General features: G+C 41.9%; 1 protein-coding gene across 1 annotated transcript; it reads left to right on the top strand.

Annotated features, from left to right (window-relative positions):
• Window positions 1–16,289: 16,289 nt before the first annotated feature.
• Window positions 16,290–64,718, top strand: NIPAL2 (NIPA-like domain containing 2). The gene is made up of 11 exons (XM_010020292.1): window positions 16,290–16,394; window positions 33,248–33,316; window positions 36,396–36,567; window positions 46,723–46,782; window positions 48,748–48,869; window positions 53,923–54,019; window positions 58,464–58,599; window positions 61,014–61,102; window positions 62,820–62,883; window positions 64,217–64,311; window positions 64,624–64,718. Exons 1-11 carry the CDS (start codon window positions 16,290–16,292, stop codon window positions 64,716–64,718), a joined length of 1,104 nt encoding a protein of 367 aa, XP_010018594.1.
• The last annotated feature ends 7,371 nt before the right edge of the window (window positions 64,719–72,089 follow it).

Raw genomic sequence — 72,089 nt, 5'->3', positions numbered from 1 at the left:
TACACAGACAGGCTGAAGGGTGTGCAGAAAGACAGAAAGGGAGAGACGGTGCAGCACTGGAAAAACTGAGCAAGTGACAAATGTTCTCCCTCTTAGTAAATGAGTAAGCAATAAAAGAAAATAAATACAAATTCACTGTTTTAACTCAGAGCCAGCTTTTGCTGTCTTCAGCGTGCGGCCTGTTCCTGGGCGCTGCAGCTTCCAGCATCATGCAGTTTTAATGATGTCTCTGCAGGCACACAGACAAATTTTGAGATCAGTGGTTTTGTACAGGAGGACACATGGGTTGCTACTGTCTCCTTTGTAAGCTCTAAGAAATTGGTGGCAATTTTGCAAAGAAGCTAAAGGTCTCAATATTAATATGCCACTTAGATCCACTCAGCAAGTAATGCCTGCTCTTCCAACGATGGCAACTGATTAAAATAAAAGCTTCCATCAAAAGCCCAAACAATCTCAATATTAAACCCAACTACTATGCAACAAATGGCACTTTTTTCTCCTTGTCATTATGCTGTAGTGGCAAAATAGAAACAATATTTTACCTTTTATCAGTTTATCTGGGTTTAATTACTTTATCAGTCCCATAAAGGCTACCAACTGCCACCCAGAGAGAACCAGGTTCGTGACAGCATGACTGGCTGATATAAATGAATTGTGGCTGCGTGGTGAGAAGTGATGGTGTTAAGCCAGTATTTTCTGTCTGAAGAGAGATGCTATTTGCAGAGGAAATTCATTCCTGTGCACAGGTGTTTAAATGTAATACAAGCACTTAGGATTTTATGGATGGACGATTTTCACTCTGTTGTGTATATTTACTTTCTCTCCCACTGATACCCACTGATATTGAGAGGCTCTTAATATTGATGTATTGATGTACTGAAGAAGGAGATCATTGCTGTCAGCTCTGAAGTATCAAAGTTCCTTTGGAGAGGGAAACATCACTTTCGGCCCCCGTGTTTGCTGCCAGCCTGAGCACCTGGCCCTGAGCACCTAGCCCTGAGCACCAGCATGGCAGGTAGCAGGGACACCTGCTCCTATGGTTCAGCTTTCTTCGCTAGCAGAGAACATTGCACGGGTGAAGCTGGTGGCATAAACTAAGGACTACAAGGCTGTAGCAATGCTTATAGCCTGGCAAAGAGACACTGGATTCATATGATGTATAAAGGGAATACAATTTACTTGCAGTTGTGGGTAGGACAGCACTGCAAAGCAAACACCAGACATTCTTCTTATAGCATCTTTTTCTCTGTGTAGGTTTTCCGGGTTTCCGCCATAAACACAAATACATTGCCCTTTCAAGCTACAAAATTTGGTAAATCCAACTGTAGGAGTCAAGTGGAGTACATCAAATGCTATGGGATCTAGGTTTCCTAAATTCTCCAGCTGAGATCATGGTTGTACTCAAGGACCATGCTGTCCCTGGATATACAGCACTTCACGGTGTGGTGCCTTTACTTACCAACTCAATAAAGAAAAAGAAAGATAAATCAATCTTCTATGTGTTGAGGATATGTTCAGTGATCCACCTAGCTTGGAAGGAGTTTACAAAAAGGCTCAGTTCTACAAATGTTTACTGCTACATTACTGGGACATTGTTCTGAGAGAAAATCATGGAATTGTAGAGTAACAGAATGGTGTGGGTTGGAAAGGACCTTAAAGATCATCTAGTTCCAACCCTCCTGCCATGGACAGGGACACCTCACACTAAACTATGTCGCCCAAGGCTCTGTCCAGCCTGGCCTTGAACACTGCCAGGGATGAAGCATTTACCACTTCTTTGGGCAACCTATTCCAGTGCCTCACCACCCTCACTGTGAAGAACTTCTTCCTTATATCTGACCTGAACTTCCCCTGTTTAAATTTAAAACCATGACCACTTGTACTATTGCTAAAGTCCCTGATGAAGACTCCCTCTCCAGCATCCATTTTCCGTGCAGTCTTTTCTTCTCCAGGCTGAACAGCCCCATTTCTCAGCCTGTCTTCATATGGGAGGTGCTCCAGCCCCCTTACCATGTATTTCACTCTGCCCTTAAAATGTTGAGTTTCTATCAGTTAGCTAGGAAAAACATCCTAAAACAGAATCTTATCTCTAGATTCTCATCTGTATTTTGAGAAGCAAGTAATTATAACAGCTTATGATTTTATTTAGTTGGGTGTAAATAGTTGCAGTCAATGGAGTTTTATGTAAGGAAAAATATCCTGAGTGAGACCAAACAGGTCAGATAATCCCTTGGTCTCCCTGCTGACAGGGTGAGGTCAGTGCTTACTTTAGCCCTTGCACCATACCAACTATTACCATAGTCTTTTTTCCTTTTGCAAAATGCATCCACATGGCAAGATGCTGAGTACATCAAAGTAATTTTCAGTGTTCCTTTCCTTCTGTGGTCTCCTGTCTCTGCTTCTCTGTCCCCCACTTCATTGTCCTGAGAGGACGTTTTTGTCAAGCATAAATGTCAACTTGTACGTGAAGCTGAGACTTCGTGATTTTGAAGTATCTGCTTTTGCCTGAAGAAATCGTGCACTACCACTGGTTGGCTAGTGAGCTGGGGGAATGTCAGTATTTGTTGGTGTATACCTTATAAATCATAAACTAACTCAGAGCACAGAGACTAAGTGCCTACACTACAAAAGCAAATGTTGCTGCTGAGTTCCCTGCTCTCCCTTACTCCGCTCACCCCTGGAGGTACCTAGTGCAACTTCCCACTCCTTAGCATGGACAGCCAGCCTATTCAGGATCCAGCTGTGTTGATGGAAAAGATGCTTCTGGCAGGTGTCCACATTCTTCATCCCACAGCTTGCCTTTGGGGATACAGGTGGAAGTGCTTTGTAGCCCAACCCCAGCACTGGCTCATGCCAGCAATTTTAACTGGTTTAAGTCACCCAGGATTATTTGGACTGCAGGAGTCACGCAGGATGATTTGGAATTGCTGTTTGGAGAGACAGGGATGCTCACATCCCCTTTGGTGCTAACAGAGGGGCAGATAACAATCACAACTGCACCCAGAAAGGCAGGCTGCAACCTTGACTCTGAACAAATGCACTGGCTTAATGGAATCCATTTACAGCTGCCATAATTAATCTGATGTATCTCTGTACATGCAGAATTTTCACCTGGGCTTGTTACAATTGTGTTAAACTGGATTTGAAGCACACGAGAAAAGAGCCTGCACCTTTCTTGCAGTGGCATCTTTGGACACTTTTGCAACCCTAACAGCTGAGCCCAATATGAGTGTTGTCTGTTGGCCTTGCAACTGGAAAGAGACACCAGTGGGACGGTTTACGCTGGGAAATTACATCATGTTAGAACATGTTGCTCAGGACTCCTGGTGACTACCACAGTGTCATTTCCCGTCATAAACAAGGCCTGTGAGACAGCTGTTGGGAGGTCAAGCATCAGTGGACTGGGCTGATCCTGTTCCTGTCTGAGCTCCTTGGGCAGCAGGTGACTCAGCCACATACTGCAGGCACAGCAGCCCCAGCAGGGCTGAGCCCCAGCCCTCAGCATCATCCCCATGGCATGGTGCAGGCAGGATGTATAGTTTCGCTTGCTGGCTGTAAGTGCCATCAAGATTTGTTGTTGTTGCTGTTTTGTTGGTTTTATGGTTTGTTGGTTGGTTTTGTTGGCTTTTTGTTGGTTAATTTTTGGATTTATTTATTTTTTTTTTTTTGGTAACAGCCTTCAGAGAACTAGATCCTGCTTTTCTTTTTTTTTTTTTTCAGTCTCAAAAGAAGCAAAATGTCCCCTCTTCTACTAATTTTGACAGGCTGCAAACAAGATCAGAATAGGAAAGTGTCAATTAACAGGCTGTGTATGCTCAGTTCTGTGACTGAATGGGCAGTCATTGCTTTCAGGCAAGGATAAATATGGCAAAACATTGCACAGGCTTTGAGGTTCCATTATTTAAAATTCAGTTGCTCCAAAAAGCAACGGCTCATTTGCTCCTTGCTGTTAAGCAGCTACAAAGAAATCAAAAAAATAGCACCTACAGAAACTGGTAATTTCAAATTTAAATGGGAGCTTGTGGTTCAATTATATATAAGGAAAGGTTGAATACCAATGGATAGTTGGTTCAGATTAGGTTAATTGTTTCCAGGTCATGATGAAGTTTTCAGTTCTCTGTTTATATCTCCTCAGTCACCCTGTGCACACGCTGCATCTCTTTACACAGGACCTTGCTGAGGGGTGGTGGTCATGGGACTTCTCACACCAGATTCTTAAGCAAATTTGAAGTAACATGTTATTTTTGAATACTGTAGTGAGTGCATATTTTATAGCATGAAGTAGGAAAATTTTATATTAAGGTAAGGTAAGATAAGCAGAAAAAGCTATAAAACTAGCCCAGGAAAAGCAAAAGGGAACAAAACCCATCTTCATCCAGATCAGTTTGTGTCTGATTTTCCACAGGGTTGCAGGATTGCAAGAGCTGAAATGAGAGGAGGGAAGGAGTTTGCAACCATGTCCAGGGTAAGAGGGACCTGGAGAAAAGGAAAATCTCTTCCAGTAGCAGTCCCCATTAGATTGCTGTAAGTCATCTGTGACCTGTGTGTCTTAGCATAGCTTCTAGGAGGATTTGTTCCATGATCTTCCCAGGCACAGAGGTGAGGCTGACAGGTAATTCCCAGGGTCCTCCCTTCAACCCTTTTTAAAATGGGTGTGATGTTTCCATTTTTCCAGTCACCAGGGACTTCACGTGACTGCCATGGCTTTTCAGACATCATGGAGTGTGGCTTGGCAACTACATCAGCCAATTCCCTCAATAACACCTCTGCTATTTAACACTACATTGCAGCACTAAAGGTCCTGTGGAAAGCAGAGAGCGACCTCAGAGCTTTTGGTGTCTGGATGGAGTGCCTTAAAGTAATAAGGTTTTCAACAGGAGATGTACAAAGTCCTACAAAGTCAGGCCCCCATGTAGCATTGCTATAGGAACTACCCAAAAACAAAGCCTATGAAAGCTCTAGTCACTTGGAATTCTTTGTCTATCATTATTCTCCAGTGGGTCATAATCATAAATTGTGGGTAAGAATTTAGGCCTTGTAGAGATAAAATACTTGAACCATCCTTAGAGGATCTTTCTTTTTACTTAATTTAAAACCACCTCCCTTTGAATTCCTGTGTATTTAATCTCTTTTGGTTAGTTGAGAAGCAGCTCACAATGGATCACTTCGAAGATAACACTACATTTGCAGAAGAAAGAATTTCTCTCTGACAGTTCAGTAGCACCAGCATGTGCTAGAAGATAAGTGTGTACCAGCAGAGAGGATGCTACACATAGGAAATCCTAAACAAACAAACTGCTTATACGGTGACTGCATGCAAAGATCTAACATGATTTCAAAGTAGCTTCTTTCAGTACCTTGGAGCATTGACTCAAACTGCACATAGCAACGAGAAGTTGTTGTTGGTCTCCATGTACAAATCATTATTAGGGAAAAGAATTATCATTTTGTTAGGGTTTTACAGTGGAGTCTTGGTCTGTGCTGTGGAGTTGTAGGTGTTAACAGAATGTAAAGTTTTAACAATAACAAACACCAAATACACCCTTCTTTCTTAAAAACATGGGGGAGGAATCAGTAGCCATGTCTTCAAACAACATAAAATTGAGCTACTGGTACTGAACTAATTTATTACAAAAGCTTGATACTTGCAGAATGCTATTTTAAACCACTGATGCATCTACACAGTGAACACTTGCAAGCCACACCTGAGGCTGATGGGTGACCTACAAAACCTAAAATGCCTGGCAAGTATGTTTTCCATTGAAAGTTTTCAAATGAAAAATTCGCTTGTTTTCTTTTTTTTTTTTTTTTTCCTTTTCTGTAGCAAGACGTTCTTTCCTGGACAATTTTCATTTGTTCATTTGGAAACCTGAGCCTGACTTGTACTTCTTATCAGGTTTAATTAAAAGAAACCCAACAAAACAACACAACACCATTGCAAAAAAAGAAAAAAAAGCCCAAGCAGCTTTCTCAGTGCTGTGACTGCTGATGGTAGGAAGTTCACATTAAGTGATACATAAGACAAAAATAGCTTAATGTTATTTTAGACCACTTTGACCTGAGTGCCTGTACAGTGCTACAAAACCAATGAGTCCAACACAGCAGCCTGCTGCCCCAATCCCCATCCCCTGCACCATAAAGCCCTGCAGCACACCAGACAGCCTCCCCAGCAGGCTGCAGCAGAAGCTTCCATGCAGCAATTCCAACTGAAAACTGAAAGACGGCGTGTCCCATATCCCCTTTCCCTCCTGCCACAAGGGATGGGCATGCATATCTGGACTGGGAAGGGCTATGACATTGGCATGGTACCTGCTTGTCCGCTGGGATTTCTTGTCGCCCAAACTAACCCTGTAACACTTTTAGTGAGCAATCAAAATACTTTTTTCTTTTTCTTTTTAGTAGTCTTTGTCTACATTTGGACTTTCGAAAGAAGCAAACTCAGGAGCTGTACAGTTAAATAAATGCAATCTCGGAAGTCCACCACAGGCTTAATGGCATAATCCCTGCTTTGCCATTCCTATATCCCAGGATAGAAGGGTAAAGGGAGGATGTACAAATACAGAAGATTCATCCTGAAAGATAACACAAAAAGAGAAAAGACAAGGGGATGAGACAAGACTTTACAGAAATGGCAAACACAGCTTTCATCCGGTGTAAAATGTTAAGGGGAACCTTTTATATCCTTCAAACTCCAAAATACCATTTCTCACAGAGAATCTATATCACCCTCTAGGAAAAAGGGAAAAAATAAAACCCCCTCAAAATGTCAAAGACCTAAAATCCCCCCTGGCTTATAGTTTATATCTGTACCTCAGCTATTTAAAAAGCCAGTCTCCACAGTTTCTGTCATATATTTCAGTTACACATGTCCTGAGCTAGAAAACTAGTGGATACAAGCCTGATCTATATAACCATAGCAATAAGTGAATATATCTGTGCACACTCTAAATGGTGCTTGTTTAAATCAGAGGAATTGCTGCATTTGATTTATAAAGAGATGAGTAAGTTTCTTCATGAAACTGTGCTAATAGTTGAAAAACCCTGTTCCTCTATGGACTGAAAATGGGCTCTCCCCACCCACACATGCATCTGGGATTTGATCACCGACCTTCAGGAGAAACCCACAAAACCTATTCCATTTAGGAGAGCATATTACAGGGCAAAAGAAAACCTTACAGGCTTGAGATTTGGGTGGAATCCATTTATTCCACATGTGCAAAGACTGGATGAGGAATTGGAGGATCCGCAACAACCAAACTGCAACCTCTCCATGTGTTACACACATAAGCCACTCTTGATTGAAATTCTGTAAATCTTTTCCTTATATAATACGTTTCCTTGTCTGGTATAGCTTGATTTCAATTTATACTGTTCTTTTTTTCCTTCCATCATGTTCAAAACTATCATAAACAGTCTGTAAACTCTCGCAAATAGCTTTCTAATAATAAAAAAGGTATTTTCAGAAGATCAGTTCCTCATGTCTAAGTTGAAAAAGGGACACTGTCACGCAGTCCAAGGTAAAAGATCTATTCATCTTAAAATTATTATAATATGGTAAAAAAAATAATAAATATAGGAAGGAATGTTTTACAGACTCTAAATAAGGAACTAAATTTCTGGCAAGCAAAGAAATGCTTTCCCCAAAGCAAGTTAAAACTCATGGAGCATACCTGATGGAGGTATTTTCGATACAAATTGCTTTTAAGAACTTAAATGCTTATTCAAACAAAACTATTTATGCCTAGAAACCCCCCAAATCACAGGCAAAATATGTATTTTCTCTACTAATGAAGTTAACTGCTTCTTCAGTGAAGCACTTAAAATCCATCATTTGGCTGAAGAAAAAGTAATAATCCCCCCAGTAGATACCCTTGCAAAATCCTGTTTACTTATACCATGATAGTACTCCTCACCAAAGCAAACATCAGCACTTCTGCAGCAAATGCTTCAGGGATCTCTACTTGCTCTTTCAGGAAACATCTGTGTCAATACACCTCAGTGAAGATGTTCTCTCTGAAAGAAATCTATCACCATGGTCTTGATTTATTATTATTTACTGTTGTGCTGTCTAAATAATCCCCAAATTTTATCCCATCTCTGAACATCTGTATAAGATGCATTTGTTTGGATGGTTTTACAAGGATGAAAGCAGCATTTCTGAAACACTACAGTGAGTATTGCTGAAGTTAAAGAAAAATATATTGGACTTTGATCTCTGGTATTTATAAAAGCTAGTTTATAATCAGGATATCTTATCTGTTCTTAGAAGCCCAAATGGTACATTTATGAAAACAGAACTTCTAAGGAAATAAACCTATTGAATCTTAATTTAAAACGCAAAGGCATAAAAAGATTTTGTTCTTTGTAATGTGAAGAAAGCTTGTTTCCAACTCTCCAAGTATTTAACAAGCAATATTGTGTATATACAAGCTTTGCGATATCAACCGACTGGTTATTAAACATATTTGAGCTCTTCCCCTGCTCTCAGCACACTCACACACACAGAGACATATGTGATATTTATGTTAACAATTTATTTCTTGGAAGAGAGAAACCAATGTGTTCTCAGTCCAGTTATCCTGGAGGCTGCCTCAGGTTATTTTAGTTTTTATGTTTAATATTGCAGGGCTTTTATGGATTTACCAAAATACCATAATTTTTATTTTTAAATCACTTTTTTTTTCCCTAACAGATCCAATCCAGATCGGACCTTATCATTCTCTGTTTCAGTTCACTGCCACCATATGTAAGTGTTGTCAAGGCCGTAATACATAAAGTATCTGGCTCCAGGGCTGGTTTCACTGTGGTTTTGGAATACACATTTTTTAATACACAGCTTCCTTCCTCTGAAGTCAATGGGCTATTCAGTGGAATAAGGTTTCTGAGGCACAGGTCAGATCTTCAAAGGCATGTAGGCACCCAAATCCTGTTTAAGGATATTCCAATGATTTGAAGCGAGGTACCTGTCTTATCCCCTTAAAAGGGGAGGAGGTGGCTCAAACCATAGCTAAAGCCAGATTAAACAAGCACTGAGGCACTCCCCAGACAATCTCATGACTTGTCCCCTAGCTTTTCTACTAGGCCACTAACATTAGACACAGGCAAGACATACCCTTCTTTAGGTAAGACTTACTGGTGCAAACAGAGCCATCCTCAGAACTTATGCTATGGATGAGATTGAAAGACCTGAAGGATTTTTTTGCCCTTGGATTGCTTGAGTTCCCATGATGTTACTGGATGCACACATGCAATGAGCTTGCTGCACAGATGGTCTGCATGCATGTGCCTCTGGTATGGACATCCAGTGCTTCTGGGATGCACAGGACTGGCTGAGTAGGAGCAAAGCAGCTGAACAGCACGTAGACAACAGTGTTGATAGTGTCCAGACGCACTGTGCTTTCTGTGTCTTCTCTACGAACATGCAACCTCTGAAGTTGCCCCAGAGCACCGGATCTGCTGTGTTGGTGTGTGGTGACAACAGCACATGCCTCCAGCAGAATTTATCTGCTGCAGCACAGTAGCCATGGCTGCAAAGTCTGGAGGAGTGCCAGTGCACTTGGAGCTATTGTACTGGACCTTCAACCAAAGCCGCTGTAAGCCCAGAAAGTCAGCCAAACACAGCAAAATCCTCAAAACTAAATTAAATCTCCAAGAGAGAAAAAGAAGACGTGCTGGAAAATTCAGCTGTATGGCATTTTGACCCCCAGCCCTAAAGGAAAGCGGCCTTGCTCGGCTGTCCCTTGGGCTCTGGCTATCTTATTTGTGCTTTCTGATAGATCAGTATCCTCTGACTTCTTGGGATGTGTGTGGACAATGGCAGATTTAGGTCAGAATTTACAGTGGCAGTATAGTGGTTTCAGCTCTGTACATGTTCATTAAGAAAACAGCTTTGAAAGGGCCCTTCAGGCCAAAGCTACCCTACAAAGTCTTGTTGGTTTAGCTGCTTTAAAAGGTGCATATGACTGGAGGAAGAGGAAAACATACAGTGTGTGTACATGTGAGGAGTATTTAAATCATCAAGCCATCAGGATGCAGACTGGGCAGGTTTGCTTGTATAACTGGTCCTTCCATAAAACGGGTAACATGAGGCAGAGAAGCAACCTGGGTGAAGGTTCCCAAAGGTTTGCCTTTACTCTGAAGAGCTATGTCATTGGTTTTGGTAGGAAAAAATGAGCCCTCATATACACTGATTATAGCCTAAAACTTGTTTTGAGCTGGTATTAAACTGGGTGATCCAAAAGACTTCTTTGGCTTTCCGATATTTGCCAGTTGGGAAAGGGTGTCAGGAAAAAAACAAAATTACCAAAATTTTCCTGCTACTCATATTTTTTTCCTTAAATCATTATCAATCACTCTCTGTGCCCACCTCCTTGCTGAGTTTTCATGTTCCTACTTAGCCAGAGCAGATACTCCCAAGGTATTTGGGGTCTAACTATGTTCCCTAACTATGTATATGCAAAACAGGCCTCTGCATTCTCAGCAAGTTCCCCCTACCCCTTTGCCCTGGATCCAAGGAAGACACAGGTCTTTGGACCTGTGCTGGGAAACCCCAGGGAGGTGTAGATTAGGACAGGGCTGATCCAGGCCTCTCACAGGCCTGTGGACAGGGACAAGTGGTGAAGTGAAGGCAGATAGCATCCCCCACGGATGGAAGAATTGAGCAGATATTTGAGCTAAACCTCAGAGGCAATATCTTCCAGCTAATCCCTGCCATAATTTTTCCCACAGCAAAGCTGATCCAGTACATCATTTCCATGAGACAGAAGGCAGTTTTATCACTGCTCACTTCTTAGAGGTCCTAGACACTTGCTTTTAATCATATAGTGTATGCTGACATCTGGTGGCATTCAGTAACCAAATATTCGTTAAACAAATAAGTTTCGGTTTTAAGGAGTTTGCGTTGTTATTTTCCCTCAGTTGGGTCCAGTAACATGATTCCTCCCAGACCACTTCAGACTGGGGACTAGTCTAACGCACATGCATGGGACTGCCATGGTTCTGATCTCTTGTGAGACACTTACGTGGGCACTGGCCTCCAGATAAGGAAGGAAACATCAGCTGAGGGATCTGGCTGTGTTCAAGCACAGTTGTTCCAACAGAAAATGCAGCAAACAGCATCTTACCATTCCCAATTCTAAACATGGAGAATCACTTCACAAGAAAGGAGTGATGCAAAACCACCATGGGCATTAGCAGGAACAGAGTCACTGTAAAGTCTTAGGTGATAACAATTCTCCTTCATCTTTAAACAAAAGAAAAAGAAGCAAAATGGCATGTATGAATAGCAAGTGAGATGTACCAAAACCTTGTTTCATGACAAGTGAGAATAAGTAGCATGGAGTCAGCTGTCATGGTTTAAAAGGTATCCATGACGTAGCTGCGCCATTCAAATTTGGATTAAAATTATGTTTAAATTTCATTTCCTCCAGTCCTTATTCTGCTTTTGATTAGTTTTAAGAGCAGTTGATGGTCTTGTGATTTGAAGATTTTGCATTTTAAATTTTGTGTACATGCTCTGGAATTTTATGTGAAATTGTGGGTTTGATCTTTGACCTCTGTTTACTACAGTCCTGATTTACCACTAATTTGATAGCAAGCCATAAGAGCCTACTGTAAACAAGCTGCTCACTTTACATAGCTATGTTTGGCTCCTAAATGAAGAAGTATGTATGGAATATACTTTGGGTACTGTAGCCTCCTAAAGAAATAATAAAAACCACATCACTGCTTAGCTCTCCAGGTAACGTTTACATTTGGAGAAAATAAGTTGCATGCCTAATAGAGAGAGAAAATGCAGTTCTTATCCATCTTAAGTTTGTTTGTTTAAAATTGTTCTTTAAAGTATTTGAGCACTCGGGCCGTCTCTTTTGAAGTCAGTGGGAACTTTGCCATTGATTTTAAAAGGATCAGGATTAAGCCTAAATTGGTAGGGTCTAAAAGACAAAAATGAAAATGTCCAAAGTCTACAAATCTCTCACTGATCCACCATCCAGAAAGGAAAAACAAAAGCCTTCTCCAAGGTCTGTAATGTACATCTTGATTCCAGGACTCCTGTTTTTCGTACATTTGTAGACTTCAAGATGGAAAGCAACTTCCAGTCAGGACTGTAATTGATAGCATATGGAGTAGTACACACTTGCACCATGGACTTGTAAAGCTGCTGGGGGAAGGGAGATGAAAGCTGCTTGTAAAAATCAACAGACTGTCTGTACACATCTTCCACAGGTTGTCCTGCACTAACACTACACACTATACCCTGTCTGAAACTCACCCCAGGCAGATTCCCCAGCTCACAGATTCAGGCCTTCAGGTGCAGCCTTACACACAGGAACTGCCTCAGCAAGTCTGTTTGTAAACATTTAACCAAGAACCATGTCTGATCATCTTGCCTAAGCTTAGCACTTTTTGCACTGCTCTGGCACTAGGCAGCCATGTCCTCGGAGCAGTAGGTAAAAGCAAGGTCTTCAACTTTCTCCTGCACCAGCCAGTTGAGACCATCCATCCCAGCAGTGAACTTCCTCGCAGTGGGGAGCAGATGGTGGTGGGAACACCCAGGTACCCTGGAGGAAGGGCTGTTTTCCTATTTGGCAGAGGAGGAAACCACAACCTCTTTCATTGACTGGCTTAGTAAGAACTAACTAACTTGGTAACTGTGACAAGAGCCTGACTCAGTTAAGAATGTGCTTCATCTGCAGTGACGAAGTGTAAGCTCAGAGAAGTGATGGGACATGGGCAAGCAAACATGAAAGGCCCTCTCGTTTCCTCTGCACTGAAGATTTGAAATGAAGTGACCCTGGTGACAGGTCAAGCTATCTATGGATGACTTCAGGAGGCTAAAGCAACTAAAGGTAGGAAATTGCATAATGACCTTGTTAGTGTATGTGGTTCCAATATTAGACAAGCCAGTGTTCAGGGACATGCATGATCAAGCACTGCTCCAGATCATCTGAAACTGAGGTTGACAAAGCACCCATTGCAGTCTCCAAAGCCTTGTGACCTGGCAGAGTAACATTATCTTCTGTTAACAGAGACCCATGTTTGGCCAAGGAATATCAGATAGAAATACAGCATCAAAGTAAGAGAATCCAAGCACTTAAACCCCACAAGTTTCTTGTGCCTCTGTTAGTCAGAAGTAAGCCAAGCCTGATGGGAACTACCAGAGAAGGTGGCTGCGTAGATCCTTCTCTTCTACCCCAAAATGACTGGCAATAGAATGGGAGGAATCAAAGATTGCCACCTTGCAGATTACTCAGTTTAATCAACCTTGATATTTTCTAGAAAACCAACACAAGCAGCAACTATTCCAGTTTCACATGTGCTACCTCCTGCCATGTACTACTCAGAGGGAACAAGATGCTACTCACAGGGAGAATCAGTCCTGTCCTGATTCTGGCTGTGTGGCCACAGCCAGACACAAACCTGTACTTCTATTGCCTTTGCCCAGGTGTAAAGACAGAATAAGTTAACAACAGCAAGTCAGGTCTTTCTGAAGATACTTCCCCTGAGGTACTTTTTGAGCTACCCCAGATTCTTTGCGTGGAAACTTGCAGCACAGCTGAGTGACACTGAAAACTGGAAATGTCCTTCGGTCAAAACATCCTGCAGATCTCATCTTCTGCCGCCACTTCATGGGATGTTTCCTCAGAATAATTTAAGCATCAGTCCCAAGGGCTTTAATACCTTTATGCCAATCACCTGAGCATCATTTTCAGTCTGAAAACAGCAATGCACAAGTATAGGGACTTGCAGATACTGAGTTGTTTTTTTCTAATGGAGGGTAGTAACTGAGCAGAAATAGTTTCTAAAATGCTCTTTACTTTCTTAAAAGGGCTGGCTTACAACGAAAAGAAAGGTTAAATTCATCTGAATAACTCGAGGATCTTATACATGCAAGACAATCAGAGATTTTTAATAATAAACAGAAGCCATGAGGGCTCCATGAGTGTTTAGACAGAGTGGGCATGTCTGGACTCAGTGCAGAACAGCAATCCGTCACTGCTAGATCAGCTTGAAAAGCAATTCAACAAGGGCTCCATGTAGACAACACTACAGAAAACCTGTTCCAATAGCTTTCTTATGCAAGAGAAAACCACAGTCACATTTGTATTTTAGGCAGTGAACCAAGAAGAATGAAGCAAAACAACAGCAACTGTCCTCAAGAGATATTTCAGGCTGCTTCTCTCCTCCCACTCCCCTTATACTCCTTTTCAATCTCTTACCAGTTTATGCATTTTTGGCTACAGAGAACCATACTGCAGAGGACACTGGCAGGCTGGTGGGGACCACTGCAACTTCTGGTTACCAAAGAACTTCCCCAGCGTGGAGAAGCATTGACCTCTTTGCTCCCCATTTTGAGCTGGGGCAGAGGTGACTGCAGATGAAGGAGGCAGAGGAACGATGGAAGTTTCCTCAGCCCAGCAACCTTTGACAACCAGTTGCTGCTTTTCCTCTTCGCCCCAGGACCTGCTATCCAACAAGTGCAAATTGAGGATGACAAATAGGAACATTAGCCTGGTGTTTCTGCTACAATGATTCGCCTTGAAGTAGCTCATGTTGACACTTAAATTGTCAGCAGATTTCCAGTTTAGGGCTCCAGTTAGAAGAATGGGTCCATTCACACTTCCCTCTGAGCTATTGTTTCAGCTCTCTCTAGACCAGGCAAATATCACTGCAGCAGTTTATGCTCCAGTTCCACTTTAAAGGGTTTTTTTGCAACCATAACCCAAATTGCCTAGAAACCTTTTTTTTTTTTTTTTTTTAATATAAGCTTAGACTCCAGGGAATAATTACACAACGCTGAAAAAATAGTCTGCAGCGATTTACATAGCCATGAAATACTGGAGCAGTTTTTATCCAGTGTACCTATGTATATGTGGCTGCAGCTAGCTCCAGCATTTACAGAGGACTCACTGGATGTGTGATCGCAGAAACTGGTATTTCAAGTTAGGCCACACACACACACACACACACACATATACACAAACAAAACACTACTTGTTATAAGGCAAGGGTTTGTATTTCAGGGTGTTATATCATCATCTAACTGAAGCACTACCTTGTCCCTTCTGTTTTTCCTGTGTCACCTTCTGGCTGGATTGAAATAACATCCTTGTGGCTAATGCAGACATTGGTTAGGTAAGCAAGTAGAAGAGTATTAATTGAACTTCAGTTTCTTTCCTGCAACTGTGTGTTCCTTCCATTTTTGAACAGGGTAATCGCACACCAAGGGGCTGTATCCTCATTTCTCTCTCCGCAGTCAACTTTGCCGCTACTCATTTCTATCAGGTATCACACCCTTGACTGCTGGAACCTCAGTCCCCAGCCTGCTCTTCTGCATGCTGACTTCTTCTCTCTCAGTGTATCTTGCCAATGGTAGGACCACCAGTCCCACTGGAGTTAAGCAATCAATGCCACTTCTTGAGAGTAGGAGAAAAATGCTTTAGCAGGTGGTAGAATAACTGCCTGCTACACCGTCAGGAACCTGGACATTTTCAAACCCAATACTCCCAAGGTACAGTATGAGCTTTCTAGATTGCAAACAGTTATCTTGTTCAAAGCCTGAAGATGCAAGGGCTTAATTTTTGCTTTCTATTCTTTTCTATAAGCCTATTTCTGTCTCCCATGTAATTCTGCCAAGCTCCTACCTTGCTAGCTCCTACTCTCCCTTTTAATGAGCTTTTTAATTTGTTGTTTTCTCCAGGAGAGCATAAGTGATAAAATGAAAACTAACAGAACGAAAGTATAAAGCTACAGCCTGGGAACAAACCCTTTGCCTGGAATCTCCGCAAAGAAACTATTCAGGAAATACTTACAGCCAAAGAATACACGACAGAAGTAAGAATTTATGCAAGTGACTATATGCATATAGGAACAATAGCTTTCAACATTTGCAGCCTAGCAGTGAGGAATTAATAATACCTGACCATTAGATTTAGGCACCGATGTGAAGGAGTTAAATTCCCAGGCTACCTTTACAGAGCAGGGTGGGGCATTGGGGAAGTCGCAGAGTGAAAATAAAAGGCACCTGAATGCCCTGGAAAAAGCAGCAAAATCTGTCGAGCTCTTCTTCCTCTTCTAAGCTACAAATACTCCCCAGCTGAGGGCCTTCTGGTAGTCACTGGTAGCTGCAGCTTTTGATTGCATATACCTGTTTGTGGAGTGACCCACTGAGCTTCCTTTCCCACACCAGGAAGTGAGTGCTGCACCCCAGCCCTGTTTGCCTCTCCTCACAGCTGTGCTGGTGTGACAGCCTATGGCATGTTCAGTGGCTGGAGCCTGAGGGCAGGGACATGGGCATCATCCCTGTTTCAGAGCGGGCTTCCTGGAATGTGTCTTTTGGGGGGCCAGGCACTGGGAGCGGGCCCCTCTCCAGACCTTGGTACAGCACACACGAGGTAAGTGCCAGCTCTGCAGCACCGTGCTGCGGCTCAGGAACGAGTGGATACAGGGAAGGCAGGGTCATTTCAGCCTCTTCCCACTATCCTCTGAAGAGCCCCCCTTTCACTGCCTGTTTGCTGCTGGCACCTGCTCCCCCTTCACCCTGTTGCTCAGCCTGCACAGCCCTGGCTTCCACCTCCAAGCAGCCCTTTCTGAGTATAAACTGGGTAGAGAGCTGTGTTCTGTGCAGAGCACTGCTGGTTTTTGTCATCAGTGTTTCTGTCGCTGTCAATGTATTTGGGTAACTGCAAAAGACAGAATCAAGCAGCCTGAGATCTAGCAAGTTGAAGCATCTGCTAACAATAAAGATGAATTGGAGGTTGATTAAACCCTTTACCTTTTCCCTGCTTTTTTGTTTCACAAACCAGGAGGCTTGGGAGGATACTCAACATTCTTGTTTTTCACTTCATCGTAAGCAAACCACTTTTTTATGATGCAAAGTATTAGTACAAATTGTGCATAAAATGGCTTGCAACTAAGTGCTCTCCTTTCTCTGTGAGCAGCCCAGTAGGAGGTCACAGCCTGGGGAAGGTCCCAGAAACTTTCCCCTCTGGATTCTGCATTTGCTACTGTGTGGATATCCTGATGGCAGGAAGCATTTCTCAGGTGCATGTTTTCAGAGCAAAGGAAACCTGTGAATTCCTGTGCTTGGGTCCCTAGAGCAGCAGGACTCCTGGCTGGTAGCTGCACTTCCCAAGTCCAGAGCTGGGATTCCTTTTGGGAGACAAGAGTGTGAAGCCAAGGGTTACTGTGGGTTTGGGAGCTGAGGTCCCAGGGCTGGCAGTGCTTGCAGAGCTGCCAGAGAAAGGCATCGACAGGAAACTCCCTTGCATGGGAACACCCACCTGCACGTCATGGTGTCATTACCAGTTTGCTTGCAAAACATCCCAACCCTGTTTCTGTGTTCCTTGGGGTGGCTGTGTGAGGACTTCTGTGTTTTAAGTCTGGTAGTTTTCTGGGAATACCTGAATCATTTTTCAGAGTTGCTTGGCTATTCATGGATGAGACTGTTTTTCTGTGCTTCCATTTACTTGAGCTGCAGCTTTGGAGCAGGTAATGGGCAACTCCGGGTCATGTGTTTTCCTATTCCTTTGTGCATCCCCATTTTCATCTTATGTTTTTGGAAATATCAGAAGCCACCTATTCTCCCCCTATTCCCAGCTGTGATTCAGTTGATCATTCCAGTTTCAGGTCTTCACACAAGGACCCTTTCCCTTCCCGTTTTCTTGAGGCCATTTCATCCTCTTGGTTTGAAGATGAGCTCTTTGTTTTCTGTCTCTTACAAGAGACCACAACTACCTCAGCTCCCATCTGCCTGGAAACACCCCAGGAAAGCTGAGATGAGTTGCTTTTGGGGGAGTATTTTTCAGGCCTTTCAGCCCCATGAACCAGCAGGAGGTGAAAGAATGAGATATCTTTTCAAGAGTCTCTATACATGGCGGGGGCTTGGCATGCCTGCCAGTCACAGCTGCCTAGTGTGACATGGGAGATATCCACATGAGATCAGCAGGTCTGATACACACGTTAGGGAAATCTGTGGTACTAGAGCAAGGCTTAGATGATGTCTGTAAACACGTAGCTTCTGGGAAGAAGTTAAAGTGCCTTTGTCCATGTGACTGTGCAGTTTAGTACCTCCTTGTGTCGGCATTACATTTCTTCACTATCTTTAATTGTGGTTATTGTCCTGTCAGGTCCCTGATCAGGGTAATTAGTGCTAGTTGTCAGCATAAGGGTAGAAGGGGAAATGTGTGGTCATGAAAAGAGTGGAGGTAGGAATTCTCCTTGGTGCATCAGTGTGGATGTAGCTTGGTTGATGCTGTTTGAGGAACTACACCTCTGAAATCAGCAACACAAAACCCTGTGCTACCACAGCCTTCCCTGTCTTAGCACTCTGGTGTGTGTCACGGCAGTGTTTAGTGATGCAGTAAAATCTGATGAAATATGTACTTAGCTACCTGAAGTATTTCCTGACTAACTGATATTATTGTAATATTTCTGGGTCTGCTGGGGTAATGAATATAAGAAGTCACCATATGTGGACCTTCTCTGCTTAAGGGATGGTGTATGTAATTGCCTCAGTTTAATCCTTTATTTCCCTCACTCCTTCTAAAAGGTTGTTTATTTCCAATATTGTTATTTATGGACAAAACAGTTTCCCTAGTTGACGTTATCTACAAGATTGATCTTGTTTTGACTTTGTATCAGAGAAGGAGAAAACAGCTGGGAGAGAATAGTCAACGAAAGCTCAGATGTAATACTTCTGTAACTCAGTATTTCACACTGCTGTTGTGTGTTGTCACTGTGTGTAGTTGTTCAAGTGCGGAAGCTGAGCTAGAGATGGAAATTCATTTCACTCCTGCTTCTTTTTCCTCCTTTGCCTGTCTCTTAATAAACTCAGAGTTATTACTGGCTGCCCAGACACTCACCTCGAGAGCTCGTTTTATTTCATGGGCTGTGGTAATAAATCATTTTGGCTCTGTATTTGAGGTTTAAAATGTTGACAGCTCCTTCAGATGGATCTGTGGCCTCTTGTCCCGTGACAATATATCACAGCCTGTCACAGACTATACATGCAGGTGGTGAGTATGTGCAGCCAGGAAACCTGATCCTTTGTGTGGTCTAATCAGTGGGCAGGGTGGCTGCTATCAGGTGTGATGAGACATCCCATGAGTTAAACACATCATTGTGAGGTCTTTCTATGCTGCCTTCTATTGTAAACATGAAATCTAGATTCCCTGTGAAGCGTTAGTTAAGGGGTTTTTAGCTCATTCTGTTCAAGGAGAAAGTCTTCAGTGCTTCAGTTCACCCACCTTGCTAAAGGCTTGATGTCTACTTCCATTGAGCGTCAGCAAAGCGAGGGCACGGTTTGGTCCCAGTTTCTTCCAGTGGCTGCACAGTCCCTGATGGTACTCCTGCTGCTGTGAGGGCTCTTTACTCTGTGCTGCCCCAGTGCAGGAGGGCAGGGAGCTGCCACCATGGAGAGGAAGACTACTTCTCTGTTCCCCTTGGCTGAGGTAGCACCCCGAAACCAGTGAGGGTGTCTTCAGCTGGTGCTACCATCAGAGAAAAGAGTTGGCATGGCACATCCTACAGACATTCACCAGGATATTTTAAGTGCTTAATGAAATTTCCAACCATGACTTTCAATCAGAGAAAATTCTAGAGCAAGTCAAGGTGGATGGGAGCCAAGTTTCAAGTGGGGCAGCTTTCTTCTGCCAGAAGCAACCACCAGTTATTATTGGGCTATTAAAGGTTGTCATGGTTTATGCGTATGAAGATATGGCTGGAAATGATGAATGAGAACTTGCCATGGAGTGGAGAAGTCTCTCCTGGGCTCCTGGTTCTCTCAGCACTGCACCAGCTACTAAGAAGAAGAAATAACTGTTGCAGCCAAACCCGGGACAAAGGTGAAGGCAAACCCTCCTGTTTTTTCCACTTCAAGTGTTTTGTAGGTTTTTAATGCCATTTTCTCAGCCTCTGTAGGGTATCTCATGCTGTGGTCTGCTCCCTGATGGACTGCAGATGTTAAATGTTCCAGGTTAATCAGTAAGCCAATCCTGGAGCATGGGGAGAGTAGAGACAAATCTGCCTTCACCCAGCTCTCTGCTACTCTACTCATCTGTGAAGACTATGGTGAAAAGTTTTTTCCCCCTCCCCCCAGCTCCTTATTTTGAAACTGTTCACTGGAAGCAAACAAGGGTATCGAAACATCATCTCATCGTGTTCTTTCGTTGTCAGATTTCAGAGTTCAAAATTTTGGTTTCTTTGGGGAGACTGTGTATGGGAGAAAATGTATACTGTTTTCTTAGGTGGGGAAATGTGTGTTATTTTCAGCCCTTATAAATAAAAAGTTAGGAAAGGGATGTGTGGCTTTGGATCATAAATGCAGGACTGTTAGCTCGACCAGTTTTGCACCCAAGTTCTCATGCTCTGCTAGGGCTGTAGGTCTGTTCTGCTGGGGGTTGTCCTCTGATTAGCTTCAGTGTGACATGAGAAAGCAAAATAGAGCACTGGTTAGAAAGGATCACTCATATCAGTTTTACAACCTCAGAAATTCATTCTGCCTTGCCAAACATCAGCTGTTCCTGCAGATGGAGAGATCACAACATGTCTGATGTGAAATGAGCACATTGCTTATATAAGCTGCAGCCTCCAGGTTAAAGAAAGATCAGCTGCTGCATGGCAAGTTATTCATGACTCAAATTTAAGGGCTATAACAACAGGAGAGCCTTACCCCTTGCCTATTCCCTTGTACAGGGCCATAAGGATATTTATATCATTGCCACTCTCAACTTATTTAGGGAAATGTAGCTTTTTTTCCTTCAGTCACTGCAAGCAGAGTGGGAGTAAGCCATGGAGCTGTTTATACATATAGAGGAAGCGGGGGGTGAAGCAGGGGGTGGAACAGGAGGTTGGAACTGATGCCCTAGGTGAGGAAGTAGACCAAAGACTGGCGGTAACATGCAGCTTTCTGAACCAGTTGGAGTGACCTGCTTATCTGGTTTCCACCAGTGTGTCCCATAACAGCCTAATTTCGTAGTGCTGTGTTATTGGCAGGCCTTGAACACCCTGCTTAGGTTTCTCATACCTAGGCTGAAGGGAGTCAGTTTTGCTCCAAAGCCCAGGATGGTGCTGGGCAGTAGATACAGCAAACCAGCTCAGCTCCACGCTTTGAGCTTTGGGGACACAGGACCCAAAGCAGACGTTATTGGTTGGAGAGCTCATCCTCCATCTGTCTGGACACTTCATCTCTTCAGTATCGCTGGCAGAGCTGCTTGAATAAGCCCTAGTCTGACAGCCAACAGAAGCTTGTGAGCAAAGCCCCTTTATTTAGGCTGACAACTCACAGGTCATTTTGACCGAAGCAGTCTTGATGGTTCCTCCTGGAGACCTCAGCCAGAAGATTGGAAACAACTGGCCTCGCAGAGCTGGGGCTGTGTTGAGTTCCAGCTATAACTGCTGAATGCTTGTTCCCTGATTCTCACTGGGCTATTTTTCCCAAATCTCAGACTGTTTTCAATGCTTCTCATCCCAACAGCTGCTATAGTAAAATAAGTTTTCAGTTTTTCTGAGAATGTTAAAGAACATGTGCATTTATTTAATTTTATTTTTTTTTAAATTATTAAGGTGACAGTGAGTTAAACAGGAGCTTTGTAATTACACTTACCTGTTTTAAAAGATTTGGGAATTTCTAGGTAATAAGGAACACAACAATTCTTGTCATTTCTCAGAAAGTGAAGTGCAGAAGACAAATACAAGGAAACTTGAGTCACAAGTTACACATATCCTACCTGGTGCAGAAATTATTTTGCTTTGGACTGCTTCAAAATGGTATTTTACAGGAAGATTACAGGCACAGTGCAGACTCATATCCAGCTCAGCCACTCATTACAAGGCTTAAAACATAAGCACTACTCTTCAGAACAGTGATCTGGAACAGCAGAATCGGATTTAGTCTGCAGCCAGCAAAGCAGGGTGTGTGCTCCTCTTCCCTTAGCACTGAGCTCGGAAGACCAAGCATGGGATGAGTCTGAATCCATACCTTGATTTGGAGAGGTCTGGCTCAGTGCAGTGCTTTGTGCTCCCTTCCCCGAACTTCTACGCTGCTTTGCAAATAATGCACTAAATTAGATTGGCTGTGGCTGCTGTGTTGCTTTTAGTGTCCCAGCCTTACTTGGGAGTTGCAAGGTGATGCAGGGTGAAGGTCCAGCTGCTCAGGCAAGCAGCTGTCTGCTCCTGAGGTTTCATGAGATTGCTGTATGGATCTAGGACATTGCTGCCACCCAAAGAGGTGCTCTTGCTCCCATCTTGAAACTGTGCTTCTGCTGCTTCATTTGCCTTAGCACTCATTTGACTATGTGATGAGGAAGTTTGCCTGGCTACACTGACAGGAAAATACTCATTGATTTAATTGTTTAAATAAAAGTTGCCCTTTTCATATAATGTCGCCTGTGACATTGGGCCCTTACAATTTTGTGACCCAAAGAGGACTTGATTTCTCTTTGAAGCTGAAGTATGATCTTTCTCTTCCTATGCTCTTGAAGTCTGTTTTGGGCATTGGCGGGGGGGAAAGATGTTGGAATCTTATCCTTGCATGTCTCCAACAGTGTGCTGGATCTGATTAACTCCTGTTTGAAGGAATAAAAAGAATCCAAATGACTTAAGTAGAAATTTGATCAAACTCAAAACCTAAGGCTTTAGAAAGATGAGCAAACAACAGACTGTGCACTTCAGTCATAAGGGAGGTGAGGATATTTGGCTAACCTAGTAACTGGAGGCTGCAATTATTCCATTTGGAGTTTTGGTGACATGTATAAACTGTTATGCTCATGTTTATAATGTCACTACAGACTGTCCCTGAATGGCATTTCTTAATGTGAACAGTTGGGAGATATGCTTTCCATTCTGTGACTAATCTGGACTTTGGAACATACTGCCAGCAGCTTCAAAAGACAGCCAGTTGGTGTGTGAAATCAACGCCAGGCCTGGAGCAGAGATCTTAAGAAATGTGGCAGTGATATTTGCAGGGTGCGCTCAAAAGTAAATAGTCAATATCAAACTGAACAGATGTGTACTGCTTAAGTTGAGGTTATAGCAGTGTAACTCCATTGTCCTCCATGATGTCTGTCGTTGACTTATATCATCTAGGCTGGAAGCTTTGGCCTTGTTTGGTGATAAGAACTGTTCTGCCCAGGATGGGTAGATGAATAGAGGTTATGGAATTGTTATAGAAATCATGGGATGAGATATGCAGTGACTCTCTGTCTATATTCCCCTTTGTATCCCACTATGTTCTGTAGAAACAACACTGTGATGCAGAGGCCTATGGTGAATGCAAAGTTTGGAGGAAAACCCCTCCATGTGTGGAAGCAATGACTCACAGCAAAGCAAATGCTGGTTCCTTGGGCATGGCTTCTTCATGTTGGCTGAGGTGAAGCAGTAACATAGAAGTACATAGTCTCTTGCTGACATTTAATCCCCTAGAATCAAATCAGTTTCATGGAGATAAAATCTCAACAAGCTTTAGCTAACATATTTGATGACTTAGCTGTCATCCTGCTCAAAACAAGGACACTTTGCCAGCTGATACGGTTTAAACTTGAAGCCTTTTTCTTCAAAAGGCGAGGATATTGCCACTGGAAAGAGGTTCCTGTGAAGAACAATCGAAGTGTTTTGTGTACATAACAGACTTGTGCTGAGACAGTTAACTACCAATTAAAACCTAGTTTAATTTTTTGGGGGGCTCCAGCTTGGGAGTAAATAGATTGTGACACCATTTACTTTGCTTTATGACTCTTAACCAACTATGTTTTAATGTTTGTCTTCTGCTTGTGTTTTGTTTTTGGCAGGGTTTTTTGATGTATTTTTGTTTGTTTGTTGTTGTTCCTCCTGCTTTGGAATTCCTACAAGGTTCTTGTATTTATTGACTACTAATGACATTAGTATCTTTCCTTTGTTTCTCTCTCTTTCACTGACTATCTTTTTCTCCCTGCAGTGACTAAAGCACCATGAACGTTCTCATTCAGTGTCTGTGTTATCATGCAGCAGTGACTCAGCCAGCATGTCAAGATGATGGAAAACAAAGCTTGTAGTGTCTGCAGAAGCTTCAGTCAAACAAATAATAGCAGATTTCATCTGATCGAGACTCTAGTTCCATCTTTTGACTATCATATGGGTTTTGGCCAGAGTTAATTCTTTTTCGTAGTAACTTGTATGGTGCTATGTTTTGGATTTGTTATGAAAAAAGTGTTGATAACATGGGTATGTTTTAGTTATTGCTGAGCAGTGCTTGCACAGCATCAAGGCATGTTTTGTTTCTTGCACTGCTCTGCCAGGGAGTAGGCTGGGGATGCACAAGAAGTTGAGAGGGGACACAGTTGGTACAACTGACCCCAAATGACCAAAGGGATATGCCTTACCATACAACGTTGTGCGCAGCAATAGAAGTCGGGGGAAGAAGGAGGAACTTTGAGAGTGATGGCATTTGCCTTCCCAGGTGTTGTATATGATAGAGCCCTGTTTTTCTAGAAATGGCTGGACAACTGCCTGTGGGAAGTAGTGAGCGAGTTCCCGATTTTGCTTTGCTTGTGCACACAGCTTTTGATTTGCCTGTTAACTCATGGGCTGAGATAGACTTTACCCCTCTGATTCTTTCCCCCATCTTACTGGGGCAGAGTGAATGAGTGGCTGACTGGGCTGAGCTGCTGGCTGGAGTTAAACCACAACAACTATAGATCAGAGGCTGCCAGGACAAAATGAAAAGCAATGTGTGGTTTACAAAAGCATAGAAATGACAGCAGTCATTTCATGAGTCAGATGCTCAGTTTTCCTCTTTTTTTTTTTTTTTTTTCTTTTTTCTTCCTTCTTCCTTCCTTTTTTTTTTTCTTTTTTTTTTTTTTTTTTTTATTTTTATTTAATTCCTGACAAGGGAGTAGACAGAATTTATCTTCATGGGCCCATCTCTATAGTAATCCCTGTCAAGAAGAAGCTTTCAGATGGTTATATCCTATACTAATGCAAATATACCAGAAAAATGCAAAGTTCTATATGTGAGAATCCCCATAAGGTACACTTGCTGAAACATCAGTTGTACTCAAAACTGAGAAAAAAAAAACTTGTCACCTTCTTATCTCTTTAAGTGCAACAGAGAATATCATGAGAAGGTGATGAAGGTACCTAGAAGGGATCACTCAGCTAAACTGATTTGTTTTCTGCAGCAGAAGGGAGCTATGTAGTAGATATATTTCTTTAAAGATTTTGCTATTCCCCTATTTGCATCTTAGTTTTGCCCAGAAGTATCTGCAAGTTAAAAGCATCCAGTTGTGTTTGTGTGAGTATGCACCCATATACATATGTGTGCATATTTTAGAGAGTGCAAGATCTCTTGATTCTAAATCATCACTAGTAATCTAGCAGTTGTTTATATTTAAATGAATAATGTTGCTAACCAGAAGGTTCTGCCTTCTGCAGACCAGTCTGGGTTTTTTTTTCTTTTTTCCATTAGGAACTATCTGTAAGTGATTAACACTCTGTGAAATGAAGCTAGGAGAGCCAAGTGCATGAGGTGCAGGAAGAAAATCAAGGAACTAATGTACAGCACCTCTCCTCTGCAGGAACAGCAGATTGGAAGGGCCTTTGGGCTGCCCATTCCTCTAACATAAAATCAAGTAATTCTTTTAACAGATGGATCAAACTTTGGTTTGAATGCAGTTGAATCTCTTCCTTTTCCCCTCCTCTGCTGTTACTCCTGTTAGAAGCTGTTCTGAAATACCACTGTCTTGGGAGCATCCTCATTTCCAGCCTTGATTTACCCCTGGCCTACATATGTGAAGCTGAGGTTTGACAAAGGGGCATGTTCACTCAGGCTGTGCTGTGGAGAAGCTTTTTCTGTGCACATCAAAGGAAGGGCTAGTTATAACTAACAGAGGATTAATTGAGGCAAGATTAACAGAGGATGGGAGACAAGCCTGCCTGAAAAGCGATGCTGGAGAGGTGCATGCTGAAAGAGACATGTCATTCCCCTCATGAGTTCTTCTCAGCTGGTAAAAGGAAATTTTTATTAAAAAGCTCTTTTAAGAATTTGGTGAATATATTAAGCTAGCTACATTTCTGTCAGGGTTTTGTGTATCTGATTTAAGTGGAATCAGATATACCTCATTTGTACTCCAGCATGGTTGTACTACAAGAGGGAATGAGCTAGCAATGGTTGGTTTGGAGGCATGTTTGTGTGTATATGCAGAGTGAGCCGTGTCTCCAACAATACTCTCTGTGCCTTGCTCTGCAACCTCATGAAACACTTAACAGCACTCACTGCTCACTCAGTTGTTCAGATGGTTCCCTTTTGAGCTTGCCTGTCTATCTGAGTACAGGCAGAGCTAGCTCCACATCACAGGGCATGAACACTCCAGCTACACGTGACTGTTGCATCCCCTTCTTGGCTTTCGATTTAGGAGTCCAGGGAGCCACATGAAGCAGGGAAAGGAGCAGCACAGACTCACTCTGTCAGCCAGGCTGTGGTTTCTGGGAAGTAACATACTTGGGCTTTGAGTGGTTTGACTTGAGCTTTATCTTGCACACCAGGAATTAGACAGGACCAAACAGTAATACCCAGAAAGCCTGCTTGAGGGCAGCAATAGAGGAGTACCCCTGAACCAGCTGGCCATTTCGTGGGAGTAGCTGGTCAGGCAATGCTGGCTTGCCTCTTTGTTTCTCCTGAGGGACCTGTAAAATGGCAAAAATTTATAATCCTATTCTTTCTTTTTCTGGTATGTTATTTCTATGGTTGCCATGGAGATGTTAAGTGATGGTCCTTGAGAAAATCTTCTAAGATGTTATCAACTGTGGTTGAAATTTTTAGAGCTTCTGTTACGCAGTTATGGGAGAAGATCTGACTGTAATCTAACTTAGTAGTTAAAACATTAAACAGTTTTTGATTATGCAGCAAAGTATCCCAGGCTGTTTACTTGAGGAACAGTGTAAAAATCCATTGTGCCCCTTTCCCATTCTCCCATTTATTCCTAATTTTGAGATTTGCTTACTGATAATGAGAAAGTGAAATTTAGGTATTGGGAAGTTTGGTTGTAACTCTTCAAAAAGGAAAAAAAAATTACTACTCATAATGCTTTTTAGGGGTTGGATATGTTTGTATTTAACTTTATTGAGCATATAGAAAGTTAGTTTAGTGTATTTCACAATTCGTATTTTTCATCTCAGTTTGTTATCCATTATTGACACTAATCAATCACTGACAAATATAGATAAAACCTCATGACAATGATAAAGCATGGAGGTGAATAGAAAGCTCTCATTCCTGCGGTTGCTTTATCCTCTCAAATTCCAATACCTTTTCGTAACTTACCAGGCTCTCCTTCCAACCTTTACAGTTTGCCTCTTCTCTGCGAAAACATTTATCTTAAATTTGTGATGTAATGAAAGGTAAAACCTAATAAAGGCAAGGATGCTGTAATATTCATGAGACAGGAACTGCATTTACTGTGGTCTGGAAACCAGCCTGGCGATCTGTGTAAAACCTGTAAACTGTCTTGTCTTCATTCAAATTTATCCTGACTTAGCTACCAAGTCTTCTCTCTCCTGTTCCTAACAAAGATAGTGCCAAATGTTTTAATTCGCTCCTTCTTGTAGTTTTAACAATGCTCTTTTATGTCACAATAAAGATCAAATTATTTTCAATACACATTCCAATGCTGGTAATTGCCCTTTGATTTCAGCTGTCCTTCAGTACTTCACATGGCCCTGAACCCATATATGAGATATGAATTGAAATATGAAAATCATTGAAACAAGGGCCTTGTTTTCTTTACGCAGCTGTAAAACACTGAGTACATCCAGAGCTCTCTGAATAATAACACTGAATGATAAGCCTCTCCTAATTCCACATGGTGGATCTTTGAAAAATATGGTTTTTGTTAAGGACTCTGAATTCCCCTTGCTTCAGAGTTAGCTCAGGACTGGAAGTTTAGGAGGCCCCCTTTAATAAGATCCATTCAGACCTGTCAAAATCCTAATTAACAGAAACAATGTGTAGTTTTTGAAGCAGTATGTGTCATTATGTTTGTGGGGAACGAGTTTAGAGAACAAATAAATGCAGAAATAAAGAAAAATAGGAGGAATGGTTTAACTAGCCTTGATGAGTGAGCCGACAATATACATTTGAAGTGGTTTTTTTTCTGCTCATCAATTCATAGCATAGCAAGTTTCCATAAATAATGACCATGTACCTGTTAGTCAATGCAACTCAAATTAACCTTTATAAGTTTTCATTTCACAGTCCTGGCAACTGCAGTTTAATGTCCATTAGGAAGACAAACATGTAATATGGATAAATTGCATCTCTCTGTATAACAAAGTCTTTAATGCAGATCTTAGTCTGCAGGGGATAAATTTATTAGAATTAGTGCCAAAGATTTAGATTTCAGCCTGGCTTTCATTTGCCACAACCTTCTTGTTCTACTTTGACAATAAAAAGAGACCTTGTGTGTGAAAGGCCCTTTTAAAATAGTGCAAGAATGATATGAAAAGGTGCTAGGATAAATAAGCATTAGATCCTGCATGGGTGCTTGAAGTGGGACCATGTGGAACTATGCTATACTGCTGCTCATTTGTTTTGAATTGCAGTATGTTGCCACTTGGCAAATGGATACCTGCTAACCCATCCTTCTCATGCCTGGGTTTGTGCATGACCCTCGTGCTACTGGGCTAGGGGATGCCAGGTGAGTACTGAGGGTGCCTTGCTCAAGATGAATTTACCACTTCTTGAACTCATTCCCCTCAGTGGTCCCCTGTATGGGCCACTGTCACCACTGGCAAACTGTGCAGGGTCACCATTTTAAAACCGTTGCTCTTGCTTGCAAATTTTGATCTGTCTTGAGTTAAACATTGGCAGGTGGCTTATAAAGTACATGATGCTAAAAGGGTATAGTTTGGGAGGATTATTTCAAACCTGGAACGGTGCCTTGCCAGCCCCGCAAATGCAAAGGAGGCAGTGAGGGAACAGGGGGCCAGAGGAAGGCATTCCTCAAGCTGGCTTTGCCACCGAGGAAAACTGCAGATCCAGAACCTCAGTCTGTGGTCTGCATGCCTGGGGACTGGCCATAAAGGACTGCAAAGCCAGCAGGTGACTTTCATGGCTTGTTCCAAAACGTATTAAGGTGAAGGAAATAAAATTTCTGTGGTGTTTTTTACTTTCTGGAAAATTTAAGGACAGGATGATTCTGTGACAAGCCTCGTGCATTTGGAAGCACTGGAAGAATGCATCAACAGTTTGAAATCTGAGGTCTGACAAAATGGCCTGTACATTCAGACAGATGTTTTGGTGATGAGGGGACTTGCATTTTATGCCAGCAGTTTTGAATATTTAAAGTTTTTTTTTCCTGTAGAAGTCCTTAGTTGACTGAAGTAGCACCATAGCTTTAAAGTTATGTCTGCAACTGAATTCCCTCATGGAGGTTTGTCTCAAGACTTATGTGTGGGAAGCCCTGCAGTGCTGTGGATGATATCACAACTGGAAACTCTGTGTTCAGAGAATATCATGTTTATTACTTATAAAACTGGCTGTTCCACCAGTCCTCTAGCCTCTAACGGATGTTGAATGGCAGACATAGCACAAATAATGAAGCCTTTTATGTGACATGACAACAGAAGGGTTGCAGTGGCTTTCAGGAAAAAACAGCAACCATTTTGGTTTGATAGGGTGATCTATCTTCTGTCACAGGTCATCTTTCTTTCATGCATGGTTTTACTAGCCTGGGATATGGTATCCTATTTTTTAATTTCCTGCTTTGAGCATTGCTCTGTGTGATAGCTCTTGCTCATTAGAAATTGCCTGCTGATTTAAGATGCACTCGGATTTGCAAAGTTTGCAGTTTTATTTTCCTCTTTACTGCATTTTTGTGCCCTGTTTTCTTTAATATTGGCAGGTCTGAGCATGAACCTGTACAAGGCAGTTTTGCCATGCTGTAGCTGCATGGCGTTACTGTACTTTCATCTCATATCCCTGAACAGATCCCTGTGATATTTGACCTCCTTAGGGCATTGTACTCTGCTTTTAATCTTCAGGGGTCTACCCAGCCCTGAGTTTGGAAGTATGGTGATATCACATTATTAACAAGAGCTCATTAACACATGTCAATCTGAAGCAGGCAGTGCAGTATATATGCCAACAGCAGTGCTCAGGTGAAACATATGGTCATTACAATAAAATGACTTAAGCAGTGAGGGTAAGTTTGAGCCCAGACCACTGCTATGAATTTGCCTTGAATTTGCACAAACATGTGGACACAGGAGGTTGCTTATGTTACGCACAAGGGGGTGTCACCTCAACAGCTTTGCATGTGTTTGTCGGGGTCCTAAAGGTACCCACAGTGCTGCCCAGCCATGGGGCTCTCCTGCCCTGCCCATGGCCCAGGACCCTATTTCAGCCACGTAGGCCATCAGCCTGTGCTCTGGTGATGCCACAGCAGGACTGGTCTCCATCTGCCCACAGCCCTGGCCACTGCTGGGTCCTGCTGAGCTGGGCCCACTCCCTAGCCCATGTTCCAGCCAAACCTCAGCTGAAGGAAATGCTGATCTCTGTATTTCACTGGGAAGTACTGAGGCAGCGGTCACACATGTCTCGGCGTTTCCCAGAAATTAAGGCAAAGACCCAAGTTTTTTGTCCTATTTTCTGTTCCTGGCAATTTCTGGAACCTTTAGGAAGAGAACTGACTTTGGGATATGGTTCCTGTTCAGACACAGGGTGGTCATCATGTTAGAAGTCTTATGTGTTCAACAAGGATATCTGAGCCAAGTTCACAGGTACCTGACAAAGCAACCACCATGACACTGAAGCTGTTCTGGAGAGGACACTAGTGAGGCAGGACACTGGAAAACTCCCTGCTGGAGTCCCTGCCCATGCAGTGTTTAAATTCACCAAAGTGGCATCTGATTCACAGTCTCTGGAGGCAGGTACTCAGGTTATCACCAGTACCCATATGATTTTGCACATTTTTTTTTAGATGACAGATGGAACACACAGCCTCATCCTCTGCCCACCAGCTGCATGCAGATTTTACCTCCAGAGCTGTATGGACACCATCCTTTGGGCTGACTCAAGACCAACTGCATTTCCTCTTTAGTGTGCTGGTTACCTCCCAAGTCCTGCACAGTGTTTATGACCCCTGGCTGAAAGCTGAGAAAAAGGAGCTGTAAGGGGTAGCCCAGAGGTGCAGCTGTAAGGGTAGAATTGCCTGCTGAAATGAGAAGAGCTGCAGAGAGACTAGGGAGTAGTGTTGGATGTATTACAGTTACTGATGTGAAAGCAGTAAAATGATGGGGTAAATGAGGTGGCAGTTTCTGTTTTCTATTCCCTACTGTCTCCTTTTTCTTAAACTCTTCATGATGAGGCTGACAAGGCCACTTCTCCACCTCCTCACAAGGGAGCATCTTGTCATTTAAAAAGAACAAGTCTTTGGGAGCAAGAAAATAACTTAGATTTAACTGCAGTTTTATTAAAGCTGCTGTCTATGCAGAATGATGAGGGGAGTGCAATAATCCATCTGTGAAGTGGTCAAACTTTGTGTAAGGTCAATGCTCAGGATTTGATGCTGCAGCATCAAAGCTTCAGGAAGGAAAACCCATCCCCTCTGCTCCTGTGGGGCTTTGGGTGGGGACCATTCAAAGCATTTCCCCAGTCTGGAAGGAGGCTGCAAGGCTGCTTGTGTCCCTGTAACTGTTAGTGCCTGATCTCAGCAGAGGTGTCTGTGCTGAGGTGTGCTAAGACATCTTGTCACAAACTCCCGCTGCTCCCAGTGCGGTTGTTCCCTCAGACTGGAAAACACACAGTGTGTGAGAGCCCTGGAGGATATTGGGGTGTGGGGAGAGGCTGCAGGATGGGAAGGACCTCCAGTGGCCGGGTACCAGAAGGCATGGGTAAAACTCGAGTAATACTTCTTATTGAATGCTTTCTGTGCCCAGGCTGTGGCACTGGTGCTGTGATACTTAGCAAAGAGGGGGTGTGAGCAAAGGGAGCCCTCTGATCTCCTGCATTCCCCTCTCTGCATCTCCTGTTACCAGTCAGTCATGTCTTGTTGACATGTATCAGTCAGCCAAGCATTTCACCCAGAGCAATTTGGTGTCTGCTTCTCCTCCTGAGTGTAAGCCACTGCAGAAATGCATGAGCCATAGACAGTTGGATTCCATTTGTCTCTTAAATTAAAATATTTACATCCATTTGCAATAAGGCTGTTGTTTCTTCACGCTTTTGGGGATGCTCTTTCCTAGTCTGGGAATTATAGCCACAGCAATAATCCCCTCCCCTGAGAGCTCGCTGGACCCCATACTGCTTTGTATAAATGCTGAGGGGCAGCAGTCTCTGGGGTTGGTAGGCACTGACTGTTCAGAAGTGCCCATGGACCTTCCTGAAGAAGAGTCATGAAAGCTGAGGCAGTGAGCACTGGGATGGATGCTGCTTTATAGTAGCTGGGTTATGTTCCCATGACCTTGTTTATAAAAATTCACTGCCAGTATGTTTGTCTTCTCTACAAGGTAATGGAGCTCCTCACAGCACTACACCAGTGACCTTGGATGGGTCTTGAATACACTTACAATGTACAAACTGTTCCAACATTTGAAAGTAGACAGGGAGTTCTACCATGTAGGTGTTTTTTGAGCTTGATGAAAAGGTATCTTTAAATGGCTGCTTTCCAAAATAATGAATCCTGCTTGAATGTTTTCAATTTCTCAGCTTCACAGGAAGTTTGCAAAATTAGGCAGTCTGATTAGAAAAGAATTCGATGAGATAATGCGATGCATTAAAGAAACTGTCAGGAGACCTGTGTTCCTGGCTGCCCTGTCAAGTGGTGGATATGTTAACACGGAAGATAATTGTGTTCCAGTATGAAGAGCTAGATTGCCGTTGATTTTCCTTCTGGATTATGTAACAAAACAGGTCCTTTTTTTGTTTGGAGTTTTTTGAGAGGAACACCACCTGTGTGCAGTGTTCAGCGGAGACCTGCCTAGCTGGTTTGTCTGTGGTTTCTTTTTTTCATGAGATTTAAGAAGGTGTTCTACTGAAGGAGAGCAAAGCCACCTCCTGCACCGGGATGTCCTTTCCATTCCCAGTTGTTTACTGCTTAAGCCCTAGTCAACCATGCAGAGGTATTTTTTTTGTGAGTTTAGTCAGCGCAGCATGAGCTCAGTGACTGAAAAGTACAATGATTTAGTTTTGATTGGGTTACAATGTGCTATCAGAAAACCACCATTATATTGTTCTTCTTAAACTAATTTTGTATTTCTTTGTTTTGTGATCTTGCAGACTCAGCTCTTTGGAGTTTTACTTGCTGCTGCATCAAATTTTCTGATTAGTGTATCTTTGAATATACAGGTATGAAATTTTCTCTTTATTCAGTTGTTTGTATTTAGCAAGTAACTTATGTTACAAATTGTTTTTATGGTGAAGTTCAAAATACAAATTTTGTTGCATTTTAGAAACATTCCTTCTCTGTAACTGTAGTTTAACAGTGCCCTGCTGTAGCTGGCAGTGTGATAGATCTCAACCTGTTCTGTGCTGTGATTCCTATATGGGAATAGGGTAAAAATTAATAAGTACTCCTCCTCCTTGTAATACGCTATAAAGAAATACCAGCTTTGACCTTCCTGTGGTCTCAATGGACACCACATGAACCTGAGTGTCCAAACCTAAAATGGATATGACCACAAAGTCTTAGGCACTGCTTAATGAAGTGATTAACATAATTAAATGCATAAAGACATAAAGATTTTTTTCAATATTGGGCCCCAAAACAACTTAGACCACTCTAGTTTTCCTTCTGCAGTTAAGATGAAATTATTTGAATAAATACTATTTTAAATTATAAAATCAGTGGAGGTACTCACTTTACAACTATGGCAGAAGGTTTTACAATAAGACTTACAAAATCCTTTCTGTATTAATAATTAGAATACATACTCAGTAGAAAGTCAAATAATTCAGTATAATCTGTTTCTTGTAGACTTCATGGTATTTTTAGGTCTTCTAACAAAAGTTTTTAAAGCACAGAAGACATTGTTATGTAAGTTGTCCAGAAAAAGTAATTTTGCTAGCTTGTATTTTGAGTTGTATGTGTCCCATATAAAGCTACTTCTTTCTTTTTCTGTAAAGGATGAAACAGAAAGCTGCAGAATATGAAATCTTTTATTAATAATAACCCATTTTATTAATGCTGGAAGATTCTTCAACAATTCCCTTCTATTTTAAGCATCTCTAGTTGGAGAATCCCATTGAAAGAAATCAGCCAGAGAAGGCAGGCAGATTGAGATGACTGCTGCCTCTCCAATATGAGTTCCACCCTGCTGACAGTGACACTACTAGGACAGTCTCTGTTTCAATAGCAAAACTCTTTTTGGTCAAGTGAAAATTCAGTGTAGCCCATAATAATGAGGTTGTTCAGAATTCATATCTTTTGTCTGTTGCAGACACTGAGTGCCAAAGTGGATGCTTTCCCAGAGGCATGCAGGCAGACTTCTATTGACTTGTAATCACTAACAGCATTTACTGGATTTGAACTATCTTTCAGCTTTCTAAATGCTGTTTAGGAAAACCCAATAGCTCTGCATTGCCATTTGACAGTTTAAACTGATTGATTTATTTATTTTTAAATCCTTTAAAATAGATCTTTTTTCCACTTAGTAACAATATCTTATAAATACGAACAATGATTTTCCTTAAATCTGAACATTCATTTCACACTCATGTTAAATGGACAAGCCATTTTATTGTTCCCTCTTGCCTTTCCCACCATGCAGTCAGTTATCCTCCCTCTGTTCCCGCTAGCTAGCTATCAGCTGAAGAACAGCCCACCACTGGCAGTGTTTTTCAGCTGGATTATAAACAGCCTCCACCTAAATAACATCCACACGTATTAGTATGCAAAGCAGGCAGGCATCTGGAGAAAGCAGGCTGTAGGGGAGCACTGAGCTCACCCTCCTGTGTTGCCTGCTCATCTTTTCAAGCACACTGTGCCCTCAAGAGTTATTCCTACAAGAATCCTGGGGAGAAACCAGAGCCCAGGATTCAGTTAAGAACTTGTCCTATTTGGTTTTCAGCAGAAACTTGGATTCTTGATTTGAATATTATTTGATATTCATTTCAATCAGATCTTTATTGGGCTTTTTTTGTTCCATTTGGTTGTTTATAAAAATGGAACATGCAAAATCCTGGATGTTACTGTGAATTGCTAGTCTATGCCTCAAGGAAGTTTGATTTTCTTATGTGCCTTTTCTTCTTGAAGGGCTAAACTTCTTAGGATTTCATGTTCCACAGCATGAAGCTGCAGTAATGTGCAGTGTCCTCTCAACAAGAGGAATGACTGAGGCTCTGGTGTATCACGGATGTTACTATTTGGCCCATACTCTGTAGAGCAGCGTAGAATCAGAGTATGAGGAAAATTTTAACTTCCTGGGGGCTCTGCAAGGACACTTCCAAAGTCAAATATCAAGTGTTGGAGAACAAGAATTACTTTACCATCATTTATACTACAATAACCATAATTTGGTTTCCAACATTTTTGACCCAGGTGCAGAGAGGCTGGTGAGAAATCTGAGAAAGGAAACACTATTCTGCAGAACTAATGTGGTAAACATTGCATCCTTTCCAATCATGACACCTTCCTGAAGGACACCAGTGTGATCAAAGTCAAATCATCCTGTTACATGTAGGTTCTTGTTGTACAGCCAGAGAGAAAACAATTACAACATCTGACGATGACGCCTTCTCCATGTAACAAGAAGCATTGACAAAGTATTACCTGAGTATATATAATGCCTGTTGATACAGCTATAGCTGGTTTTTCTTCTGAAAATGATGCTTTACCCAAGATCTCTTTGTAAGGTCAAACAGGAGACTGTAGCCAAATCCTAAAATCTATCTAATTAATTTAGAGTCCTCCCTATAACAGATGTGATATAACAGTGCTGCCTTTTTTATTTTGAAATTGTATTTCTGGTGAGCCTGTGTAACATGGAGCAGGAACACCGTGTTACCTAGTTCCCTTCTCCCTCCCAGTTTGTTGCCACAGTTCTAATTCTGCCCCATCTGCTCCTGCCTTTAAGTGTTTCCAGCTCACAAGCACAACTGCCAATCTTTGCTTTGAGAGAAGAGCAGAGGTGTGCAGTGATAGCTTGGAAGCACTACCTAGTCAGTATTGACTTAATAATTTTCAGGTTTATTCAGAAGTCTATCTTTTCAGCCGTTTCCACCACGGCTGAGAAAGCACACATCTGAAGCAGCTCTAAGTTAATGAAGAGCTCTGCAACAACAAGCTGAAAGTCGTGTTTTGAAAGAAAACCTTGACGCACCTGGAATTTGAATTTGACAGCCCCCTTAATTATTCTGCTTTTGTCAGACTTAAGAACACAATGGAAGTCTTTCTTTTCATGCCTGTTCCTAATAATTAATTTTCTAGAAATGCACTCATCTCCGACTGGCTTGCCAAACAGAGCCAAAGCCCTACTACATGAGCAAGCGATGGTGGTGTGGGATCATCCTCCTGGGGCTTGGAGAGGTGGGCAATTTCACAGCCTACGGATTTGCTCCCATTGCCCTTGTCGCTCCGCTGGGATGTGTATCTGTCATAGGTGAGATGGTTTGCCATTCCTTGCTTGGGTACATTAACTGAACACTTGTTTGTAACGAGAGGAACAATACCACAGGAGCTGCAGCAGGAACAGAGGGGGAAAATGTTAATGTTGTGGTTTGAAAAGAAATTATTCATATAATCACATGATCTGACAGTTAACACAAACCCTCTGCTTAACTCAGAGATCATTTTAATATCTTTCTTTTTCTGTAGTTTTGCCTTCTGTGTCACTCTGTGCTCTCTAGCTCTTGCCAGTTGGTCACCCACTGCTGTACCAGCCTTGCTGGTTCTGCAATCCCCCGAAGTGGCGGGCTGGCGTCCTGCTGACTGCACAAAGTTATGGTCTGATCCTGAGTACCTGCAGTGTATTTCCTATGTTACCATCACACCAAGCATTTCTCCTGCCTGTCCCCTGCCCATCGTCATGATTCACACTGACATGGGCAAGCTTGCTTGACTCTCTGCAGCGTGTGAGAAAAAAGGCCTCAAAACTTCCTGAAATGCTTAGTTTATTTATGGACATTATCAAAATTATTAATTTGTTCCTTCTTGTGTAGATTAATTGGGCTTTAGCAGAAGTTCTGTCTTTAGGTCTCATTTGTTAGGATCTTACTCTTCATGTGACTTTTTGTAATTAAGGTATTGACAAGTATGAGTTAAAGATGTTTCTTTTAAAAGAAATATACATTTTAAAATATGTTATCATGTTGTATCATGTTGTGCTAATACAAAGCAGGGTGGACAGGGCAATATTGTACAAAGGCTGTGAAAACAGGAATACAGGGTGCGGCTATATCCCTTAATCAAGTTATTTCACAGCTGAAACACCCAGGGCTGAGCTAATACAACAGCTCTGCATATGCTGGAGCTCATTTCCTTGCTATTCGTAAATGATAACATTTCATGGTCTGTTTCTAGCTACCAGTTTCATGCTTGGAAGTGACATTACAGTGAGTGATTCTGTATGGGAAGGTAGAAAAGATGAATTATCTTCCTGGTGACTGTCCAGCTGTAGTGGAAGGAGGCAGCCAAGTATATGTGGGTGCAATTTAGCAGAGATAGTGGGGGAAGGAAACTACAGGCAATTTACTGTAACTTTTAATGTGAAACTGTTGCAGAATTTTGGAGAATGACATATAAAGCCATGGTAGTTCACCGCTGTAGGAAAGATTTCTCAAAGAAAGGAATGTGATATTACCTGAGGTGAAAATATAAATTCATATGACATATCTCAGTGATTTTGGTGGCAGTAGTTGTGTGGTAGTAGTTGTATCTTTAACAGTTGTAGACTTTTCCAGGTGTATCTGAACATAAAGGGACATTAACCAATTTAATGTGTTGCCCAAACTGAATAAAATGCAAATATATAAAACTAGAAAGAAGTAAAAAGCAGCGGGAAAGGAAAAAAATGCCATTGTTTATTAAACTGCTACAAAGTAGAGGTCACATTTAGGGTTTATTTTTATCTGGGCAGATGCCGCCTTCTTTACCTTTGCAATATGTGAAAAATGTTGCATCTGTTTCCTCCATTCTCCATTTCCTCTTACAACAAATACCAAGAAACCATTTTCTGAACTGTTATAGCTTGTTATATCTTTTTTCTTTATTTTTTTTTTTTTAACTGACCCAAAATGCTTATCCTGGAAGACCCCAAAAAGCACTTTAATATATATATTCCGTTCCCATATATCAGCTGACAGTATCCATTTCATAGCCCAAACAATAGAGATATCTGAAATTGTATTTAGTCTAGCAAACATTCCCTTAAGGAAGAGAAGTAAAAATGATGTAGACAGCCAACTACAGCAATAACTTCCCAGTAACACTTCCTACCACTAGATACTTTGCTCTTTTCTGAAATGAAAGCTGAAGAGAAACAGAACATTCTTTTAATTTTGGAAGAGTTCATCATTTAGGGCAATGACAAACTGACCAAGACACATGTGCATCACCCACTAACAACTGGGCAAAGGATAATTTGGCCATCAGGTCTTCCAACTTAAAAGATCAAGAAATACTTTTCTCGTTAAACTGTAACTTCTTTTAGGTGGTGGAGAGTGGACTTTGCACGATCTAGTGGACAGTTGTCTTGTGGTATTGTCAAACGTATGTCTTTCGTAAGTTATTTTTTTAAATGAAGAAATCAAGCACCTGATGATAAACTCCAAGTGTGTGTCTGAACCCTGAGTCCACCCTTTTGATAAACCTGTTTTTTCAGATTTGGTGTCAACACACCCGTCATGGTAACAGCGGACTCTCACTGACACTGGGTACTCAGTACCTCTGCTGTACTGAGGGACACGTGCTTTTCAGTATGATTGATCATCTAGGGGGTTCTTTGCAGATCTCTGTCACTCTTGATCTGCGTGACAATTTTCCTTTGCTTGGAAACTTGGGTTTTGGTGGAGGATAAGGCAGACTGGAGTCTGCCGAGAATGGATTTGGACTATACCCATCATATATCTCCAGCCCTCTGAGACGGGAAGCATCGTGGGGCTTAAAATAGATGGAGCCACCATCTATTATGCTCTGCTACCACATTTGACTGCATCCAATTGAATTTTGCACTTAACCCGGTGTCAATTAAATAGTGAAAAGTTTGTGCCTCATTCTATTGAGCTGTGTGTGCTAATGGCTGGTTTTAGAAAGAATCCAGCACCGCAGACCATGAATTGGCATGACACCAGTAGATTTTAATTTGGGTTTTTTAGAATTAAACTACAAAGACTATATTTTTCTTCTTACACAGTGGAAGTATTTCTGTGTGTGGTTGCAATGATGCAAGCTCTACATCTGTTCAGGGTTTTAAATAGTTTGAGAAGACAGCAGTTGTTTTCTTCAAGAAGAGAAATTGTTAAATTTTTAATTTAAAAGCGGAGGAGTAATACATGTTTGATGTGATCATTAAAAAGCTTTTTATACTTAAAAATTAAAAATCATATTTTACATGTAGCTCGGGTAATTTTAGGCTGCTGTGGTTTTTAGCTCATTGTCTTGGGTTGCCTACAGAAATAATGGGGGTGGGGGTGGGGGTGTGAGAGGCCGGTGGTATCAGAGATCATTTCTTCTGCAGTTTTCATCATTCTGTAGAGAGCTGTTTCACACTTCACTTGTTTATACTTACATTGTTGAGATCCCTTTGCATTTTTATATGCTCCTTCTAAGCAGCTGTAGGGCAAGAAATTGCTTTAGGACTGAAAACTGATATCCCTGATGGAGCTTTAGGAAGAAGTTTCTCAGATATTCTCACAGAAATGGATTTCTCCCACTCACTGTAATGTAACATCTTTGTGGCCCAAGAATCTGGGATTTTGATAACTCTGTTACTATTGAGAAGTGGGTTCGCCAGACTATTATTTAACGTACTTTGTTTGTACTTGTCTAGAAAATGTAACAAAAGGATTTTCAGGGTTCTTCCTTCTCTCTGTGGTGTGTTCTATTATCCAGTTTCCAGAGTTAAGCTCACCTTAGTGTTTTCTCTTTTGAGCAATTCCTCTGATATTTGGCTTGCTTTGTTTTATAAGAATATTGGCATTAATGATGGGGAAAAATGTTTCATGTTTTGTCCACCACTTGTGCAGTACTAATATTTAACCATGTTAGAAATGCTAGTGCAGGATAGCTATCAAGAGTTGTGCACCAACAGATTAAATTCTGTAATATCTTCCTCTGTATTCAGTGTACCATTAGTATCTACCGTATAAACTAGCAGCGCTGAATTTGTTCCCAGATGTCTCAGGCAGAGCTAGCTCTCTGTTTGACTCTGGCTATGCATACAGGTATTCTTTAAATTTCTCCAAATTTGTGTTAATCCTCCCTTACACAAAGCTCTGGCCCTGAAGGAGACACAGGTCCTACCAGGTCTAAATGCATCCATCCTCGCATACCCACATCCTCTCCCTTGTCTACCCCAAAAATGACCCACAGGAGGTCATCAGACTGGTTTTCCTGCACCTCCTTCTGCCCTCCCGTTGGACAAGACAGGGTATCTGAGGTGTAGGCATGATAAGACAGAGGTTTTAAGCTAATAGGTTCAGGACAGGGAGATTCTCAGGCGTGAATTGTCTTTGTGCAGACTCCACCATGGAGATGGTGATACAGGCACTCAAAACCAGCTGTGGTTTATCCGCCAGTGCCCACAGAGTGTACATGGACTCGCCTGTCCTTGTGCTTTGTGCATGGGCATTAGGAGCTACCTGTGTTTCCCGTCCTTCTGTGCATGAGAGAGGGATACTTTATTCTGACTCAGAGCTGTGAACAAAGCTCTTTTCTCCCAGACAGCTCATTTCCTTCTGAATGTGCTTAATAAAAATGCTTGGGTGCTATTCTTTGATAATTTTTTCACACTATCCTTCAGCTAAACCACATTCCTCTCATGACCGGCATTCAGCCTTTTTTTCTTGTCCCCCTTGTACTGTGGAGCCTCTGGATTCCCTGTGGAAATAAGGCTACATGCCCAGGAAGAGCTGCTCCCCATTCTCTGCCCCCTTAACATCCTGCTCATTTGAGCTGCAGTGATCAAATGTACCACCTGCTTCATCATCTTTCCAGATCTTGTTGACTGTGTGACAGAGTACAATATCTTGTGTTAGCGATGGATTAAAACATCTCCAAGTGCTTCTGTACTGGGGTGGTCCTGAATCTCTTCAGGAGAGTCCATCTGTATAAAGCATACTTTAAGGTCACATCTTAAAATGTGACTGGTGCAACTTCATCCTTACAGCTTCAGCACTGCTCAACAGATTTAGGGCAGAATCAACTGCGTGAACTTAAACTGCATCCTTAGATGGAGGTAGACCCTTAAGTTGCATAAAATGGTGTAAATGCTTGGTCTCAAAGGGAAATATTTTTCTTGTTGCACAGACTGGGAGAGGTGTAAACATTAGTCTTTGAACCATAGCTAGTACTCCTCATTTGGTATTTCATCCAGTGAAATGGGTATGAAAGTATTCTGCAAAATGGGTGGGTTTAAATGCCTGTAACCTGACTGAATCAGTTAAGCTTAACAGAATGAACATCTGAGGCAAATATTAGATTTTGTGGGTTTATTTGAAAACTATTGGACAAGACAGAAGCAGTGCAAGCAATTCGTGCATTTATGAGTACTAATCTATTTAAAATAGTACATAAGCTTATCTAAGAATTGAAAATGTGTAAAGGAAGAATATACTAGTATTTGAAGCTATGAACAGTTATGAGATGAATTATTTACTGGAAGTCCTGACAATAAAAATAGAGGTTAAAAAGTTAGATTTACAAATAGTCTCAGTACCAGGAAATCAAATTACTAATGAAATACTTATTTGTGAAATACTTTTGGGTAGGAAAAATAAGTGATGGTCAATCATTCATTCGACTTTTTTAAGGCTGGATTGAGCAAAATAGAAAAAACACACTCTAAGGATCAGTATGGGGTTTTTTTATTTTTATCTTTAACTTCTCCTTTTGTGTATTATCCCTTTCTTAAGGAAACACACAAAACCCAATCCTGACTGCAGCTTTCATGTCTAGGAGGCAGAGGAGTTGTTTTGTGAGCTTGGTTCTCACCATTCAGTGTCTGCTAGTGGCAGAACCCACATATCACACTACTCTTTATTTCTATTGGTGCTGGAGAAAAACTACATACGCAGATAATCGTAAACCAACACCCCTGAGAGAATGAGCAGCTGACTAAGCTATGTGTAGCACCATTGCAGTCTTCCCTTAAGGCACTTTACTGCATATAATAAAGAAAATGGGCATTTTCTACCATTTTTCAATTTAAATTGAAATTCACATGCTGCAGAGAATATATATTCATTCACTATATAGTGAATATATATTCATTCAGTAATGAATACAAAACAACCTGGTTTATGTTGATGCATGAGAAGACGTTGTTTCAACACAACAGTGAAGTTCCTGAACAAACTCTTTTTTTCTTTTTTTTCCCTATTTTGTACCCAGTAGTTTTATTTATCATGATTTTGATGTACTACCAAGTCATAATATTTTTCATTTGAAATACTAATTCTGTATTTCCAGATTGAAGAGTTCCATAAGCCTTCAGAATGGCTCTGTCATATAGATACAGATATTTCACACGACCTATATACTTTTCAATTTGTGGATATTAATATAAGCATGACACAACCAAGGCATGAAACGAACTCAAGGATTTCATTAGGATGTGTTGATTCTGTAACGTTTAATCCTTAACAGATCATCTCCCAGATTTTCTGCCATTCTCTTGCCACTAGCAGGCTATCTGCCACCACTCTCAGTGGGAGAAGGAGTAGTTGTGGCTGGTTTTGAAAGTTTTACCTTAACAATTAGTTAAAAAGCTAAAAAAGTTCTGATTCACTCAAAAGTACACAAGTCTTCTCAGATGACCAGAGATGCAGTCTCTGTTTCAATTACTTAGAGGCTGACAATTTGGGCTTAGTGTTGTGCATGTGTTGTGTTGCTAAAACTAGCGGTTCAAAACCAGTGAGGCTTCAGAACAATGATAAGTTGCTTTTTTTGCTGCCAAGCTGTTGCCAGCTTACACTTTGACATGTTTTCTTGTTTGTATTTCTGTATTGTATTCTACTGCTGACCAATTAAAAAAAAAAGTAGAGCCTATTCCTCACTCTGACACTGATCTCAATCTCTGTAATTGCCTATAGCTTAAAAAAACCCAGGCAAACAAATGAACAGTTACAAAGACTCATTAATACATTTCAGCATGGCAATTGCCCAAATTCCTCAGTTTATTCATCTATAGAGTTGAACATCATGTTCCCACATCAGTATAGTGGTGGAGGAGGAGGAGGAGGAGGCACACAGTTTCTGTGACAGAGGGAGAACAAGATGACCATGGTGTTGGAAAGGGAAAATTCAGTCTGGGTGGTAGGAATTTAGACTCTTCAGTCTAACTCTCAATTAGGCTGCAGTGATGGTGGGAAATCGTTATGAAGGGGAAGCAGCCTAGGAGGAAAGTGCAAGGTTGTAATACCAGTAGTAGTAAGGAGGAGAAGTGAGGAGATGGGTGGAACCTCACCTGTGGTCTGAGGGATGGTGGAAAAGGAGTGGAGAGTCTGGTGAGCTGAGCACAGGGGTTTCAGCAGGGCTATGTTTAGAGGCTGAATTTGGGGTGTAATAAAGGCTTCAACTCATACACCTGGTAGGCTTAGCTGTGGCCTCTGGATGTCCGCTTACTCTTCTGTCAAGGGTTCACAGCATTCTAGGATAAGTCAAGTTGGAAAGGATGTTAGGAAAACTCTAGTCCCACCTCCTGCTCCCAACGGAGTCAAGTTGGAAGCCACCAGGCAGAGAGGAGATGGTGGGAGGAATGTGTTGGCCATCAAGCATATTGTCTTAAACTGCCTTTTCTGGAGGAGTTAATGTCTTAAGCTGCTAAATGCACCTGAGACTGTAAAGCAGAGACCAAAGGAGTTAAGGAAGAGGGGCAGAACAGCTGTGGGGCTGTGCATTTCTCACTGGGCACCTGGGGTACATTTTGATGCCTGCCATTTCTCTTGCTGGCCAGGGAAAGCTGCAAAGCCAGCGGAAGGCAAAATAAGCAAATGCCAGCCTGTGCTCCTGGGGCTTACAGGCTCCCTTCATACCCCTCTTCCTCTGGCCCATCGTTTCTAGTGAGGCACTGCATCAAGATGATCTGCCCTTGGTTTCTTTGATTTAACCTGGCTCAAATCCACTCCACAAATTGAAGAACATAAAAGACAATCTATAAGTCAAACTTATGGAGGTCAAACCCCAGAAAATTAACAAAAATAAAAGTATCATGTTAGCCAGTGTGTAATAACAAGTTGCTTTCTTGGCTGTGCTACCATAACTTGCTTAAAATAGAGGTAATAACCAGAGTTTGCCAGGCTTCTGATCAGTCATGTATGTCCTCTAACATCTCATTAGGTCTGTGTAACTGTTCTCTGCTTCTTTGCTTAGATTATCCCATTTGCTTTTCTTCTTCACTTGAATGCATATGAAGTGTTGGTGGCTTATCCACAAAGACAGTTGTCTTCTGTGTTCAGAGTCTCTCCTGGTGTTGCATCTCCCCTCCTACTTCATTTTTTTCTCCAATCCCAGATGGCCTAATATATGTTCTTAAAACCTCTCGTATTTTTAGAACCCTTTACATATTGCACATCATAAAAAACATCAATTATACATACATCCTGTTAAGTTCATGATCTCTTGTGCATTACCATCTCTAGAGAAAAAGCTTGCTGCATTTGAATGCATTATTAAAGTGGATGACAAGCTGAGTGACAAGTTTCAATATCTGGCTGTGTTCCAATGCCTCTGTGTGCCCACTTCCAGCCTCAGAGATTGCGATTCCTCCCCCCAAGTTACCATTTATCATCTCCCAAGAAGCAGGCAGCAGAATTTGGGGCAGAGTTCACCTCCCCCCAAATTGGATGCCAAGAATGGAATTGAATCCTAGACTGCATTTACTAAATCTCTGCTGAGTGCAGAGAGCCTAGACAATGCAGTACTCAAAAATCCCCAAAAAAAGGATAAATCTCTGAGGCATCAGTGCACTAAACAACAGATGTTTGCTGTAACAGCCTAGGTGGATGGGCTGAGGTGGGCTTGGGAGAGCTATGACAGCAAGAAGAACCATAATTAATCCATGCACTATCCTGGGTTGATGCTGCTGCTTTTCTGGTTTTTGTCCTCTCTCTTTTCTAAACCTAGGTAGCTCTGCTAATACCAGTGTTGCCTGGATACCACTGTCTTTTGTCCAGAAAAGTTGTCACTGAAACATCAAATAAAGAAAACTGTATTAGGCAGCTTACTTTCAGTAAGATGTTTTCAGTTGAAAATTCTTTTATTGCACTTAATTGTTTGCATAGATCTCCATTGCTCTTGATGCAGTTTAAATTTATGACTTCTGCTATATCTGATTTTCTTCTGACTGGATAACAAAGACATGATGCTGAATTCTAGTTTTCTGTTTACCTCTTGGTATGAACCCCTCTAGATTTATCTGAAGTATATCTACTAGCTAAGCACAAATTCAATTTTCCATCTGAACAATAGAGGTAATGAAGCAAAGAATTGTTATTTCAAGAATAAACCAAGAATTTCATGCCGTAGACAGGAACAAAGCTCTTATAACAGCATCCCATGATTTAGGTTCAATGTGTCCCTTCACCGTCCCTCCTGGCCAGAGTCTGTCTTCGAGATTTCTAAATGAATCTAACATTACCGATGCACCTCTCCCAGAGGCCTTTCTTCATCTCTCTTTTATACGGGAGCTATTCAGCCTCTTTTGCTTCTCCTCAGAGGTAGATACTCTAATGTTGTATGCTGGAATAAAGCCATCTCTCCCAGGTGGCCAACAGTCTCATCCATCTTAAGTCCAAATGCCTTTTTCCCTCTCTAGCACATGTCCACACTGAGCTGCTTACCAGAAATCCTGGCCTGACCACTACTGCTGCTCACCCACCTGCTTTCTGCTTATCTCAAAGAGGCTGGGCTAGGAGCTGGCAAAGGGGAGCTGAACAAGAGAAAGAGTGGCTCAGGGAACGGGAGGTCATCGCCAGGGCTCACTTCCATTTTTCTTCTTTGTCATTACAAGTTGCTCTAGACCATGGGCAGTGCTTCTGTATAGTATGCATGTTGGTTCTTCCACCTGCTTGTTTGCAGGCACAACGATCACTCTCTTGGTTCATGGTTCGTAACATTAGTTCAGTATGGTTTTGCAGTGGCTTTCTTCCTCTTGATTGTACTGCTGCTTCTTTACTTAAAAGCTTTTAATACCCTGAAGTCTAAAGAAGCAGAATTCTGTATCTCTATGAGGCAATTTGTCCTGAGCAAGCCCGTATACTGAGCTGGTAGCAAAATGGGGAGTGAAACAGTAAGGCTGATCGATGCCCAGCTTTCCTTCCACATATGACTGAATCAGAGCAGTTTAAGTAGTGTCTGCGTGGGAGATGGGAAGGGTATTTCATCTCTTCAACCATGTAAAAGCCTGCTGGATACGTTTAAAATCTTACAAAAACTGAGGATTCATTGGTTGTCAGAATGGACTCCTGGTTAGCTGTATCCTGGTATGGTGCAGTCACAACAGCCGTGATATATATATAAACTTGGCCTAGGGCAGCTTTTTACTATAGCACTTGATATTCTAACAAATATAAAAACTGTCTTTATACTTCTGTTCCAGGTAGTGCATTTATTTCTGTCTTATTCCTAAAGAAGACCATGAGGACTGCTGATATATTGGGTAAGTAAGCATTTGCTATTATGGACATGTGTGTCACCATATGCTTAGCAAGCTGTAACTCTCACGCAGCCCCCCACCTTCACACTCCCACTTTCCCAAGCAAGTGTTTTGAGGCAGATACTTTCAAAATTGGGAAGAAGTGACAAAAAGAGAGAGAATCTTCAATGCATGTGGAAAAGACTGCATTCCCAAGTCCTCTGGTCTTAAACTCATAACTCATTCCTTATGTGTCCTTATTGCTCAAATTTATTTTCATTGTCTGTTTTTGCCTCTGAAGTTGTATTTAGTATTATTTTTATGAGTTCAACACAATTTTAATAAAAACAATGAAGCTATTTACTTGTTCATTGAAATACAAGTTCTTTTTTTCTTACTGCATAGACACTGCACAAACATTCAAGCTCAATTAAAAGTGACAACTTCCCTTTTGGTATTAATTTTATCTCTTCAAAGAACAAATAATCAAGTTGTCAAATGTTTTGTTGGGAAACATAGTCTTCGCTGTAAAAGCATGTCAAATTTGCCTGTGTACAAGATTTTTTTGCATAACAACTGCCCAGTTTGAAGACAGTAATAGTTAGAGACAAGCATATTTCAGGGTTTGTTCTTTACACAAAGCCATCTCAGCTGGGACAGTGCACCTGATGTTGCTACAGGGCACCTGATACGTCTGTGGGTTTCCTAGCATCTAGGCTTGATTGTTTGTACTATAACAAGGACATCCCAGCTGTTCTTATGTTTTGGAGAGATCTGTTCAGTATTGTTCCAGGAATACTATACAATTTTTATTTAGGTTTGCGATCCAAGTTTGCCAGCTCAGCTGCTACATTCAAAATCCCTTCCTCTCTTGACTGATCATGTTTCTCTTATGGCCTTACACATTGTGTGTTGCTTTAACTAGTGTTCAGCACTGATTTATTTTATTTCTCTGTGTTTGACTTTGCAAGAAGGATTTAACATTGTTACTACATTCCATAGGAATGAGCTGTATGATGGGAAATATGGTGATGTTTTTGCAAGCACATAAATATAGAACAGTTCTGCTTTTCCAAAGGAACTGTGTGCAATAGCAGTGCCAACAAAGCCCTCCGGATGTGCTTTGTTTTGTATTCCTGAGCCTTGTACTCCACACCGATTTATAGTTTGCCAAGAATTTTAAAGATTACTTGAAAAAAAAATTGATTAGCTAACATCTTCCTTAATCCAATACAGTTTATGAGCTCAGGATCGGCTCACTTCTGTCTTGATACCTCAATGAACATCTGTGTTTGTCAGCTGGCTGTCCACAAGGCAGAACTTCCAGATTTTTATTAAAAGCACAATAATGCAAGTTCGACCTTGAAAAGGGGCCCTGGCAACCTAACAACTGAACAGTCTTCTGCAAATCAACCTTTTATAGAACAGTTCATAGCTCTGCAAATACAACAGGGAGCGGCCAAAATGTTGGCTTCATGACAGGTTCACATAAGCACTAGAATGGAACGTGTGTTGTGCCTAATATTTCCAGGGCAGGTCCTTAGCCGGAGCAGATCTCAGTGGCTACACCAGCTTTGGGAGAGTTACATTTATTTACACTGATTAATGGTCTAGCTGTCTGCCTCAGGAACCAACTTGTCCTTCAGTTCAGGATAACTTTATGTGACCTGCTTTGTGCCCATGAGAAATGTCATGCACTTGGTGTTAGAATTGAGAATATTTGAAAATGCATTGCTGAGTTGGAATCCTAATTCATGAAGCTTTACTGACAGCTTTTTTTTTTCCTTTTTTCCAAATTCCTTTGAGACTTTAATAAAAATTACACTAGGTAAGACCACAAATACAAGCCGACCCAATTACCTAAGCCCAGATCTGATTAAATGGACTTAAATTTTCTTCTAGAAACTATTTCAAAATCAGCTGGAGAGCAAGAATGACCATGATTACCAAAAATTGTATTACTGAAATAACGTGTCCTGTTCTTTGAAGGAGGAACACTGGCAGTAACAGGTACATACTTGTTGGTGACATTTGCTCCAAATGTACCCCGAGAGTTCACAGCAAGACAAGTACAGAACTACTTAGTGAGTTGGCCTTTTTTGGTATATTCGGTGAGTATCTGGTTCATACTACTCCCTAAATCAGAAAAATTGGGGTTATTGGGTATTTTGCAGCATCACGAATTAGTGGCAGAAAAACTGCTCCTGAAGGTTGTCATGGTTTAAGCCCAGCCAGCAAGTTGGAACCACGCAGCCACTTGCTCACTCCCCCCGCTTCTTCCTTTCCCCGCTCCCGGAGGGATGGGGAGGAGAATCGCAAGAATGTAACTTGAGATAACAGCACTCCAGTAACTAAGGTATAATACAAACCACTACGGCTACCAATAATAATGATAAGGGAAATAACAAGAGGAGAGGATACAATTGCTCACCACCCACCAACCGATACCCAGCCCGACCCGAGCAGCGATCTGGGCCTTCCGGGTAACTCCCCCCAGTTTCTATACTGGGCATGACGTGCTGTGGTATGGAATACCCCTTTGGCCAGTTCGGGTCAGGTGTCCTGTCTCTGCTTCCTCCTGGCTTCCCCTCCTCCCTGGCAGAGCATGAGACTGAGAAAGTCCTTGGTCGGAGTAAACATTACTGAGCAACAACTAAAAACATCGGTGTTATCAGCATTGTTCCTGGGCTGAAAGTCAAAAACACAGCACTGCACCAGCTACTAAGGAGGAGAAAAATGACTGATGTAGCTGAACCCAGGACAAAGTTACAGGGATTTTCTGGAATGTGATGGACGTGTACTTTTAAAAATCAGGCTACGTATGCTCTTGGTCCTGCTATTTTCTTTCATATGAGTCTGTTTTATCCCCATGTTGTTAAGCCTGGCTGAGAGGAGCTTTTTATGGAGTTGAGATGCGGAGAGGCAGCCTGCTTCACTACCGCTCAGGTTAATCTGAACCCAAGTTTGAATTCGAATACAGGAATATGATTCTGATTAAAGTATCTGTATACAAACTTCAAATACCATACGTCTTCTTTGATGTATTTAATTAACATCAGGAACAAGACCAGAGTGAGTAGGAGGAATTTTTCTCTCTCTTTTCCTCTGGAATGCTGAACATTCATTCCTCCAGCTGAATGTAAAAGATGCAATATAGGAGATTCAGAAGCAGTTACTTTTTCCCAGTAAAGTGACTCACTTGGGTTACGTTATTAGTGCCCAGGCTTTTCTCGTCAGGAAGCTCAGTTAGAAAGTCACCGACTAGACAGTTTAAGGACCTTAATCTTTCTGCCAACCTGCAGACTTTATATACATCTAACTATCCATGGGACTGCTGATTAAGCAGAAAGTACATGATACCACAGCAAATGCTGTTTCTCTTGATCAATTTTTTGTGCATTTTAAAAGCTCCTGAAAGATGGCGATACAGCTCAGGGGACGAAATTAATAATCATACTGCATAAATCACAGCATACACTTTCAATCAGGCAGTAGAGAGGTTTTTGAAGGCAATGTCTGAGAGTTTTGGAGTACTCAGTAAGGTACTTGGCCTCAGCAAATCCACATAATCAGCAGAGGGATAGCGGCTTCTTTAGGAAGGAGTTCAGAACAGAGATCTCTGTGCTCAATGGAGAACCTCTGAATATTCCCCTCTATCACGCAGTTCCACCTATGGGTACTAAAACAGCCTGGCATTCTAGGCATTGATTTTAAATTGCTGACTCACCCATTTGCGTAGAGATGGTGGAGGGAGAAAACTCCACATCCACACCCAGTGACACCAGAAATTTCTGTGCCATATCCTGTTCACATTTTCTTCAACGGGATTAACAGCAAAAGGGCTTTTCCCCGTCTGAGGACTTTGTTTCAGGAAAGGTTAATAAGAATGCAGTTGAGTGCCTAGTTAGACTGTGGTGTATTCTTCTTAGAAGACATTATGAGGAGGTGGTAGGTAACCCCTGAACTTTTTATTCCCTCTTCTCTGTTCTCCCTGCCTCAGCCAGCATCCAATTCTACATGTACAACATGGGTTGCAGAAGGAGCAAGTACGCAGCAAATCTTCTTGACTCTGCAACATATTGAGCTGTATTTTTTCATTCTGCTCCCTGGATTCATCTGTTTTGAGCTTCCTCTGTCCAAAGAAGAAGGAGGAATGGCTCCACAAGAGACTCAGATACCAGCCTGGTTATCCTGATATGCTGCTAGAAGTTCAAGCAAATCCCTCTGGGCAAGGAATTAGCTCTTCGTAATTGTTTGTAAAATGCCTAGCACAGGTTGACTGCCAAGATATAAAAAAGCATAGCAGAAGTTGCAGAGCTTACAGTATAAATATATAGCGAGGAGACAGTACAGCAGTATAATGTAGCCCAACAGTCTTTCTAAAAGTAGCCCCAAAGTGTGGTCTGCTGAGAAATACAAAGCCCCAATGGTACAAAATGTTCTGCGTGGGTGATAAACCATCCCCATGTGGCACTCCACTGGCATCAGAGGAGTTCTGCAGAAATAGCCTCTAGTTCCCACATAAGACAACTTTGAGTCACCTCCTGAGACTTTGCAGTAGCATAATCATGTCTGAGCAAGAATGACTATTCTAGCTTGTTTTTTTCTGTTGCTTATGTGTACTTTGAGTCACTACAGAAGATATCAATTATGAATGAAGCTCTTAAGTTTCCCTAAACAGAAGCATAGTGAGTATTGGATTGTTAATATTTAGTCTCTGTAGAATCAGGTTCAAAACATTTCTGCTTTCCCTTCAAAATGCATAGAATATCCTCCTTGTTCGTTGGTCCTTATGTTGCTGTATAACCTAGAATAACAGTTGAGGCAGACAATGTGATATTTTGTTCTGGTGCCTTCTGGTAATGCTTAGAAACATGGAAAACATCATGATTATAAAAAAATGTTGATGAGATGTGGGCTTGAGGAGACTTCAGCAGAGATTAGATGTGATAGCAAAAATGACTGTAAGCAGGTCAAGTTCCTTCAGTTCCTTTAAACAGAATATGTGAAACTGATATAATCTACACACTTCCCATTCCTGGACTTTGTATTTAACACTTCCACAGCTATCAGCTATGAGGGTGAGCACTGTTTTGGGTAATTATCAGGAGACAACCATAGGCAACAGCTGAGGCACCCCAAGAGGGTCCCTGTCTGTGTAAGGTCCTGTTAGGAGTCATGCACTCTGCTTGCAGTGTGAACCAATGTGATGGCCTCTCCTTTGTCTTGTGATTAAAGGTGACCTGTTGGTGGGTCACTGGGTGACAGAGAACCATGGAAGAACAGGTTGGGTGCTGGACAGCATGAGGTGAGAACAAAAGCAAGCCTGGTGTGGAGGGATGTCACTCTGGAGGGAGATGAGACCAGCTCTTCATATGAGATTGCAAAGATTGTTAAACAAGGATTACTCCAGGAATGTTGTGTGTTATTTTAAACAACAGCAAAATATTATATTCAACACAAAAACAAAACCCCCAAAATTTTGTGGTTTTTTGTTGTTGGTTTGTTGTTGGTTTTTTTTTTGATCTTGTGATAAATATTTGATATTTTTTAAAGAAAGGTAGTATAAAATCCAGATTTGTGTTTTTAGTGTTCTGAAAAGCAATTGTTTCTCAGTTGTCTTTGGGAACAAAGGATCAGGATGAAGGTAAACAAAAAATGAATTAAACATAACTATGTTCTGTTCTTATTTTTGAACATTACAAATCTGGGGGAGGTGTAATGCGGTAGAGAATTTTAGTAACTGAATGTAGCTGATGACTGCTTTTCTGCTGCAGTCACTCCTCAAAATGAGAATTGGCTGTGTTGTATTATATTTTTTGAGCAACCTGGTCTAGTGGAAGATGTCCTTGCCCATGGCACGGAGGTTGGAACTAGCTGATCTTTAAGGTCCCTCCCAACCCAAACCATTCTATGATATAACTGCTTCTTTGGAAATTTCATCAGCACAACACCCAGGTATTTTTGAGTCTAGTGCTGCCTTATAGCAGCTGTTGGTTTAAGAGTAGAGTGGCATTATAAAACATAAAATATTATGTTGATGACAAAACCAAGGAGATAGACATGAGATTTTTGTATGACTTGTTACGCTGGCAAAAAAATATGATAAATAGATTCAGTAATGATGACAAACTCCTCTTCTGTCTTCTTTCCCCCATTTGATCACTTTCCAACATGCACAGAACTTCTCTTTCTCCATGCTGTCTCCAAGACTACCAGGCTTCTGAGCATTTTTCAGTGCAAAGGTCCATCATCCATTTTTTCATAAGTCTTCTGAGCTTCACAGAAGCTTTTTGGCTCTTGCTGTTTTCTTTAGGCATAGAGGAGTATTTGGGTAATGTGGATAAGAGGGAGAATACCCAGGCTTTTGAGATGGCAAACGCCAACAGTTACTAAAGGAATCTGCAAAGAGACACCTTACCAGCAAGTCAGTAAATTCAACTGTTTACCATTTACCTGTCAGTTATTGAAGGACCAAGTTTGGACCATTCACAGTGTAGGTAAAGCTGCTCCAGCAGCTGCAGAAATCCCACAGTGTGGTTTGCTAGTGTGTCATTAAGCTTTTCAAGGTAAGTTCCTGACAGGTATCTGTGATTTGAGAACCACCCCATGAAATAAATGTTTTCCTTATGACGTATGGCAGAAAAACAGAAAGATAGTGTTTGGGGGATTTATTTTTTTTTAGTAGGATTGGGGAGAACGGCAAAGAGGGTAGCAAAAGTAAGCTTGTGTGTCACAAAGAGTGACACTAGGTATACCATAACTAGGAGAGACTGCTGTTCCTGCAGGGAAGTGTTTCACTCCACAGGAGTTATAAACAGTTTCTGTAAGAATTATTAGCAATAAACATGGCTATCTTTGCTGTCACATTAAAAAAAGTCTTCTCAATGCTACAAGTGACAAAAGATAGCTAGAAGTGCAAAAAGAGAAACTGAAGAAATAAGAAATGCTCAAAGTTTAACTTCTGCTAAAGATAAATGACAACAATTTTTTGATAACTCGGTCAACTGGCAATAAGGTTAGTTCTGAGCAGAAGATACTTTATAAAGTAATTCTCCTTTGAACTGTTAGAGCAACAAAAATGACTGTGACATCTCAAAGACTTTGAATGAAGCATTTATTACATAGTTTCAAAGCTCTAACTTTTTTCCTTTCCATTTTCAGATCTTAGAAATTATAATATTCTGCATTCTCCTCTATTTTTACAAAAGAAAAGCTGTGAAACACATCGTGGTTTTGTTAATGATGGTAGCACTACTGGGTAAGAACATATTATTCATTTCAATGTTCCTGTCACTTGATAATTGCTTGTCACTCAGTCTCCTGAGCTAGTTTAGAGTAGGGCCACTTCAAAGCGTTGTGCTGAGGGAGAATCATTGAAACATTTGACATGATTCCTACTGTGGTCTCTTTTTGAAGAGAAAAGCTGATTATGAAACATAGTTTCTATGCTTATTGCTGGGACTATTTCTTTTTACAGATTTTCTGAAATTAATATGCTGTGTACCATGGTATTCTGAAGCTTTTTTTAAATAACACTTTAGCTTTAGATCCTGGGAACGCAGACTGTTTTAAACATTGTTTTGGAGAGCAGACTAGCTGTGAAAAATATTTCCTTAGAACAGTGCAGCTGAAGACCTTGTAAGCACTCTGTAAACAAATGCTATGATATTCTGTGTCTGTACTGGAACTTTTCTTTGAATTATCTATGCCTGTTTGCATACAGAATCATAGAATGCCAGGTTGGAAGGGATCTAGGGATCATCTGGCCCAACCTTTCTTGGGAAAAGCATGGTCTAGACAAGATGGCCCAGCGCCCTCTTCCGTGTCCAACATTGGGGAATCCACCAATTTCCTGGGGAAATTATTGCAGTGGCTGATTGCTTTCACTGTGAAAAATTTTCCTCTTGTGTCCAATCAGAATATCCCCACGAGTAACTTGTACTCATTACCCTTCATCTTTTCCATGTGACTCCTTGTAAAAAGGGAGTCTCCATCTTTTTTGTAGCTACCCTTTAAATACTGGAACATAGTGATAAGGTCTTTCCTGAGCCTTCTTTTCTCTAGGCTGAACAAAGCCAGTTCTCTCAGCCTCTCCTCATAAAGCAGCCTTCCCAGTCCTTTGATCACCTTTGTGGCCCTTCTCTGGACCATCTCCAGCCTGCCCATGTCCTTTTTGTATAGTGGGGACCAAAATTGAACACACTATTCTAGGGGTAGCCTGGCAAGCATTGAGTAGAGTGGGATGATGATTTCTTTATCTTTGCTGGTGATGCCCTTGTTAATGCAACCCAGTATCCTGTTGGCTTTCTTTGCCACAGCAGCATACCGTTAGTTCATATTGAGCTTGTCCACCAGGAGCGCCAGCTCCCATAGCTGCTTCCCAGCTGGGCAGATCCCAGCCTGTGCTGCACTGTGGGATTATACTGGCACTGTAAGGTGCAAGACCTTACATTTGTCGTTGCTGAACTTACCTAGATGAAAAGCTCAGACTTTCAGATCAACTTCTGGGGACAGTCTTCTCATTTAAGTTTCCCAGTGCTAGGGAGATTAAGTTCTGTAGCTCTGAAGAAGCCTTGAAGGTTTTCCGTGCTCCTTGCATGAGGCAGAGATGGAGGAACCCCAAAAGCTGTAGGTTTGAACTGTTTGACTGGTCTTGATTTGGCGGAGTGAAGTGTGAGTCCAGCCATCCCTCAGCTTCTAGCACAGAACCTAGGAGCTTTGGCAGAGCTCAGCTGAGTTGCTCTGCAGCTTTCAACCCTGCCGTGAGGAGCGTGAAGCACTGTGCACTCCTGAGCGATGTACAGATCCAGCCTCTTTGTCACATAGCAGGAAGCCTGAAGATCCCCAGGTGGGCTTCTGCACTTAGCTGCTGCAGTTCTGGGCAGACACACCATGATGCCCAAAACAAGGTCAACACATGGCTCTGGGAGACCTGGGCCATTGGGCTGTGTAGCCCTGCGTGCTTATTTTGCCATGGAACCTACCAGCCCTGATGCCACCAGTGCCAAAGGGATGCATGGAGCTGCAGAACAGCAAGCAGCAGGTACTAACTGCAGTTTGGTGATCAGGCTGCAATCAACCAAAAATACAGTTTCAGCTGGTGGCTGCTGAGGTTTTGGTGAGCATATGCAGCTTGAGAAAAAATGTGTCATTATTTCTGCTCTATTAAAAAAGACACAAACAAACAAATCCTGGTTCATGGGAACTTTTGAAATACTGACATTTCCCTTGAGCAGGAAACCCAGAACTGTGGCTGGCTCTGATTCCTGCAGCTGTCCTGGTGCCTGGCAGTCCCCACAAAGCTACACTTAGAGCCTTCTGCTGGGTCTCTGACCTTTCTGCTGAGCAGAGTCATGGGGGTGCTGAGGGAGGGCCCACCAGCTTTGCTCCAAGCTGTCTGATTCATGCACTGCCCTTAGAGTCCCCTGGCTATGGGAGGGGTACGTGAGGTTTGGGGTCTTGCTGGCAGCTTGTTGAAGGGGATTTCTGCCTTTTCGCATGTATCTGCACAGATACATTCCTGGTGAAGGGTTCGTACAGGTGTAAATTAAATGTAGAAAGGTTTCTTTAAGGAGAGGGCAGCCTTTGTGTTTCACTGGGTATGAGAGCTGCTTTCATTATGAAGAAAATGCAGGGGTGATTGTAAAATCTTCAAACATTTTGTTTAGTACAACTCTGCAAGTTCATTTGGTGAGAATTATCTTACCTCTTGTATATACTGGGAGTTATAAGTTTGGGGGAAAATACTGCAGATTAAAGTGGGATTTCTGAATTTCCTGCCCTAACAGCTGGAAAGTGACATCATTTGTCACACTAGCCTTAGGGGGGTGTCATTCTATCAGAGATAGGAAAACCATTTCCTAGGTTTTGAAACTTATTCCAGGGCTACTTTAACTAAAAAGATCATTCCACTTTTCCAAAAAAACCCCACCCAACCAACCAAAAAACAAAACCGAATGACAAAAAATGATGCTTTCTCTTCTGGTTTGTTAAAATTCTAATGGATGAAAAATGCCCTTTTAACAGAAATACTTTTTTAGCAGTTTTTACCCTTAGTTGTACAATTCAAACTACTATTTTTTACCTGTAGATGTTCTTAATAAATCCATCATGTTAGAGTACAGGTTTAATTTTTTATGTAGGCTGCTTGTTGGGGCTTGAGTGTATTTTTTGGCTTTTTATCATATCATTAGCACCATTGCAGACCAGCATTTGACCTCCTCAGCTCGGTTTTACTGCTTTGTTTGTTAAACCACTCCACCTATTTCCATTACAGAGCAAGAAGTGAAGTACTTGGTGGAAAGATTGTCAGGAAAACAGTGAATTTCATGATGGTGAACAGGATCATCAGGAGATATATACAACTGTTAAACTTCCCCTGAACTTTTGGACTTGCTATAAGAAAAATGTTTGCAGTCAAAACCACAGACCTGAATTCGTTCTTCTTCCCCCACCTTTTCTCCCAACCCTTGGCCTGAAGTTTTTGCACAGTGCAGCTATCCTTGCCAATCTGCATTTTGCAGTTATGGGAGGATGAATCAGACCACTGAAATCCAAAACTCCTCAGCTCTGGAAGAGGGTGGAACTGGATCCCAGCTGAGGGACGGTGCTCCTGACTATTAATTACCTTCCCTCAAGTCATCTCCGCGCCCTGACTCTTCTTATCATTTTTAGTCTCTTCTGAATTTGTTACATTTTATTTGCAGTAATCACAGCCTACTTGGGTTAGCTTCAACAAACCAAGAGCGCACTCCAAAAGGAAATCTAAAGCAACTCTTAGCTGATCTGTGAGACCCTTTTCTAAAAGATATGGATTGCAAGACTTCTCTGAACTGGTGACAAGTATTCAAACCATTGCCTGCTGTTTGAAATTTGTTTGCAACGCTGCAATGACAGTGAATAAATGGTTTGAAAACACACTACTGAAATATTCCATTCTTTGGGCTAGATCCAGTAAATGGTCATAAGAGCCTGGACCCTGAAGCAAAATTCAGACCCCCATGTTAGTTGTCTGCTCTCCATACAAAACTTGTGGGGAGTTAGGTGCTTCGGGATGTGATCCCAGAAGTCAGCTTTGGCCAGCTTTGGCTAGCTCCCGTCTCAGTAGAGAAATCCTGAGGGTGATGAATTATTTTAGGCTGCTATTAGGAGATGTCCCAGCTGCTTTGAACAGATAACAAGACCTCTCAGACTTCTGAATAATACAACATGGGCTCCAAATTAGCTCAATAAAGTATGTCTGGAAGATGTGGAAGCTGTTATACCACCTCTGACTGGTAGTCCAGTGTTTAGGGCATACGCTCAGCTCGGGGAAATGAGTCCAGTTCTTTCTTCATCCTGAACTCATCCTCTCTTTCACACACACATGTGAGTTCCACCTTACAAGATTTTATCTGACTCTAACCTCAGTTACCCTGCTGAAAATGGCGAAACTTGAGTAGATGCAGGGTTACAGACCCAGTGCTACAAGAACTTAAAAGCAAAACACAGAGCATGCATGGAGCTAAGGCCACTACGAGTTGAGGCAGTAGGTTGGCGGGCATTTATAAAATCACACACTTGGGTTTAGGTGCCCAGACTCTACCCTAGTTGTTTTAGGTTATCAACCTGTGGGGCTGACCTGGCACTTTCTCCTCCCTCACTGACGCTCCGAGGTCACTGCTGTGAATCCTGCCCTGCTAACTTCTCCTTTTCCCTTGCAGCATCGCTGACTGTCATTGCTGTAAAGGCTGTGGCCAGCATGATAATACTCTCTGTGAAGGGGAAAATGCAGCTAACTTATCCTGTTTTCTATATCATGATTGTTTTGATGGCAACCTCTTGTGCTTTCCAAGTCAAGTAAGTGAGAGCCTACTTACCTCCTAACCTTCGTACACATTTTATCTGTCTTTTTTATTTGGTACTGATACTGACTCCAGATAGAAGTTGCACTTTAAGGCAACAAAATCCTGCCAGAGCCTTGCCAGATGCGTGAATTGCCTATGGCTGATTGCATTGTTTATTTAGGCTTTATTTTTCAGTTTATAATTGATTTATAGGTGCCACCTCCTCTCATTATCACCTTATACACAGTCTTCCCAAATTTATTTCTAGTTTTGGCACAGTTCTTGAACTCATTAAATTAAATTTATGTTTATGTAAATTTTGGGGGGTTACTTTTAGAAGCTTTCATTGCTGAATAAGCAAATGGCCATGTTGACCCTCATTATACATATCTTTTCCCCAGTTGATGTCACTAGTCAGACCACAGAAGAGAGTTTGTCTCAGCTTTCTCCTGCCTCTATTAAATCTGCATGTTGGGTTTTGCTACCCTGTATGCCTGTACTTTTTTAGGAAATAGTTAACTTTTGGTGTGCAGGGGACATGCAAGTTTTCCCCGCTGGCCTCTGGCCTGTTAAGTGATTGCTTTATGCTGCCTTTGCAGATTGCTGGGGGTGGCAGCATGGTAAAATATGGCTTGCAGCTGAACAGAGTCCATTCCCTTTATGCCGGTCCCTCTGCTTCAGGTGCTGATAGCATCATTCAGCAATCTCATCTAGACTGCTCCAGTGTGAGTCTGAGTGTTTACTTGCATGATTATTTTCCGGTAGAAGAGCCAACCCAGCTTTCTCGTGGCAGAACATACCATTCCCATGTGGAATCAGAAAGTCCATGCATTATTATTCAGTGACTCTCCATGGCTGAGTCAGGAACTCCCCTGTAACAGATTATAGAGTAATTTACATCCAGCTTGTCTTTGCTGGGAGAGCAGCTCAGGGCATTTAAAATAGGAAATAAAAGCCTGGTAAATAGGAAGCTGCTGAATTAACCTCTCTTCTTGCCAGTTTTTTGTTGGGTTTTTGTTGTTGTTTTATTTTCTTTTGCTGGGCCAAAATTAAAGCAGAAGTGAAATGTGCCCATTTTATTCCCTGGGATCAGTGTTTCTTTCTCTCTTCTCTCTTGGACACATTTTCTCACAGAGACAGTGCTGTCAGTCTACATTTTTCATTTTATTTGTTTCCTCTCTTACTTTATTTGACTGCCATGCATTAGCTCAGAACAGCCTGTGCTGCAACATCCTCCTCGATTCAATGCTGGCCTTTGGTATCACTGTTTTAGTCCCAATGACTGAGTTTGTTGCAAATGGAAGAAAATAATGAGGTGTTTTCAATGACTCCAAAATCCTGACTATCCTGTGGATATGTAGGATTTCTTTATTTTTAAAGCACCATGGAGACTGTTCAACAGTTGCTAAAATAACTATGCAATTACTTTAATGGCTAAAACAGATCCAAGCTTGGATTTTTACTGTGCACATATATTGTACCAGTGAAACATTTAAGTGCGGTTCTTTTTATAGGTTTTGAATACACACTGCAGCCTCCTGATTTTTCTCTTTTGGTCTGAAATGCACCATTCACATAACAGAGTATCTGCTGGTGCACCCGAGAGCTCACACTCATGATTCATCACCCAATGGGTAAATGTTGATAGCTGTCCACACAAGTGGGTTAGTTGCTTTGCCTTTTTCATCCACCAAAGCTGACTGTGCAGGCTGCTCCGTGGCCAGTGTATGCATGCGTGCAGTGTACACTCCTATGGTCCTGCACATTGTTACTTGGGATTCTGGTGAGGGTTTGTATTGCCTTTCTAGAAGCACAGCAGAGAGTTTCCAACTCAAGGAGCACAGGCTTGGAGCCACCTTCCTGGACTTTCCCATCAGGACGGTGTGTCTGGGGTATGGCTGCATGGATACACATATAAATAGGCATTTTAGTCAAGTTAGATTAAACAATAGAAGCAATGTGGACTTCATCAAAGGTAAAGAGATCTTACAAGAACTTGCGTGTTCATGCCTCTGCTGGAAATATACCCTTACACAGCCTGCTTAAATTAGAGCAACTTGTCCCTGGCTGCTCACAGGCAGCACTGCTTCCAAGAACCGATGCAGACCATAAGCAGTAATACCCTAGCATTCCTCCCTTATCTGTGGCAGACAAAATTTTTCCAACAGTGCTTCAAAGGACTGTCCAATGTCAGCCTATGTCCAGAAAAATCCACACCAACCTTCTTGCTTTTGCCTATTTGTTTGTGCTCTGCAGAGTCAAAACCAGAAGGTAAATTCAATACACATATGCATCTGTCCAGGGCTACTTGCTGTTGTGGTAAGAAATAGTCACACTTTTTGTTAAACTGACATAAAGTGGCTTAACCTGACTTAAAGTGCAATGAACCTCCTGTAGGTACGAGGTACAGTAACACTTGTCTTCCAGGTTCTTGAATCAAGCAATGCATCTGTACGAAGCGACAGCAGTTATGCCCATTAATTTTGTGTTCTTCACCACCAGTGCCATCATTTCAGGTTTGTTTCTGGCCTTTTGCCTCTACAAAAAGATTTTCTAAACATTGGGTTTTAAGAGTTACTGCCTGTGAAAAGGAACACAAACCAGTCATGTTTGACTTCACAAAAAGTTTTTCCTATGTGACAGGTGTTTAAGTTTCTGAAAAATGAGTAAGTTTACAACTTTTGAAACAAAATAAAAATAATCAAATTCTAGCATTTCCAGAATTGATATGTACAGTTTACTGTGCCTTGCTGACTTACTAGAAGTACCTGCATTTACCCTAGCTTCATCTTGACATCCAGTAAATGCATTTACCATGTGCACAACAGCCTCTCTGTATCCGAACTGGTAGAATAATTTTAACAGCCTGGCAAACTACTCAAATGACAACCAGCTGTGTTTCATAGTAGTTAGTGTATATTCCATTTCAGAAGGTGGAATTCTAGGTTAAGTGAAGGAAATAAAATTACTCCAAAGACTTTTTAAGCATTTAACGTTTTATTCTGGGTGAGAACTTTGAACTCAGCATTGTTAAAGAGGGACTGCAAATCTTGGAAATGGTGCGCGGCATAAGAACATGAACAAGGAGGACGACTAAGATGCTGCTTCAGCAGTGAGCCAAAATGATCATGTTGTTAGAACATTTATGACTCATTTTAACACACACTGGGGGCTTTCCTGTCATTGCTGTGCAGGAGTTTCTCATACAGAGCTGCCATTAATGAGAAGGGGAGTTAGCTTCACGCACAGATTGCCTCAGCACCTGTGTTAGAAGAGACCTACACTTTGTGACTGAGACATGTGCCAAAAAGGGGTTGCATTCTTGTGACCATATGGGAAATTTGGCCTTGTGCCTCCTTAAAAGATCAAGTACCTATTCAGGAATGGCTTAATATCTTTGAGACTGGATACGCATGCATTTGCACCAGGTTGGATAAACCAGTGTAGGGCTTAGAAGAACAACTTTTGCTGAATCTTACGGGGGTGCTTGTAGAAAGCACCTCTCTTGTAACACCCCATCCCCAGTTACAACCTTTAAAGATACAGTCACTTCAGCTGTGCTGGTTCATGCTCTGGTATTTCTAAGCAGAACTATGCTCATCAGTGTTTTAAAGCTAATACACTTGGCTGTGAATTAGGGCAGCTGAGATCCAGATACACATCTGGTTCTGTCACCTCCACTGCAGAGGTGCTAATTCCTGGAAGAGGGGTGACCAGAAAGAGCTAGTGATCCCTTCAGCCAGAAAGATTTGGCAAACTTGGCTGCTAGAGCCCTTAACTTGATGTAAACTTCAGGGACACAGCTAGTTACTGAAAACCTGTTCCCAATTGGAGTTAAGATGTCCACATGGTATGCTGGAGTGGCTTAACTAAATCCATGAAGAACCTGTTAGCTGTATTGGTATGACTCTGCTTGTGAATAAGACCTCGAGTTTGACCTGCATAAAAACTGTTGTTGACAATGCAAAAAAAATACCTGCATCTGTGCAGTTACTAACACAGCAGATGCTTCAAACAGTCCTTCTCTTCTCCAGTCCCATGCAATGTCTTGACAAAGCCTAATTAATGGAGTATGGGCACATAAAGTGAGCCCATCACAGTGTGTATTAATACCTTATTTGGGATTTTTTTTGCTCTGTTTGAGCATGACAGTGCTCCTGACCCTCCTAGCTGTAATTCATATCACTTGGAAGCCAGTCAAGATCTGCAATTCTTGTTTCTGTCACATTCCAGGGGTCATATTTTATCGGGAATTCCAAAGTGCAGCTTTGCTGAGCCTGTTCATGTTTCTGTTCGGGTAAGTGTATCGGCCTAAAATCTGCACTCTTTGTATTGAAACAGCATTGCCTTGTGGAATCCCTTCTTTTCTCAGTAAGAAGAAACCCATCTTGTTATTAAAGTATTATGGAATAGCCATTATAGTAGGATAAAAAAACATTAAAGGAAAGATTGATGGCTGTGCTTTGGGAGTTTGGAGGCCTGGTTTTGAATCCAAATATGTAAAAATGCGACACTTATGAACTACTAATCTCATGATGGAATGAAAAACTAGCAGCAAGTGTTCCTCCAGCAGGAAGGAGAAATCACTATTCTCCACCAAAGATCGTGTTATGGGGGTGATTTTTACAACTGCGAGAAATCTCCTCCTGTGTTACCTTCCATTTGCGTGTCCAGCTGGTCTTTGCTGCCACTAGGCATGGGCAATTATACGAGCTGCTTGCCTGTGAGGCTGTACTGTAATCTCTCTCTCCTTGTGCAAAGACACAGTATGCCTGCAGAAAAGTTCAAAGCTTATTAAGAAGCTGTTAACAATACATGTTTGAAGAAGGACCTAGGTGTGAGAGCAGAAACCTTCTGCTGGCTACCAGTACCATACCAACTGTCCCTGGTGGGACAGGGGACAGTTAAGTACTTGACAAGGGTGTGAGATGATTAAAAATATCTCCCAGAGCTGATGAAGGTGTCTTCTTGCCACAGTGCTGTCAAATAAATGGGGCCGATAGCTACAGACGTCTTTGTCCTCTGCAGCTGGACTCAAGTAGGTGCACACAACTGCTATCTTGTCTGACTGCATGAAAAGTGACCGAAAAACAGAGATGAGCAAATTCAACCCATGTATTTGGCAGGCAGGAATTAGTGGGTATGTGTCCAGCACAGAGTGGATAGAAGATTTATCCAAGCATAGCAGTTTTTCACTGCTTCTGGCTTATAGCTTGCCCCTGAGACACACAGTCAAATGAGAAAAACAACAGAGATGTTGATTGTCTGTAGCTAGACTGAGTTGTTAATGAAATTGCAAATGCTAGAATGCTAGCTTAGATGCTCTGTGAAGATTTGCTCAGGGATTCAAATGTTGTGGTCTCATACTCACAGGCATTTGGTTAGGTATATATTGCTGAAAGTGTAACTTTGCCTGCAGAACCTTTCTAACTGATAATAAAGCTTCAGGAGGCAAAAACTAGACTGAGAGGGAGCCCCAGATGAGTATATAGAGCTGCCAGGAAGAAAAATGTCTTTATAAACTGAGCAGCTTGGGTTTGGAAGTCCTTGAAAAAGAAACATGGAAAGATATTCTCATCTGAGATGCAGTGAACTGTTTCTAATGATACTGTGCCACTGTTATTTTGCAGGTGTCTCCTGTCTTTCCTTGGTGTATTTGTAATTGCAAGAAATAAGAGAGAGGAGCATTTACAAGTTCCTTTTATTGACTGTGGACATATTCCTGGTAAGTAGGGCTTTTTTTCTGTCTCTGTTAAAAATGAGATATCAGATAATGGGATAACTTAGGAGAGTTGAGTCACAAATGTGCTCTAGACATATTTAATAACTATACTGTTCCTTTAATTTCGATTCCTGTTCCCAATAGATTTTTCAAAGAATTTTTCAGAGTTTTTCCAAGCTATTGTTACAACCAGTCAAATAAAAACAATGATTACTGGAGTAAAGAATGTTTAAATGATGGATTAGTGGGGGATTTGTTTTCTTGAAATTCTTCACAGGGTTGTTGTTTTTCCCTTCCCTCACCCCATTTCCTTAGGACAAAATTTGACAGGCAAAATACAACCAGATTCTCACAGTTCATACTATGGAGCTTTGAATAATGAAGACGACTTGGTGAAAAGTCAAAGCTGAAAGAAGAAAGCACAGTTAATAGGAGGAATGCCACTGGAACAAAGATCAGCAGCGCCTTCTTATTGGATATATTCAAGTGTGTGTTGAACTCCCGTATGTCAATGAGTCATAGTATTATTGAATTTCACAGAATGTATCCCCTGGTTATCCCAAATGTGTTCTGAAGATAAAGGAAGCCTTAAGAAAAACTAAATAACCATTAATGAAACAGAACATTCTTATAGTATTGATGCCTCTTGAGGATATTTTTAGAGTCTTAATTGCCTTGAAATGCAAAGAGGCACAGAACAGGATTATAAAAGTTCCCTTTTGAAACCTCACAGATCTGTGTAGATATTTAAAGACAAAGGTGGGAAATGAGGAGAAATTTCATAAGCGACCTCAAAGTATTCTGCTACATGTTTAATACCTTTAAAAATCTGATCCTTCCTGTTCAGGAGTCAAAGCTATGGACGTATATACAGTGTACACAAATACGTACACACAAAGTGCTTTATTTTATGTGTAGAGGAAAGATCCTGATTATCTTCTGCCATCAGATTAATTTTCTTATTTTCCAAGGAAATGGATGCTTGTGTGAGGTGAGGGAAAGAAGAGAGCACTTGCCATAAACATAGGCATATGCACACATTTGAGGTGCTCAGTCAAGGCAGAGCTAGGGAGCTGTGCTTGACATTTTACATCCTCCCAAAAGAGTCCTGTGCTGGACTGGGCTGTACTGTCTGTTGGTATAGCCTAGCCTGAGGTTTAGCTTCTGTTTTCAGGAAAATAAGGTTTTAGTGAAGAAAGTGCAAACTTTTCCAAAGGGAATGGGATAGCCAGGTTCCTTCCCTTGGCGTGTCTTGGAAAACTATTCCTAAAGAAGAAAAGTAGGGCAACTCCTAAGCCACTGGTAATGCTGCATGAGGAAAGGCTGTAAAAACCAGGATCACAAAGAACCACAGTAACAGTACAGTTTTTCCTCATTAAATGGTAATGTCTCTGAACACTGATCTGAAGAGCCAGCAGTGGTGGGAACCATGTCAATATTGTTCCGTGTTTGAGTCTGGGGTGTCTCCGTGTCCCTCACTCCCAGTCTCCTGGCAAGAAAGCTGCTCTGAGCATTCATCATGGGTCCATGTACCACTGCCTGGTAGCACTGCTTTACCTCAGCCAGCACAGCGCAGGTCAGACACCTCCTCTGCAGAAACACGTGAAAGAGGTCTTGAAAAGCCTTTGCATCTAGGACAAGGTACTTAGTTCAGGTTTGAGTTAATCAGCAGTAATGGATCAGGGCCACAGACTGTAATTTGTTTCAGTGGGATATCAGGCAATGAGGTCTCTCTTTTTTTTTTTTTTGTTTCCCCAAATAGTTGTTTATTTGATTTAAAAACACATACAGCCGAAGAGCCATGCAGCAGTTTCACTTCAAACCCTACAAAGCACACACAGAGCTGCAGTTTTTCCTATGCAGCAGTGTCCCAGGAGCCAAGGTGCAGAGGGGCTTGTGAAGTTGTTTTCCAACGTGGATCTTTTCCAGCTGGCACAGAACAAGACTCTATGTCTGCACCTTACTTGTACCAGCTGCCTGGCTGTGGCCTTCCTTTCCCCTCTTACAGCTTAAGTTTCTAAAGCTTAAAGTAAAAAAAACACATTCTTTTCATATGCTCCCTCGAGGGAGTAAGGGCATGCCTCTATCTTTCTTTTGCAAGTCAAATTTAAGCTGCTTTCTAAGTCTCAAGTGAGAGTGTGTGCTAAAGATGGAAATAGGAGGCCTATAGATTTTCATTCTGTGACCTGGGAAACAAATGGGTGAAAGGATTTGGTTTTGTTTCTTTTTTCCTAAATTATTGGCCTTGGGCATCTTTTTGAAATCTGTTTCCATGACTCAGAAGGGTTGGAGGAGGTAATAAGGGTTACCAGGTGTAGGATTTTCTCTTTAAAGCAAGAAATCAAATGTTAAAACCTGTAGTAAAAGTTATTACTTATTTTAAACTACTGTTTTTCTTCTTGAGCAAAAGGGGGGGTTTTCTTCTTATGGGTTTGTACAAAAATTATAAGGGTTAAAATATTTTCTTTAAACTCAAATGTAATTAAAATGAATTTATGGTGCAAAACACTGGTAGGAATTATGTGCAATTAAAAGTTGTGATTTGACATGATTTTTGAGATGTGAGCACATTCCAACTAATTAATGTATTACAAGATCAGAAAAACTCAGTGATGAGAATTCATTACTGTCTGCCAAGAAAAGAACATGATTTGTTTCAAGAATCAGTTTCTAATCAATGTAATTTTCAGATTTGTGTGATATTTAGGTTGCAAACACCACAGACAAATGCCTGCTAGAAGAAAAGCCTTTTCACTGGAAAACAAAAGAGTCTTTGGAGCCCTTCTCTTTAATAATGAGTTATTTTCTTGCAGTGTTTTTCCTGACATCAAAATGTGGGCCAGATATAAGCTGCAAAACTTGCACCTGCAGGCTGAACTTGAACAGATCCTCCATGGGATGTGAGGAAGTCAAACCACAGAAGGCGTGGTGGGCAGGCAGTGGCTCATATGGTCCCCCAGGCTCCAGCTTGGGATTCTGACAGACCAGAACCAGCAGGACTCATTTAGTGCTTGTTCCACTGCTGGTCACGCTGCGGTAAGAGATGAAGTATTAACTGGCCATGGGCCTGGAAATGGGAGCTCTGGAGTAGAGAGACCATTTAAATTTTGGCATAAAATATCAGGATGCTGAAACCAAATGGTTTCAGCTGGCAAAAAATAAATGCATTTTGGACTTGTATTTCTGCCCATGTTAGAAGCCTGGCATTCATCTGGCACGCTTATTGCCTGCTCCTCACTACAGCCCAGCTTTTGGTGGCTTCATGTGTGTAAGGGCACTGGTCACCTAAAACCAAAGGAGAGAGGCTGGACATTGAGCTTCTGTACTTTGAAGCTGTAGTTTCACGAACCTGGCAAGTTGCTTCAATGGTTGAGTGCTGATAAAAGTCTCATCCTCTCTTTCCCATTCGTGAGGTCCTGCGTGGACTGTGGCTCTCTGTGTCTCACTTCAGCTGCCTCTGATAACACTGGAGTGCGTATGATTAGATTGAACTTTCAGTTTGCTCTTTGTTACTGTTCTCTGAGGCTTGGCCTTTTTCTCTTTTAAACTTGTTTTTCATTCCTTCTGGAGAAATCAGCTGGCCTGTGCTGGCAGCTACCCAAAGGAGACAGAGAAAAGTTACCATAATTATTATTGGAAGGCCAAGCTGGAAGATTTACAACCTGAGGCCACTGCAAGCAAAAGATGGAGAAGTGTTTAGTGCTCTGGATTCTCAGGACTTTGAGAAATCTTTTGTAATGTTTATGGATTCTGGGTTAGAATTAGGGACATCAGTGAATAAATAGTGATTCCATATATGCATAGAATCAATCATAGAATCATAGAATGGTTTGGGTTGGAAGCGACCTTAAAGATTATCTGGTTCCAACCCCCCTGCCACTAGATTAGGTTGCTTGAAGTCCCATATATTTTTGTACGTGGTTTTAGTTTGTCGGGGGTGAGGGTGGGGGGTGTTTGTTGTTTTGTTGCTTTTTTCTTACTGATTTGCAAGTGAAGGATGGCTATTCTCTGCCTAGAGAAAAAGAGAGGAAATAAGATGTTCCCTTGGCAGATGGGAGATTTTTCAACCTTTTGAAGCTGGGAGATGTGCAGAAGCACTTTCCAGCACTCTGGCTGAAGTAACCATTGAATTATAACATACAAGGAGGCAGCACTGGCATATGCATCACTATGTATGAACCATGACCAGTCATGACCGTGCTTTTGTCATGTGTTAAATCTGTTCAGAGCACCTGTAGCTGATCTGGCCCCTTAGGCTGCACATAAACATATTTTTGAAACATACTACACAGGACACTTTGAGCATCCTATCAGTGCCTCTATGGCATGTACTGTCTGCCATGCAGAGCTCTTGTCAGGTCTTCCTTGTGGGGAAATCAGACTGTGTGGTGGGTACACACGACAGGCTTACTGTTATAAGAAGGTACAGTGCTGCCAGGACATTCCCATGACATGGGAAGTGTTTATAGACTATTGCCCTATGAGGAAGTTATGCAAACCTACAGACTTAGTTTATGTTACCTTTACTTTGGGATTCCCACCTAAGCAAGGAAGGGTAGTTTTGAGTATCCACAGATGTGGAATTATTAGCACCTTAGGAACTTTCAGGCACAACAGGACAGATCCTAAATAAAGAGTTGGGTGGCTGCTGAGTAGTTTCTTATTTAATTTAAATCCCAGTTTCACAGTTAGGCCCCTAAATTTTGTCCAAGGCTTTGAGGGAGAAAGTGTGTAGTATAAATAGTATAACTCTGCAGTAGCATTTTGATTGCTCATGGGCTCAGGCATTGGTGCCAGGGGAATTTGTGTCAGTTCACAAGGTAACGATGAGGGGAATGGTGTTTGGCAGCAGAATCACAAAGGTATAATGGTGGCAGGAGAGTTTTGCATGGACACAGAGAAATGACTCCAGAGGACCACTAACAGTGGTCTCCTGGACTCCTTGTTCACAGTGTCAACAGAGTATTTGTTGACAGTTTTCAAAGTAGAGCTACTGTAGAGGAATGATTAAACAGGTGATTCCAACACTGACTGTTTTACATGAAGTCAGTGTATCACTGTAGCCCATGGCACTAATACCTTAAGCATGAAAAGTGGCCTGTGGCCATCGATGAAGGAGCCAATTTCTGTACTTTGCTAGATCACATTGGGAAAAATAGAAATGATTGATTTAAGCCTCCAGCACAAACACACACTTGCCAGCTCTCCAGTTGGAGATTTCCACTCTTGGAACAGGCATTGCCTTGCCTAGATGAAATCTTTGGAGTCTACTGCCAGGTCTTTTGCCAGAATCATTAAACTGGTCGAAAGAACAGCACTGCCATTTGTCTTCTGTTTGATAGGTGGTGGGCATCAATCCAGAGCAACATGAACACAAGATCAGGACTTTTCTCTCCATTTGAAAAAAAACCATTAAATGTTTTTCTCGAGTTTCAATAGCATGTGCACTAGGCCAGAGCTTTATGCTGTCTAATGCTCTCTAATGCCCTCAGCTAAGGGTAAGAGCGAAAGCTTGCATGGCACGGAGGCTGCTAGTTAGGCAGTTCTTACCTGTCACTGAAGGTCACTGCTGGTAACACATCGTTTGTCAATAGTGTATAACAACAAAGTACTGGAGATTCTATTCAGTTTTCCAAGAACAGCTGTTCTATGCTTTACAAGGGAAAGGAGCTGAGGAATATGATTTACTATTACTAAGCATCAAAGTTACCCATGTGTTTGTTTTTTCCAGACAGTATTTACAGTTAACTAACGGGCACATCCTGACAATACTGACTAGGTGCTGGGTACGTGGATGTGCTGCAGGATTTGATGCAGCGGTGTGGATAATGGCAGGTTGCTGAAATGAGAAGGCAGCTCTATGTCATCTGGCCTGGCCTCCTACACAGCTCCAGTCAGGCAACGTCCTCCAAACACTTCTGTGTGAACCCGTTGGCCCATCTACAGAAGAAGGGACCCCGTCTTCTCCTACTCGTCAAAGTAGGGGATCCACCAATGCCATTAGTAATTTGTACTAGCAATGAGTCATTGTTTGCTTTTGAACTGCCTTATGTCTATTTTAACTTGTTTGGATTTAACTTGCAGCTATTCGTCTTTTGCCAGTGATTTAAAGCACTTGGTAAGTCCCTCTAGTAAAATACAGTAAGAAGACTTGGGCTTTTCCCTAAGCCAAACAGACAGACCTTTTAAGTCTCTTGCCATCAGACAGTTCTATATCAGCCCTAAAATTATTTTCTGTGGTTGTTTTCTGCTCTCTCTCCATTTTCATGTTGTCTGCAATTGGTCAAACACAAAGTAAAACTCAGATCCTTGCAGCACTGAAGTAGCACAGAATCAGAACAGACCCAGCACACCGTGATCAGATGCCTGGCTTCCCTTTCCCCAGAGCTGCAGACCTGACACCTCTCCAGGAGGTGCCTACACTTTCTGTTCTGACACTGTAATTCAACGGCAGCTGTTTTGCCTGCCCAGAGATGCAGCAACCTTGATTATTTTCAGTGATTTGACTTCTGACTCATTGCTGAGTTCAGTGACAGTCCAAAGAGTAGGAGATCTACTCAGGACAGTCCAGAAAGTAGGACCTCTAGCCTGCTCAGAGGTCCTTGGGGGGCCCAGCACAGCAGGAGACCCCAAAACCCTCTGTCCCAGGGGCTGGCACAGACATGGTGGCACCTGGCAGTGGTATTAAGCAAAAGCTGCCCTTTCTCCAGTGCCTGAGAGATTTGAGAGCTCAGCCCAGATTTGAGAGGAGGGTGATTCATTCAGTGACTGTTTAAGGTGCAGTAAGTAAATAGGCACTGGGGGGGGAGTGGTGCCTGGATGTGGGGAGACCCTGTCCAGGTCAGTTGGTCTCTCCTCAAGGATAGTAATGGTGAACCAGAGAGAAAAGATGCTGATATTTGTCATATATGACAGAAAGGCTTCTGTTCCCTCTGCCTCTTGCTGCTCCCAGCCTCATGGCAAGGATGTGCTTTGAAAGCAGCAGTTCGGGCATCTCCCAGAGGATGCAAGCGCCTGCTAATGCTAAATGGGGCATCTGAACCCCAAGGAGCAGCGGATGCGTGTGCAGCTCTGGCCTCTCTGGCTCGCTGAGGTCATCAGCCATTTGCCTGGGCTGTGGATGTCCCCACTCTGAGATGCCCAAGGTTCCCCACAGGGTCCTGCTTCTGGACCCTCTGCTTCAGGTCCTGCTTCTTCTCCCTGCAAAAGAGACGAGTCTCCCCCACCCCTTTTGGGGATCTAAGTTTTGAAACACGTTTGCGCTGGAGAGAACACTGTGGTGCATTTACAGTCGAAGGTCCGATGTTACACCACAGAGCAGGCACAGCTATTTTGCTGGTACCCTTGCACTGTGAATCATTTCAATTCAGTGCTCTGAGGTGTTTGGGGTGGTTTTCCTTTGTAATTTCAAATGAACAGATCAGTAATATCACCTTGATTAGCCTGAGGCAATTTGTGGTGGAACTCTTCATTAGAAATTAAAAAAAAAGCTGCTTTTCCTGGTGAAGTCTTCGCAAATAAAGGCTGTGCTGGAGCTGGAGCACTTAGAATGTGATTGCAGTGACTCACATTTTTAATGGCTTTTTTTTTATCTCAGAAATGGCTTTTTTCCAAGCAAAGTCCTACAAGGCCTCATATAACAAACAAGGGTTACTGCTCTTTTCCACACATAACATGAAAAATATCCTTGAGCGGAGCGAACTGCGGCCCATCTGCTGTAGCTTGGCCTGGTGCGCGGCGCAGCTCCCTGGCCATTACGCATGGCTCTTGGTAAAGCAAAC

Source organism: Nestor notabilis, unplaced genomic scaffold (genome assembly GCF_000696875.1).
Source record: "Nestor notabilis isolate BGI_N333 unplaced genomic scaffold, ASM69687v1 scaffold1288, whole genome shotgun sequence".
Taxonomy (NCBI): Eukaryota; Metazoa; Chordata; class Aves; order Psittaciformes; family Psittacidae; genus Nestor; species Nestor notabilis.
Note: the sequence above shows the minus strand (reverse complement) of the source record. Positions and strands in the feature narration are given on the sequence as shown.

Bases quoted from the DNA above. Each gene is read 5' to 3' on its own strand.
- NIPAL2 (XM_010020292.1), top strand. From the start codon at position 16,290: ATGGGCATCATCCCTGTTTCAGAGCGGGCTTCCTGGAATGTGTCTTTT. The intron at 54,020-58,463 runs GTAAGAACATAT...TTTCCCTTGCAG, and splicing joins AATGATGGTAGCACTACTGG to CATCGCTGACTGTCATTGCT. The intron at 61,103-62,819 runs GTTTGTTTCTGG...GTCACATTCCAG, and splicing joins CACCAGTGCCATCATTTCAG to GGGTCATATTTTATCGGGAA.